Here is a 72,089-nt window from a genome sequence, read left to right on the forward strand (position 1 = left end):
GGCAGTCAGGCAGTGAGAACTCACCGGGGAGTTGAGCTCTGTGGTAAAGGGTTGGACTTGATCTGTGAGGTCTCTTCCAACCCTGATGATACTGTGATACTGTGACCAACAGGTCTGCTCAGTGCCTGCATTTCTTATACAGAAATGAAGAGAGCAAACAGAGAGCAGGCACAGTACAAAGTAATAACAGATCCTAGAGAGTGGCTAAAGAGGTTCACCTCCCTTTCCTTCCACAGCTCTTCCTTCCAAATCAGCATTACCAATACAGAAAGTGACGTATCTTGATGATACAGCCTGTGACTGGAGTCCAGGCACTACAGCGGCAAGATGCACATGGCACCATGCACATGGCATTTTGGGGGTTGAAAATAAGTAATACACCTGATGCTGGTGATACAATGACAGGATGATAATTTTGTGTTATGCCTATTTTAGCTACAGTCTCTCTGTTTGCTATTGTGGAGGAAAATACCTGTTACACCCTGTGAGGAGAATGGATTACATGATACTGCATTAGTCACTCTGTCACCAGTAGCAGGACAACACAAACTCATTTCCCAGAGGTCTCCAAACAGCTGTCAGAGAATAATGACTTTCAGTTGTTACTAGCCCACACCAACTCTGAAGTGGTGGTGACCTAGAGGCAAAAAGACTCAGTCACATTACAAATCCTTTCAGCTTTCAGATGTGCCTTCATTTGTTCTCTAACATCAAAAGATTTAATTAATAGGGAATACAATTTTTCATGGCACCTCTCATTTGTGCAAAAATGGATCTGGAGGCCAATTTCCAAGAACTACTTCTCTTTAGGAAACTTCCTGTGATATATATTAGCACTCTCCCTATCAACAATTTCGTCTGTTTTAAAGCTTCAGGGATAAAATCTAAGCACTCCCTACAAAAGTAAGCTTCCTTAATTGAAACATGGCATACAGAGAAAAGTACTCAGTACAAGACTTCAAAGCTAAAAGTAGCAGTTGTAATACCATGTCAGGATTTCTAGATTCCCTTCAGGTTCTCACAGCCCATTTTTGTTTTGGAGTTTGTTTCTTTTTTCTTGTGTTGCAGTTGAGCTGAAACATCCATTAGTTAGAAACATTCCTTAGTTTTATTTTCATTTCTGTTCATCCTCAGCGTTTGAGGTGAGACTTTCCTCTCATTTGTGCTGTTACACCAAAGCTGGGATAACATCAAAAAGAAAACAAAATCAAGTGCCCCATCTGTATAAAATTATTTCAGATGTGATTTTTCTAGCACACAGACTCTGGTCACAGTCATGCTATGCCTGCACCACTAAGATCAGAATTTGTCTTTGAAATGCTTAGCATACCTGGTACATAGCCACAGCAATAGCTCCTGGAGACAGTGGCACCTAAAGTTTTGCAGGAACAAAAGTGAGGCACTGAAAGGTGAAAAAGGAGAACATTTGTATCAAAATAATGAAGTTGCTTACAAATAAGCCAGTTTGAGTAAAAAGTGACTATAGAACAATGTGTTTCCAATATGCAAAATCAGATGAAGAAAGGATTGGATTTTTCTGCAGTTGCTGCTTAGGTGGGTACAGTTGGCAGGAGGCTCTGGTATGGACAAGAGCCATGTGTTGACATCAAAGGAGTAGCAAAAGTTCATTTGGGAATCTCTTTGGATTTTGCAGAGGCATTGTGATTTTGCAATCTTATCCTCAGGGATTTTAATAATCAACAAATATTAAGTGAAAAGCTTAATCTTTCCAACAGCACAAATCCACAAGAGAGAAACCAATATAGAGGAATGTCTACATGGGCAAATGAGCCACTGTCTTGCTGCATGGCTTGTGTAGCCATATCTTTATGCTTCAGGGAGGACAAGAAAAAATGCCAGAGCAGGCAGACACCAGCCAGCAATCATAGTTCCTGCAGAAGAAATACTGACAACATCCAAGGGGCAATCAAATCACTCCCATTTACAGACAGAGGAGGCAGCAGAAGAGGACCTGACCTTCTCCAAGACATTAGCTAGGATTCAGTTCTCTTACTTGGCATGTCTGCAGCACAGTAGTTTGTGGGACAGCTACCATGGTTTCCCTCTATAGTTTGGCCATCCATGCTGGTAGACCACACCAGCTGCTAAAACAATCCCCAGTACTGTTTTGACTTGGGCCATACAATGCTCTCTCCCAAAGGCTTAGTGGAAGGGCTGAGCTCACTGTGGCGGCAGTCACTGTGGTATGATCAGTACTTTGGAGGTCAAGAGTATTTAGTGTTACTCCTTGCTCCTCCTCTTCAGTGCCAGAGAACAATCCCTGAAATTTTGGTTTTGTAGGTCAGACAAACCCTAGTCACCTGTATCATGCTAGTCACTTCAGGTTCCCTTTACAAGTGAAAGGAAACAGGCACCTTCAGGGTCTAATATCAGAGCTGTTGTAGACATTAGGACAAGGAAAAAGGCATCCTGAAGTGCCTGTATTTCTCTGTTGGCTATAAAAACAGTCTAGACAGTTAGCTCATAGGCAGAAATTTATAGTGGAACATCTGAAGTTGGTCAGACAAATCCCACCTCTCCTGTCAAACATTTACAAACCTCTTCTATAAAAATGCCATTAGTGAGGACTGCATCTATAGCACACTTGCAGATAAAGAGATTTCCCCTTGTTTGTTTAGCAAATATTTCGAGTAGATGTTTGCTTCTCTAATCTAACAAATAATTAAATAAAGGGGACTTGGTATGAAAGTGCATCGTTAAACGCAACACTTAATGTAGAGAGGATGCAAAACTTAGTCAAATGAATGGAAATGTTTGTTGTGTTTAGCACAGTCTGCTGTAGAAACTGGTTACAAGCATTGTTCACTAAGAAGTAGATCAAATTCTCCAAAACTATGTTGGTTTGATAGCCTCCCCCTGGCAGAGTAGGCGACCTACTAGGTGTTTTCCACCTGACATGAACCTGGAGTAACACAAACAAAACCAATCTGAGCCAATCTGGAACCTGCCTGTAAAACATTATCAAAACTGATGTGAATGTGGCTGAGCCAGTGCACTGAATTTTTAGTGGATCAGCTTTTTGCACGTCTGACTGCAGTGCTTCTGGTAAGATGCTCACTCACTGCTTTTCTCTGCTCTCTGGGATACTTCTACTGAAATGCTCAGTGGTTCAGTAAGGGCAAATTAGGCCTCTCAACATTTAAAAATTGTGTTGTTAATCCATTTTAAATGCATGAAGTTCAGCCTTCAAAATTACGTGAAGCTTACCTTCAATCACAACTCCTCACTGCTGGGAACATGACAGGTCAGGCTTAATGGGGCTCTGAGCAACCCGATCTAGTTGGGGATGTCCCTGCTTACTGTAGGATGGTTGGACTAGATGACCTCTAGAGGTCCCTTCCAACCCAGTGCGTTCTATGAATCATAGAATCAACCAGGTTGGAAGAGACCTCCAAGATCATCCAGTCCAACCTAGCACCCAGCCCTAGCCAGTCAACTAGACCATGGCACCAAGTGCATCATCCAGTCTTTTCTTGAAGACCTTCAGGGGCAGTGCCTCCACCACCTCCCTGGGCAGCCCATTCCAATGCCAATCACTCTCTCTGGCAAGAACTTCCTCCTAACATCCAGCCTATACTTTCCCTGGAAAGACTTGAGTGTTGTTGATGACTGGGTTTCAATAGATGCAGCTAAACTAAAGATGCCCTATACTTTATAATCTGTCCACCTTTATTCATTGCAGACAGAACTGTAAACATTTCTGACTCCAGAATCAAACAATCACAGAATGTTTTGGGTTGGAAAGTCTTTTAAAGGTCATCTAGTCTGATCCCCTTTCAATGAGTAGGGACATTTTCAACTGGATCAGACTGCTTGGAGCCATGTCTGATCAGATCTTGAAGGTTTCTAGGGATGGGACTTCTACTGCCTCTCTGGGAAACTTGTGCCAGTGATCCATCACTCTCACCTTAAAAAACATTCTTCCTTGTATCTAATCTAAATATACCTTCTCTTACTTTAAAACCATCACTCCTTGTGCTGTCACAATAAACCCTCCTAAAACAACTTTCTTAGAGGCCCTCTTTTAAGTACTGAAAGGGCACAAAAATGTCTCCCTGGAGCCTTCTGTTCTTGAGGCTGAACAACTCCAAGTCTGAGCCTTTTTTCACAGGTGAGCTGTTCCAGCCCTGTGACCATATTTCTGGCCTACTCTGAATCTGCTTCAACAAGTCCATGTCCTTCTTGTGAACCACTGCAAACCTCCTCCACTGGCACAACCTGGCTGCACCTGGTTTTTGTGGTGGAGCAACCTGCACCTATTTTGTGGACTTAGTCCAGCATAAAATAGCCACCAACAAGAGAGCCTGTGACCTGTTTTTCTGAGTGTGGTGAACTATAGGAGGGTGAGCATTACAGCTGGGTTCCCGGATAACCTCCTCAGGGTTCCCGTTGGACAGTGCTGGGTTCCCCTCTGGCACCAGCAGTCTCTGTGTGTCTTGTTTTCTTTCTGAAAGCAGGAAAGGGTTTTTTTCTGAATGCAGGAAATCCCACCTCGAGATTCTCTTGGACAGGATGGATGATTCACTCAGTGCTCCACTGCCCCTTCCTCAGACTACAGCTGGGGACTTTAAATAGCAAATTGTCTCAGACAGGCTGAGCACCATGGAAACCCTTTTATGATCCAGAACGTACTCTCTGCGTGGTATCTGTTTCATTGTTGGGGTAAAGACTTCCCGAGCTGCATTCCCCTTTCCCTGGCCTCCAGCTGCCTGACGTCAGCACTATATCCTTGCGTGCCTGGGATGCTTGCAATTGTTGAGGCTTAGCTGGGAGACAGAGGGGATTCGGGGAAACGAGGGTAAGATTCAATTTGCTTTCTGATAGGAGGAATTTACTACCGGACGCCACTTTGTTATGCACCCACCCTGTTTGCTCACCATTTTGCCACAGCTCACTTAACCACTCAGGATGCTGCAATCTCTGAAGCAGATGTTTCCTGCCCAAATCCTACTCTGCAAGAGCTGGTGAGGTAGAAGATGTCTCAGTAAGAACATCACTGCTTAGTTTTGATCTGATGTGCCTGTGAAATATCTGGGAGCGAAAGATCACAGATGTGGTAGCACAAGCACTGCCTGACCAGTGTGAGCATCCAGGGTGTGGGCGCAGAGCTGGACAATGAATGTAGCCCATTGTCTTCCATCCACCCCAGGTTTTCTATGAGCCTAAGGCAGGATCTGCCATACTTCCTGGGTGAGAGTCTTTCTTCTAGAGAGAAGTAGACTGATATTTTCCCTACATAGCTTACTGAATTTAGAAAATTAAATAGGACTGAGGCACAGGCTTGGAGCCTTTCATATTGATAGGGTATTAACTCCATTGATGGTATGGGTTTTGTCCTCAGACCATCTAACACGCTCACAAAGACCTGCTGTACACAGCATGAGCTATGGACTATTCTCATCAGGCAGTTTCTTTGTGTCTACCCTGGATTTACAATGAGAGCATAGCTGTGACCATTCCAGACTAGGTGGGCTTGTAATGTCCCACTCTGCATGACGGAGTTGAATGCACACCTGATTGGAGCAGGGCTTATGTAGAGCAGTAGTGGTGGCATGCACCCAAGACCTGGGGAGGTACTAGAGACAATAGTTATGTCAGAAATGGAAAACACTTAATTCAGACCACAGGACTGGGGTAAAAATCAGTCCTTTAGAAAGGAGAGAAGCAGATCTGAATTGCCACCCAGCTGGCTATCATGTCCTGGGAGATATGCATCTGGCCAGGAGCAAGTAGGAAGGGTGTAGCCAACAAAGAAGTTTCAGTTGCTCTTATGTTAAGAATATTTTCCATGAATGTGGATTTCTAACACAATAGCATGCAGATAAAAACCAGCCTCAGGATGAAAGTCTGGGAAACAGCCTGTCCTGGCTCTCACTCTGTGTCCTCTGCAGCTTTAATTGCTCTTATAACTGCAATAATGAGTTACAGGTTTGGCAGCAATGATGCTGGGGAAAGACCAAAGGACATTTGCAAGAAGCAGGCACTGGGCCACACCAGCAAGTGGTCTGCAATAGTAATTCTATGAGGACTTTTTCCAGTGGTAGCTAGGCAGTGACTGCTAGGGGGACACAGGTAAAGGATCTGTAAATGTGGAGGGGTCTTTCGAAATCTGCTGGACCTCAGCTACAGAGAAATGGACTTCAAGATGAGTCTGTAAAAGTAGCTTCCATTCTTATTTTCCAGCCAGGATTGTAAAGAGAGGTCTAAGATTAACTGAGCAAAATTCTCAGCCCATCACAAGCACAGCGATGCTATTGCTGTCACACAGCCCCCATTGACCACTGCCTACATATCTTAGGGGAAAGGAAACCAACCTAAACAGCAGCATCTACTTCTAGCAGTTTGAAAGTCTTCTTCTCCCTAGAGTTTCTGTCTTGATAGTAGCATCTGATCTGGGAAGTAACACAGCTTCAACTGTTTGGTCGACTCTTGCTATCTCCTAGATGCTTACTGGCTTCTTGCTGGCCTTACCTCACCTCTCAGGAAGGATGCCCCAGAGCCCACGCCCCATGCCTCCACCTTGCCACTCTGCCAGCAAGAGAAGAGCAAGCAGGTCAAGCCCAATAGCGAGGAGGAACAATTTGCTGAAACAGCCTTGTTCTCTCACACTGTCATCAGTAACTAAAAGAGAGGTGTGGGAAGCCTGCAGCACTTGTGTTAAGTGAGGACAAAGCAGTGCAGATTTCTGTGTGGGAGACACTTTTCTCTGATTTGGGTTTTTCCCCCCTGTGTTCTGGCTGTTTGCTCAAATCCATGCCTTGCTTTTCCTCCTATTACTGCTTTCTGTCCTCTTTCTCCCTTTTCCACTTTCCTCCTCCACCACTGGAATAAGCTGACACATGTGTGTGGCTCTCTTCTGATTTATGTTGCCTAGAGTGTCATCCTTTTTTTATCAGTCCATCACAGACATTTCAGCTCTGACTCATCAGGACAGACCCATCCAAGCAGTCAGTCAGCACAGAGCCATGGGGACTCACACTTAAGCAGAGCCAAGGAAGTATGAGCATTAGCTTAGTTAATCAGAATTAGGAAATAAATAATTGGGCAAGAGAGGAACAAGACAATATTTTCCATGCAAGTAAAGTTTTCCAACACTGGTTTCTCAGCTAAAAGGCAGGAATTGCTTTCAAGATGATTGTAGGGCACAGGTCAATGAAAATGATCTGTTTACAATTTCTGCTGTCAAAACAGTATATGGACATAGATCTCAAGCAGCTTTGTAATGCCTGGTTATCTTTTCTGTGTTTGTTTTCCAGCTGAGACCTTAAATGGCTTCTCAGATTGTGTCACCGTGCAGTGGACGCGTTCCAGCTCCCGAGCAGCTTGATGATTAAATGCAAGTGCCTACACACCACCACTCCCAGCCAGCTCCAGAGCCCCAGGCAGAGGGAGGAGCTTCTCTTTCTCCTGAAGCCAGGGGAAACACACAGCTTGGAATCCCTGCCTTTCACTGATATAACAGAATAGTTTTGAGAACTCAAGAGCACTCTGGGGAGTAAAAGAAAAGAGCCTCTCTCTGACTAGTTAAGCTGTTGATGCCATGGTGTTAAAATGCCTACTAGTGATGTGCAGGATGGTTCTTCATGGACACTAGCAAAATGAATTTCAAAGGTGATATGCTGCAAGAACCTTGACCTCTTGGCTGGCACCAGACATGTAGATAACATCACACTCCTATTCCTAGGAGCATCTGTGGCCAACCTCCTATCTGTCCAAGTTATGTTACTGCACAGCCATTGACGTCATCTTGTACGGCAGCACAACACAAGGTGAGGTTAATGCACCGAGTTACCTCAAGGAAGCAAGAAGATGGGATAACAGGGTGTTTGTATGTTGTAGATAACATCTGAGGATGTAAGGGCATCACTTTGGCCATTACATTACACAGTGATGTGTTGAAAGGCCCAGGAAAGATGACCCATCACCTCGTCCTGATTGTGCTAGTACTCACTAGTGGCTGCCTTCAAAGCATCATCAGTGATACCGTTGCAAATATCATTAGAGGCACACATTAGCAGCTATTACTTGAGTTCAGGATTGTACAAAATAGAGGGAAAGTCCCTGGAACATGCTTGATCAGCCTGGTAACCCTGTAACGGGTGAGTGCCAAGAGAAGGGAGCCAGGCTTTTCTTGGTGATGCCCAATGGCAGGACAAGGGGCAATGGGTGGAAGTTGAGGCATAGGAAGTTTCTTGTTAACATAAGGAAAAAATTTTTCACTGTGAGTATGATAGAACACTGGAACAGGCTGCCAAGAGGGGTTGTGGAGTCTCCCTCTCTGGAGATATTCAAAACCCTTCTGGACACATTCCTGTGTGATCTGGTATAGGTGATCCTGCTCTGGCAGGGGGGTTGGACTGGATGATCTGCTGAGGTCCCTTCCAGTCCCTGGCATTCTGTGATTCTGTGAACATCAGATGTGTTCTTCCATCTACAAACTTCTGTGCACACAGCAAACAGGGCTGTGGGACAGAGGCAGGTTGTGGCAATGCTAAGAAATGGCCAGAAGCTCTGCTCCATTACAAATAACCAAATATATGCTCTTAGTTAATAAGTATAATGAAGTTTATCCCTCTTTCACCACCCTGTTCTTGAGGCAGGACAAGTCCTAGCTGAGGAAACAATTTATGTTCAGGAGAGTGAATGCAAACCAGTGATGTGGAGATGATTTGTGTTCACTCTCCTGGCTTGATGGTACAGGAAAGGTGCTTCACCCTATTTCACTTCCTCAGGCACCACTATGGATGGAGCTTGGTCCAGTTCTGCTGGCTCACACATGCCCAGCAAGTCAAAGCCAGCACTGATACCTATGGTAAACCTATTGGGTGCCTATTACTAACTTGCAAAGAAAAAATCTATCTATTTTCAAAATACATCCCTCTTTTGGGAAGGTCCTCTTACTGGGCTAGTTGGCACACCTTGAATTTTGTATCCTCCAATGAGATAAAGGTGGTCTCAAGTGAGAAATGGTCACAGAAGGAGGACATTAACAGGAGCTTTAGGAAATCAGACTTCAGCTGCCTCATCTGCCACAGACATGGATGTGCCTTAAACTCCTTCCCCTAATCTTCCCAGCCCATAAATAGATATAACAATAATGTTATCTCCCACTTTCTTATCTTGTCTGTGTAGATTATAGGTTGTCTAATGCTATGTAATTCTTCATGGCAAACACAAAAGGAGTAATGCATTAGTGCTCCTAGCAGAGACTATAATGTAAGCAAATATGAATAATCCTGGGACCTGAGAAACTCGAGATAATATAGGTTCATGCAGTCAGGTAAGAGGATAGCAGTAATCCAACCTGCACCATCATTTCCCTCCCTGAAAAGAATTTAGCCTCCACCCTTACAGATACCCATGCTGTGTCCTAGTTAACCTCATGAGGTTAATTTTCCATTCATCATTTATTTTCTACCTCAATCTCAGATTCATTGTGGACACAACATTTGATATGACTATGAAAAAACATGAGGACACCTTTTCTGCTGGAATAAACTGACTCTGGAAACAAAGCCTGCACATCCCAGCCAAATTGCTGGCTCTTAACATCAACATTTACTAATTTCTGTACCAGGAATGCTAACAGCAAATTTCAACGTGCTGAAATGCAAATATTGATCTGTTTGATTAAAAGTCAGATTAGGCTGTGCCCATAGGTAAATATTCCTGCTAGCAAGTAGAGGAGAGGTTGTTTCCTCTTCTCCCTTCCTGAAGGCAGACAAAGCAAATCTAAAAAGAAAAAGAAAAATCTATTCTATCTGAGTTTTTAATTAGGAAGGCAACAAACCAGAGAGGAACAGAAGCTAAGGGGAGCTGTCAGGTCACTCTTTTGGCAGTTTTGTGGCAGGGAGCATGGCTTACAAGGACAAACACCCCATAGTGCTTCTGAGGGAAACAAGATCCAACTTCTTCATGAGCATGTGGAAAGGTACTCAAAAAAGTATCTGCCTGAGCACAGGCATTTTACAGACCTCACTTGCAGTGCTGTACACAGCTCTGGAGCCCTGAGCTCAGGAAAGACGTGAACCCGTTGAAGCCAGAAAAATGGTCAAAGGTCTGGAACAGCTCTCCTGTGAAAAAAGGCAGAGTTGGAGTTGTTCAGCCTCAGGAACAAAAGGTCCCAGGGAGATGTTTTTGTGGCCTTTCAGTACTTAGCCTAGAGAAGCAGAGGCTCAGGGGTCACCTCATTGCTGTCTACAACTACTTGAAGGGAGGTTGTAGCCAGGTGGGGGTTGGCCTCTTCTCCCAGGCAACCAGCAACAGAACAAGGGGACACAGTCTCAAGTTGTGCTGGGGGTAGTATAGGCTGGATATTAGGAGAAAGTTCTTCCCAGAGAGTGTGATTGGCATTGGAATGGGCTGCCCAGGGAGGTGGTGGAGACACCGTCCCTGGAGGTCTTCAAGAAAAGCCTGGATGAGGCACTTAGTGCCATGGTCTAGTTGACTGGCTAGGGCTGGGTGCTAGGTTGGACTGGATGATCTTGGAGGTCTCTTCCAACCTGGTTCATTCTATGATTCTATAAAGGGGATCTGTAAGAAAGATGGGGACAATCATTTTAGTAGGGCTTGTTGTGACAGCACAAGGGGTGATGATTTTAAAGTAAGAGAAGATAAGATTATTTTTCCCCTTTGCAGTAGGGGTGATGAATCACTAGCATAAGTTCCACAGAGAAGTGGTAGAAGACTGAACCCTGGAAATCTTCAAGATCTGATTGGACAGGCCTCTGAGTAACATAATCTAGTAAAAAGATGTCTTTGTTCACTGCAAGGGGATTGGACTAGATGACCTTTAACAGTCACTTCCAAACCAAACCGTTCTAGTGTTCCAGGGTGCCAGGACTCTAGGATTCTATGACTTTTCAGGTTTCCTCTCAACTTTGCTACTTCAAGGTGATCACTCCCAGTACTGATACCTCCTCCCCTTCTTCCTGGGATTTCTTGCATGGAGATGAAGACACAAAACCAGATTCAGCATATAAGGTACCCTTTACTCACCATCCCCAGCACTTCTGGCTCTGTGGCAGTCTCTTCCCAGTATCCAGAAACCCCAGCCAAAGCCTCTCTGAATCCATCACAAGATGAGTTGCAGGACTGCTACAGGGTGTTGAGAGAGCTGTTGGCTGAAGACGCAGGCAGGACTCTCAGACTACACATCTTTGTGATTAATCCCTTGTCTTAGCACAGGGCAAGCTCAGATCACAATCTTCCTGACAAGCTCTTGGAGTTCTCCAGGGGTTACTGAAGGGCAAGTCTGCTCAGGAATTTTCCAAACATTAAGAAGAGCCACTGACCTTTTTAGCTTTGTATTGATTCTGCATTGCTGCCTATTTCCAGCACAGCATAAGGTGTCTTCAGACCCAGTGCCTCATGCCTCTATTTCCACCTCCACAGGACACAGGAGATACCAGTCACTTGCCCTCCTGAGGAGGTGGTTCCCAGGTCCAAATAGTATCAGCAAACATCTCCATCAATGTCCATCAGTCACAGAAAAGACTCTCTCTCAACATCTGTCCTTCATCATGGCAGGCCAGTGGTGGATGGGTGGGCAGAATGTACCCACACTTTGGAACCTCCATGTGGTTATCTATCAGGAGTGGTTTCATCCCTGGTGGAAGAAAGCATGGAAACACCTCTCCCAAAAGACAGGGGCACTTACAGTGGAGAGTAGCCCAAATTGTGAGCTCTTTAACCTCACCACAGCTAGAAACTGTTTTTTACTGATGCATCTTGCATGTGTTGCCAATTGGAGCCAAGCTACTCATTGTTCAGATGTTTCAAACCTTTGCACAGCAAACACAAGAGCAGTGATATCCTACTTACTGGGTGATACAGCCACATTGGTTCTCTGCTTCTCTCCCTGTGCCTCCCACACACACCACGGAGGCAAGCTGCACAGCACCAACAGCCTGCCTGGCTTCTGCCTGTTCCCAAGATTGAAAGCTAGTTAAAATGCAAGTGGTGCATTTGTAATTCTTGAGAAAGCAACTGAAGAAGGTTTCTTCTTCTCAACTCTCAGCAAAGCCTGTGATGTCTTGGTTCAGCCTATAAGTGCCCTGGTGCAATTGAATTGTGCTTTGTACAGCACCTAACACATCTGAGACGCAAACAATTGGGGCACAAACAAAATAAGCAGCATCTTTTTATCATATATACCCCTTGGTTGCTCTATCTCTGCCTATAGAGAGTGGCTTTTGACCTGGGGATAGCCTGGATAAGTAAAGGTTTTTTTCATTTGCCATGACATGAGGAAAGATTCTAGTTTCTCCTGTGGAGGCTATCTCAATGAGTAGTCACTTCTTTCCTCATCTCCCAGATCACATATTATTTTACAAGTTCACATTAAAAAAGGTTAATGCAGGAAGCAAGCACTGAGAGTAATTTTCACACTCCCAGAATGATTTACTGCACTGCCATCACTCAGCTGAGAGCAAAGCTCCACATAACAGCAAAACCTACACAAAGTATTCTCGATTTTTAATTATTATTTTTTTCTTGACCCTTTTTTTGGATGAACTTTGTCCTGAATAAACAGCAACATCTGGAATGCAGCAAAACACATCATAAAGGGAATAATAATGTCCACAGCAGTTTTGCTGAAAAGGACAAAGCCATTTATTACTCAAATGAAAAGTTACGATTGCTGAATGTCAGGTGAAATTAGAGAAGAAGAAAAATCGACTCCTCTGTGTGTGTCCTTTGTGTCCTTGCCAGCTCCGTGTGTGTGTGGAAAGCTGTCCCTCCCTTATCGCTGCTCTGTCTTTCTTCTTTCCTCTGCTGAAAGCCTGTCAGGTCTCACTAATTGCAGGCACACCAGACCAGTTTGGTTACCTTTACACCGAGGCAGAGCTTCAGGCAGTGCTTTTTTAACTCAGATAAGGAAAGTACATCAGGCAGAGTGTCAGTGATCAGCCCATGCCATGACTCCAGCCAAGCTGTGTTCTCACAGCCGTTTGTCTTGTTGGGGCTGAACTCTTAGGCACAGCACCTTCTAGGTTGTGCTGGCCAGCGAGCCGGTGCTCAGCGGTGCTTACCCCCCCAGGAATGCCCTGGGGCTGCTAGGGACAGTTGCAGACCTGCAGCTAGTGGGGTTATGGGGTGGTGAAAGCACCGAGCACCTCAGCAAGAGAATGGCAAATGTCGTCTCTCCTCCCAGCTGGGCAGCACGCAGATGCTCTGTGTTTGTGATGGCACAGGGCACCTGAGCCTCGGGCACGGTGCACTGAGACAGACTGACTCTAGCAACAGAACAAGGGGACACAGTCTCAAGTTGTGCCGGGGTAGGTCTAGGCTGGATGTTAGGAGGAAGTTCTTGCCAGAGAGAGTGATTGGCATTGGAATGGGCTGCCCAGGGAGGTGGTGGAGGCACCGTCCCTGGAGGTGTTCAAGAAAAGCCTGGATGAGGCACTTAGTGCCATGGTCTAGTTGACTGGCTAGGGCTGGGTGCTAGGTTGGCCTGGATGATCTTGAAGGTCTCTTCCAACCTGATTCTATGATTCTATCTCTCTTTGCTTTGTTGTTCAGCGGGTAACTCCTGGTGTCTAGCCCAAAATCTGTCTCTACAGAGTACGTGTTGAGGTTATGGAAGTCACAGATCCCATAAATCAACAGAAGGTGAACACATTAATCCAGAGACAGAAGGAGCTGGGCAAGGGTTTTTTCCTTAGAAGATTGGTGCATGGATTGAGATGTTGCCAGCCTGAATAATAAACATCACTTCGAGGAGTGCCTCTATGCATTTTCATTTGATACAAATGAGTGGTTTAGGGTCTTGCAGCATAAAAACAAAATTAGGAAGGTGAGAGAGAGATTTGTTTTATCTGTAATCATAGAATCATAGAATCAGCCAGGTTGGAAGAGACCTCCAAGATCATCCAGTCCAACCTATCACCCAGCCCTAACCAATCAACTAGACATAGGCATATTTCTGACAACCAGACCCACCAAGAGGCGAAGTCTTCTCAGTCCTACTGATGGTGCTGTACTTAGTATCAGACAGGTAATCTTTAAGCATGTGTGGCTTTTAATTATGCCAGTACACTCAAAATTGGTTCTTGCTGACTCCATCTTAGACAGAAAGCTAAGCAAACCATGCCATTAAGCTGATGGGATAGTGTTTTTGGCCCAGACCAAACTGCAGATGGCTCTGATCACTTTGAAAGCACTAAGTCTGCACCTACAGCCTAGGTCTGGGCCACTGGGATGATGCCTGTGACCTTCTGCTGCCTTTTGCATGTCCTTTCACAGCAGTGATGATGTACATAGTCTCTTATTCTTTGTGAAATCAAAACCTGAACCGGTTGTACCCAAGTTAATGTATTAGTAGGCAGTATTTTGGGTAAGCAACATAACAGTTTATGTAAATAAGTGAAAAGCTTTTCCTGTTTCCTCTCCTTCCCCGTGGAGAAGACAGAGGTTACATCCAATCTAATAAGTTCATCCCAAAAGTCCAAATTTGCAGGTTTATACCCCAGAACTTGATCACATGAACTGTTAAATTGACAGTGCTTGATATAGCCTGCTTTAGGTCTGGGCCACCAGTATTGCCTTCCTAATCCCTAGAGAGAGTTTAGCTTCTAAAAGGGGCCAGAGATAATTTGCAGCTGGCCATTTGGATGTGACCAGTCTGACCAGAGATGTGAAGAGGACAGTCATGGTCAGACCACCTGCCTGAGGCTGGGTAACAGCTCCTGGCTGTTTAAATTCACTAGTAAGAATATCCTCTAAAAGCCTGTGCTTCTGTTCTTGGGGTAACTGCAGTCTGAAAGCAGCCCTGCAGGGCAGAGGAACCTAAAAACTCACATAGTCCTGGGTTATACTGGAAGAAAGTAAAACTTTAGACCATAGGTAAGAAAACTACCGTTAAATATAATGTAGCCTTCAGTGTGAGCAGGAAGTGCTTAATAGCATGGGTTGTGTTGGTTAGCCACAACAATCCCATCTCCATGGAATATGTAATGTTATTCTAGTTACCACAACTACCCAAGGGTATACTCAAATAAGATATCATTTCCTGCTACTGGCAGATCTGAAGTCTCAGCAGTAGGCAAAAGGGACACTCCCTTCCCTGGCTGGAGCGGGGGCACTATCCCCGGGGCATCCCCAGCTGCCACTGGCTCCAGGGAACGAGTGCCTGGGAAAGCAGTCAGCCTGTCCTCCTCTAGCAAATTATGGCTCGCATCCCTGCGGCTGCCAAGGATAGGTAGCCAAAAGTGTGGCACGTGGTTTTTGCTGCCTGTGTGCTCAGGATATGTTGCTGAGTTGAGCAGTGCCTCCATCCTGGCCACCTCTCACTGAGCTGCCCTTGCCCATCAGGTCCCACGGCACACTCAGACCTTCTCTTTCCCATTATGTTTTCCATGTCTGTCCTTCTCAGAAGCCTGTTGCAGTAATACTGGGCTCTGCCAGGCAGCAGTTCTGCCCAACCACTGCATCTCTGCCGCCCACGGGGCAAACCAGGGCACTGGGACACTGAGCTTCACCATGTCCTAGGCTCCTGGATTGCTTAGGAAGCACAACTGCCCCAGTTTCCCTCTCTTGCTTCCTCTGTTTTGACAGCTTTTCAGGGCTGTTTCTGCTGCAGACTAGGGATGCTTCTGGATCTTTGGCAGCTTTTCAGGCAGAGGAGTTGTTTTACACCCAGCTCAAATGATAGGATGTGTGTACAGTACCAGAAAAGCACAGACAGGGTTTTACAGCAATAGATATGGAAATGAGGTGGCTGGCTGCTGCCTGGGTCCCTTCTCTAGTTTCAGGAACCCTGTTCCTCATTAACAAAAAAGAATGCATATTTTGATATTACTTTAAAACAAAATATAAACCCAGGATATAAGTGGGAGTATGGATTATTTCTGGTGTCCTTCAGGAGAAAAAAATACATGGGATTCCAGTAAGAAGCAATGAGATAGACTTTCAATTTCCAATAATAAACACACAGTGATATAAACATATGGTGCCACTGGGACAGAGATGCTGGGAGATAGAAATCTTCAGTGGCTAAATGACTTCACGTTTGGTACATGCCTTGTTTCCACCAACACATCACATCCACCCGAGGACAACCATACATTTTAGGAGTTCCACATTCTCTGGATCCTTTTCCTTACAAGTACCAAGAGGAAGGCAGCATTTACCCCAGCACATACAACATTGCTATTTATAATTCTAGACCTATCAGGATGATTATTTCCCCCACCCCACCCCTCCCCCTTGAAATCTTGAATAGTTCAACCTAATGCAAAACAAATTATCTTTCTTTTTTATTTAATCCATTTAACTACTAGGGCTGAGAATGTGGCAACAATCCCAATAATGTCATCTCAGATGATCCTGAACTCTCACAGACAATTTATCTATGACCAGAAGGAACTGAATTCTCACTGTCAATTTATCTGTGACCAGAAGGAACTGAATTCTCACTGACAATTTATCTGTGACCAGAAGGACAGCCATTCAGTACCCACTGCCCTATCTGCAGGGAGCCATTCAGTACCCACTGCCCTGTCTGCAGAGAGCCATTCAGTACCCACTGCCCTATCTGCAGGGAGCCATTCAGTACCCACTGCCCTATCTGCAGAGAGCCATTCAGTACCCACTGCCCTATCTGCAGGGAGCCATTCAGTACCCACTGCCCTATCTGCAGAGAGCCATTCAGTACCCACTGCCCTATCTGCAGAGAGCCATTCAGTACCCACTGCCCTATCTGCAGGGAGCCACAAAGAGCCTTGCTTCACAGAAATTAATGCCTACATTTGGTCACTCTGCACTGACCAGTCCTGGCAATGCTCTAAACTCTGCAGAAGATCGCACATGATCTGTGCCACAGCACTATCACTGTGCCCACAGTGAACCTGGGCAAAGACAAAAGTGTCTGTCCCACTTTCCACAAGCCACATTTTCATTTCGCTCATCTGTTAATCTGCCACTTAACAAAAGAGCAAGCCCCTTGCAGAAGGAACTTTGGCTTTATTCCTGGTACAGTGCTTAAGGCTACAGGGGCCCACCTCATCCCAGGCAGGGCTTGTTATGGTAGCATAGCAAGGTGAATAATAGCTATATTCTGAGTTCTTATCCTCCTTTCTCTTGCTCAAATGTGGGATCTTCAGGGCCCACTAACAATCTCTCAGAAGCCTTGATTCTTACCTAACCTATGCCAGTTTTAGGAGTAACAAAATTTACCTTGGTAGGAATTTGTGCTGATTTATTTGTGTACCAGTAATAGGCACTGGACAGCCACTGCTGGAACTGGGTGTGTGTGGTTATCCTTTCCAGGTGATGGAGAACAGAAATGGAAAACTCAGGCACAGGCATGAGAGGCAGTGGAGGCAGGCACTTACAAAAGCAGATTCAGAGTAAGACCTGTGCCAGCCTGACCTGCCCTCTCTGTACACCCCAGGCATGGTTGGGCATGCACAAGTGATGCCCATTGCTCATTCTGCTGCTTCTGCACCTGCAAGGATGCCAGGGAGTGCAAAGAGCTGCATCCTCAATTGCTATTTATTTCACTTCCTAGTGGGAAGGTATTTTCACATCAGGAGGAGGTTCTGTTTTTCCCCAGAGACACCCTGTGATTCGCTTGTGCCCAGAAGCAAGGAAGGACCAGATTTGCTACAGGCTTCCCCAGAGGCAGAGGGAAGTAAAACTTATGGGAATTGCTAATGACTTGAGGAAAATAAGTCAAAAGACTACTTCTCCATGAGATGAAGACACTGGAAATTCAAAATGGGATTGCTGAATGGAGGTAGGAGGTAGAGCCCTTGAGCTATATCCATGAGGTGTCTTGTGAGACAGCAAAGACAACCTGATCCTTTACCTCAGGCACTTTCCACCAGGTAGATCAAACTCTTTCCTTCCCTCAGGAAGAGTGAATAAGCTCCTGTCACCCAAGGACACTTTATCAAGGTGCAAAATGTGATTTCACATTCTGTGAATGTGCCACCAAGTCGAATGGAAGGTTTTGCCCCCTTAACAGGTCCCATTTTCCCAGCTGCCAGAAATGAATCCCACTGCAGTGAGGTGCAGAACACCAGCTAGCCCAGGCTCTCCTGGCACAGCTCCAGCTCCAAACCTCAGAGGAAAGATCAAGTAGAAAGATCCCAGCTCCACACATGAAAATCAGACAGCCACAGCATGAGGGTCTCCTCTTGCTGGCCTGATATCTGTCACTGAGGAGCAGCTCCTCATTCACATCAATGCAAGAGGGTTTCTTTGCTGTTACTGATAAGTTAGGACTAGATGGGATTCACTCTAGTCAAAACTGAGGGATCCCATCAGCCAGGTTCCTAGTGTTGTAAGAGTAGATCGGCTATATGTGAGACTATGTAAAAGTTCTGGTTGGCAAAAGACTCTTTGAAAGATCAAATCAATTAATTACTGCTGTATTAGAGCATAAACTGAGATCTTTCTTCTCTTGTGTGTGAATAATTTTCGATGGTACATTTAGATTGCACATACAGCAACGGAACAAGGGGACACAGTCTCAAGCTGTGCTGGAGGAGGTACAGGCTGGATGTTAGGAGGAAGTTCTTGCCAGAGAGAGTGATTGGCATTGGAATGGGCTGCCCAGGGAGGTGGTGGAGTCGCCATCTCTGGAGGGGTTCAAGAAAAGCCTGGTTGAGGCACTTAGTGCCATGTTCTAGTTGATTGGACAGGGCTGGGTGCTGGGTTGGACTGGATGATCTTGGAGGTCTCTTCCAACCTGGTTGATTCTATGATTCTGTGATTTATCTGTAAGAATTAAATTCTGCTTGAGCTCCTTCTGCTTTGCCTGTTTTCTTGTCCAGGGAGAACAAACTAATTTCAAAAGTCCAAGAAGAACCTCCTTTATCAGGTAAAATATCCCCAGGTGTTCTGAGCTCAGGATTTATTTCAGCAGTTTCAAAGACCTCTTGCTATCACTCCCCAGAGTGGGGGTGCCTGGACTCAAAGATTTGGTCATAAATTGTGCAGATGCTCGCAGCATTTGTAATTAATGTAACATTTGCATTTTAATGAAGGAAATAATGGAGCCCTCCAGCAACAGAAGCAATTACATATTGACCTGATGAAACAGCAGCAAGATTGATGCAGTGAGCACACTTACCTTGGGTCGTGGTGGATTCAGAATGTTCTCCTGGGCACAAGCTGTGGTGGCCTAGCACTGCTCACGGTTAATGGGCAGAGGTGCAACGCCCTGAAGCAAATGCCAGAAGGAAGTGAAGCTCATGGAAGTCCTGCAAAGCAGGTTGTATCAGGTGTTGGCAGCTTGACCCACGTCTTGATTGAGTTTGCTCAAGAAGCAGAGAGTCAAACGAGGTCCTGGATGCACTCTGAAAGGATGAAATGGTGACCTTTTGGTAGCACTGGGAGTATGAGAGAAAATATTCTGTGCTGTTCCTTGCTTTGCTCTGGCTTTGCTGCCCTAAACTGAAGCAAATGGTAGTTTAGCTCAGTTTCTTGCCTCAAATCTGCATGAAACACAAGAACATTTATTCACTGCTTTTGTGATCTCTCCTTCCAATAAGGCATTTTTCACTTTTTCCAGGTGACAATAATCTGCACAGATGCATTGGGCAACAAAGCTGGTGAGGGGCCTGGAGCACAAATCCTATGAGGAGAGGTTGAGGGAGCTGGGCCTGTTTAGCCTGGAGAAGAGGAGGCTCAGGGGTGATCTTATTACTGTCTACAACTACCTGAAGGGGCATTGTAGCCAGGTGGGGGGTGGCCTCTTCTCCCAGGCAACCAGCAATAGAACAAGGGGACACAGTCTCAAGTTGTGCCAGGGTAGGTATAGGCTGGATATTAGGAAGAAGTTCTTCACAGAGAGAGTGATTTCCCATTGGAATGGGCTGCCCAGGGAGGTGGTGGAGGCACCGTCCCTGGGGGTCTTCAGGAAAAGCCTGGATAAGGCACTTAGTGCCATGGTCTACTTGATTGGTTAGGGCTGGGTGCTAGGTTGGACTGGATGATCTTGGAGGTCTCTTCCAACCTGGTTGATTCTATGATTCTATGATTCTATGATTTCAATATGAAGGTGCTGCATGTGAAGATCCACAGTACTTGGCAATGAACCAAGGGGATAGTCATCTGAGTGTTTTATGTACAGGGGAGCTTGCTTCAGCATGCATTCCTGAGAACAGGGCCAAGGCCCTAGAAAATGCTTTGCATCCAGAAATTATTTATAAAGCACAGGGGAAGTTTAACATGACAGGAAACATTAAGTCCTTCCAGCCTGTTGAGCAGAGAGGAACACAACACAGTTTCCTAGCAGGTCTTGCTGGTTCACAAGTTACTTTACACATTTGCTCTCTCTGGGTGCTTTACAGTAACTGACATCTGAATTGCCTGTTGGTTTTTGTTGGTTTGGTTGGTTTCTTTGTTTTATCTTTCAGTTTAGACATGGAAAAGTAAAACCTCATTTAAGTTGAGAACGGATTTCAGGTAAGTTCAATCCAAATTCAGCCTTACCTGTGTGACCATTCTTGTCTCCAACACATCAGTCTCAATGAAAGCATGAGGTTTATGCCCAGGCCCTTTGAAACAACAGAGTAGATATGTTGGTACAAGTTGGCTCAGTTTACCTCACTGTCTCAATCTCATGGAGTTGAGAGCCAGGAACCAGATCTCTCTAAACACTCATTCATCTTAGAATAAAAGTGGACAGAACTGGGCAGGGCAATGGAAACAGGGCGATGGAAGCAGGACATTTTGCCTGCACATCAGAACAGAGAAGCTATTGAGTAATCTTCTAATATGGTAATAATGAGCAATTCAGGTAGATTTAGCCAATCACACACTAATGAGGTTTTCCTGGATCAGTCTTTGAGAAGACCTTTAAGTCCTGACTGTTCTGCATTTGCTAGAAACTCAGCTCCCCCTAATCTGAATAGCAACTTTCTCTCCCCATCCTCACTTGTGTGGCCATGACCTCATGTGCAGTCTTGTCATGGTTTGGGTGTCACCTGCCCTCCCCCCCCCCCTTTATGAAATCACCCAGACTAGACTCAGCCAAGCTGGAAATTAAGAATGAAGCTATATTTACATCTTGGCACAATATACAACCAGACATTTACAATATATACAGATATAGACAGAAAAATACAAGTTAAAAAATAATACAGAAACACAACAGCCCTCCCAGAAACCAGAATCCCCAGGAAGGGCTCCCAACCACCCTTCTACCTCCTATCCACCCTTCTACCTTATCCCAGACTTTGCCTTACACTCAAGGTGAGTTTGGAGACTTGGCCAGAGGGGTTAAAAAGCAGACAGCAGGTTGGGGACAAAAGTACAGCCAGACAGAGACACACAGCAACTGTGTTATCTGTGTTTGTGTTCTTGTTTTCATACATCTCAGCAAGCCTATGAGTGAAGTAGACATCATCACTGTTTCCTTTTCACAGCCTATAATCTAATTTCTTGCACTAAAATATCCTAGTTAGCCTCAAATTAGAACAAGTCTGTATGGTTACACTGTACTATCTGATCAATTCTTCTTTACTCTCACTGCCTCCTCTGCTCACACATCCTCTGTTTCTCCACTGGGCCACTCAATTCAAGAAGGATGTTGAGGTGCTGGAACATGTCCAGAGAAGGGCAACAAAGCTGGTGAGGGGCCTGGAGCACAGATCCTATGAGGAGAGGTTGAGGGAACTGGGCCTGTTTAGCCTGGAGAAGAGAAGGCTCAGGGGTGATCTTATTACTGCCTACAACTACCTGAAGGGGCATTGTAGCCAGGTGGGGGGTGGCCTCTTCTCCCAGGCAACCAGCAATAGAACAAGGGGACACAGTCTCAAGTTGTGCCAGGGTAGGTCTAGGCTGGATATTAGGAAGAAGTTCTTCACAGAGAGAGTGATTTCCCATTGGAATGGGCTGCCCAGGGAGGTGGTGGAGTCATCGTCCCTGGGGGTCTTCAAGAAAAGCCTGGATGAGGCACTTAGTGCCATGGTCTAGTTGATTGGTTAGGGCTGGGTGCTAGGTTGGCCTGGATGATCTTGGAGGTCTCCTCCAACCTGGTTGATTCTATGATTCTATGATTAGTTTTTTGTTGTTATTATGCCAACAAGTGCCATCTTGAACAAACATATAATCTGTACCTCAGCAATCCTTCCTAAACAGCGGTTAGCACAGCCACTTACAAGTAAAAGCAAACAACAGAGCACTCTTGAACACTAACTAGATCATCACAGAAAAGGAGATAACTTATTTTGAGGTTCAAATTCTGCCAAAGTCCTCCATCAGGTGCTCAAGTGAGAATTTTTATTCTGGGACCTGTATCCAGAGTGTCCTCACGCTGTACTTGCTTCTCGCTTCTTTCATTTTTCTTCTTCTGTTCAAACAGGTAAAGAACATTTTGCTACTTTGTAACTGTCAGCTCTAGCTCATCTCCCCACCCAGCAGTTCTCAATTTACATCTCTCTTTCTCTAGCTATGACACAGCTGTCTCCATTTGTCAGTCTTTTTTTCCTCCCCTAAACTTCACTAATTGTGTACTTACTCAAACATTGCATTTTCCTGCCTATTTTACAATCATGGAATCAAACAGATTGGAAGAGACCTCCAAGATCATCCAGACCAGCCTATCATCCAGTCCTGTCCAACCAACAGACCATGGCACTAAATGCCTCAGCCAGGCTTTTCTTGAACACCTCCGGGGATGGCGACACCCTGGGCAGCCCATTCCAATGCCAAATCACTCTCTCTGGGAAGAACTTCCTCCTAACATCCAGCCTATACTTCCCCTGGCACAACTTGAGACTGTGTCCCCTTGTTCTATTGCTGGTTGTCTGGGAGAAGAGACCAACCCCCATTTTCTTCTCTGGAATATAATTTCAGCTTAGTTTTGCTAACTGTGCCTTAAATCCATCTTTTACAGTATCACAGTATTATCAGGGTTAGAAGAAACCTCACAGATCATCAAGTCCAACCCTTTACCACAGAGCTCAAGGCCAGACCATGGCACCAAGTGCCACGTCCAACCTTGCCTTGAACTGCCCCAGGGACGGCGACTCCACCACCTCCCCGGGCAGCCCATTCCAGTGTCCAGTGACTCTCTCAGTGGAGAACTTTCTCCTCACCTCAAGCCTAAATCTCCCCTGGCACAGCCTGAGGCTGTGTCCTTTCCACTCTTCAGGCTCTGATCTCATCAGTCCAGGTGACTTTGGTCTTTTCCTTAATTTATTAAAATGCAGCCTTTTTAATACTTACAAACAACTCTGGCAAATTATACATTTCTGCTTAGGCATGCAAGCTGAGGCCATTTCCCACAGCCAGTTTTCTCTCAGTCACAGCATGACCAACATGGAAATCAGAAGAGTCAGTATCTTCAGTCTGGTTCTTAGTCAATTCAATCTAAAGCTGACATCAAGAAAAAGTGCAGCTCCTGAATCTCTTGTTACTGCAATGAAAAAGAAAGGAGGACAATTTCCTGGCTGCGCCCCTGAGGAGCAGCAAATGCTCTGAATCATAATAGCCCATTCTGCATAGTCTACATTTAGAATCCTAATTTAGGCTGTGAGGTAGTGACAGGACTAGGGGTAATGGGGCAAAGCTGAACGTGGGAAGATTCAGACTGGACATGAGGAGTTCTTCAGCATGAGAGTGGTGAGAGCCTGGAAGGGGTTGCTCAGGGAGGTGGTTGAGGCCCCATCCCTGAAGGTGTTTAAGGCCAGGCTGGATGAGGCTGTGGCCAGGCTGATTTAGGGTAGGGTGTCCCTTCCCATGGCAGGGGGGTTGGAACTGGCTGATCCTTGTGGTCCCTTCCAGCCCTGACTGATTCTATGATTCTAACCTGTAGATTTGTAACTTTCAGTGAGTCTACTATCATACTACTCACTAGTTGATTCTGTTACCCACCATCAGCCTTAAATGCCAGGTACTTCTAAAATAGAGGAATACTTCTAAACTCAGAGAAAATTATGCAAAGGTATCCTTATCATAGAATTACAGAACCTGTTCTGTCCTCAAAGACTGTAAAAGAAAGGAAGATAATTTATTACTGCTCATTTCTTGGTATCAGAAGATCCTTTGAAATCTTTGCATCTCAAGATAAAGGGGAAGTTATTCCTTATGGCAGAGAATAAATTGATATGAAAATCAATCTTGCCAATGGTTTTGGCAAGAGTCTAGTTATGGGTTCCCAGTGTTGTACTTGAAGATTTGAATCATAGAATCAACCGTGTTGGAAGAGACCTCCAAGATCATCCAGTCCAACCTAGCACTCAGGCCCATGCAATCAACTAGATCATGGCACTAAGTGCCTCATCTAGGCTTTTCTTGAACACCTCCAGGGATGGTGCCTCCACCACCTCCCTGGGCAGCCCATTCCAATGGCAAATCACTCTCTCATGAAGAACTTTCTCATAACATCCAGCCTAGACCTCCCCGGGCACAACTGGACACTCACAAAATGATAATCAAAGTCACACTAAGGAAAACATCTACAAATTAAAATTTAAGAATGCCTGCTTCCCTGGTTGGAAGAGGGAAAAGAGATTTTGTAAGGTGTTATCAATATGTCTGTCTCCTCTGTGTAAAATTAAAGCTCAAAGAAGACAGCCTATAATTGCCACTACCTTTAGAAGGGCTGTTGTGTGACAGATGATATGATACAATTATCCTATATATAACACACTGCTTTGGCTTGCAAAAAATATACTACATTTAGAGGAGCAACCCCACTTAAGAGCAAAAAGTTAGCATCTGCTTCATGAACCTGTACCATTGGTAAAGCTCCCTAAGGACAAACTCTCCCTTCTTATGAGAAGAATAGTTATTTTTAACCAAAGTAAAAAATAGGCACCATCTGATCTTGCCACCTAATGAAAGGGGAAGACAGAGATGTGAGACATTTTGGGAAGCAATAGATTTGTCCCCTAAAAAAAAAAAAAATCAGCCATTTCAGCACATCCATCATAACATACATGAGCTAATGGTGAGCTGATTGAATGTTACCATTTTGTTTGGTTTAGAGATATTTTTCTTCCTGGCATCCACTCCTTTCCCCGGTGCAACACAATGCCCATCCGAAAACCCACTGGCATTTGCACAGGGCTCTCACTACTTACTGCCTTTTGATCTTTACTCCTAAAAACTGTGGCATGCAACCTTCCTTCTCAGTAAGTAAGCCTTTAGTGGGAGATTACTGTCTCTCATTTGCATGCAGGCCAGCCCAGCAGACTGCACAATCTCTCTGGGCAACCTGCTCCAGTGTTTAACTGTCTTTATGGACATAACCTTTTCTCAACATTATATTTGAACCTCCCAGAAATACTTCATGACTGCTGTTTCTCCTTTTGCTGCCACACACCTCCAGGAAAGCCTAGCTTTGTCTCCTGCAGCAGAAACTGCAAGGCTGCCATTAAATATCCCAAAAGCATCTCTTTTCTAGACTAAAAGAACCCATAGTTATCCTCACAGGGAAAGCATTTTGGCCACAGTTCCCCACTGATGGCACTGAGGACAGTTACCCACAAAAGACTCTGCAGCTGTACTCTCAGAACACCTGCCAGAAAGATTCAAATTCACATTATGCCTAAAATAAAGAATTGTTTACATGCAGTACCATGAAATATTTGTTTCTTACAACTAAACCCTATATTACTGAGTTTATTTGGTAGCATATGGAAACTACTTTTGGGGGTAAGTGGCAATGATATTTAAGAAGAGAAGCTGACACATCTCACTGCAAAATATTTTCAAGCAGAAAAAAAAAGTGTTCAATTCCCTATTTCTTGGGGGTGGGGTGGGGTGAATCTGCTTGGTCTATAATTAAAATCTGTAAGAAAAAAAAATAGTCTTAATTAAAAACTTCATTCCAATTTTCAAGCACAAAAAGTCAGCTCCCTGATAACCTTATTGCAGGATGTTTTCTTCCTCCAATGGGCAACCAAATTTCTTGAGGGGAAAAAAAATCCTCCTGTTGCACTTCTGTGAACATTATTCATAGGAAAAAACCTGATTTTTTTCCCTAAGCAGCTCGCACAGAAGACATGATCACTCCCACTGCATGTCATAAATTTGCACAGTAGAGCAATCATGACAGTCTTCTAAGGGGACCATTTTTTAAACCTATAATAGGTTGATCTCCTCAGCTTCACCTCAGTCTTGTCATGAATCTATCAAACCAGCCCCTGTCTTTGCATTTCAGCCTACACACAGCTGCCTTATCCTCTTATATTTTCTCTAGCACAGTTTGTTTTTCATACCAGCTTTTGTCAAGAGGATCTCACAATTCCAGTGCATGGAATCATCCCTGCCCACTTATGAGTATTGACCTTTGCCTCAACTTCTTCTGGAGCAGGATGAGAAGTACCATCGAGGTTACACTGGCCAGGAGCTGGGACAAATAACACAGCAGTCTTCACAAAAGGCCCAACCGTGCATTGTGCTTCGAGCTCTTCTTCCAGAATCTCCAGGGCAAAGACCTTCTCCTCAACCAAGAAGGCAAGACCAAGGTTGTTGGGAATAGTAATATTAAATGTAGTGATTCTATAGAATTGTCTGAATATTATACGCTGGAACATAAGCCATGGACAGGTGAGAGTGCAGGAGCTCAGAAGTGCTGAGTTAAGAGAAATAGAAGGTTGGAATGACCTTAGAGAATGGTGTAACAAATATAAACAAAGTAAGGCTGGAGCCCGTGGCACAAGGTCATCACCTTGTATAAATCTTACAAGAACATCAGTAGTCTCTTCCCACATTTGAGTGGGACAGAGGACCAGCCAGAGCCCTTCAAGTGCCCTTCAAGTGGCATGCTCCCTCAGGAACATAGAATTCATTTCCATATGCTCCCTCAAATCCACCTTCCAAGCCTTTTAATAACACTGCATGATCTTTTCACCAGAAAGGGGACATCCAGGATCAGACTTCAGCTCTGTCCTAAGTCCTTCACAGACACTTTTCCATCATATCTTCTGCTTCATGCACCATAGTGGTACAATAAGAGGTCACAATACTCTGGCTCATTCCTGACTGGGAAACAGCCTTCAGAGAGCCAGTTTAGAGAAGTCAAAATGCCTTCTAAATTGTGTCAAAGGATTTTTTAGCATTCAGTAGCCTTGGGATTGGGAGAGGGGATGACAGCTTTGAACCACTCACCACATTTCTGAGCTCTGCAGGTTGTTTATGAGATCCATCTGAATACTAAGACTCAGATGTTCACTCAGGAGCCTACCATATTTTTAATACTATATTTTCCATTTTAATATGATTAACACTTCACTTGTAAAATCAGCTTTGGCTCATCTGTTGTGTTCTGCTTTATAGGTACATCTCAGCACTTAAATTGCCATGGGGTACAATGTTGACAGCCCTGGGGCTGGTCTGTCCTAATCCCTTTAAACGTCATCCCACTTGAATCCATGCTCTCTAAGAATGTGTTTCTCATGTTGCATTGCCTTGGCCTCTGAACACGTATTTGAACAGACAGCTACAGCTGAGGATTTTTGTCTCTGCACAAACTTTAAACAGCTGCTGGGTGGTTGCAGCTCCTGGGAGCGCTGTGCTCAGCCCCTGGTGGGAAGCACGTTAGGCAGAGAACAAAATAGCAGCAATGCTCTGGGTGTCGTCAAACAGCAGCAGGACTGGGACACAGCCTCAGCCACCCAGGGCAAGGTCAGCAGAGAACTGGCTGCTACAGGCCAAAGGCAGAGCTCACTGAAAGTCATTGGTCAAAAACAAGGGGTTTTTGATGGCACGAATGGAAGGTGACCCTGCCTGTGGAATGGCTGTGTGGGAAGCAGTTGTGCACGCTCAGGCTACACCTTTTCTCTGTGTGTGTCAGGCCCAGGGAAGCATAGCTAGGATGTGCTCAGGATACTTAGATATGTGTACAGCATTTATAGACGTGCATTAAGCAGAGATGATGGAATCACAGTATCACAGTATCAACAAGGTTGGAAGAGACCTCATAGATCATCAAGTCCAACCCTTTACCACAATTCTCAAGGCTAGACCATGGCACCAAGTGCCACGTCTGGAAGGTCCCAGAAGACTTTGCAGATGCATGCTGTGCCCTTCTGAGACACAGTTTGTGACTGGCTTAGCCCCAGGGGTTGAGCTGCCCATAAAAAAAGCAGTCCTGTTCTTCCACCATTCCATCTCTGCATTCTTCTTCTCAATCCTTACCAATTTTTGCAACATTGAAAGGTTTGTGGAATACCTTTGCTGATCTCTCTGTAAATTCAATTCAGTGCAGGTTTTTGTGATTTTTTTTAAATTATTATAAAGCCTGATCACTAAGAGAGCTGGGGTTGTTTAGCCTGGAGAAGAGGAGGCTCAGGGGTGACCTCATTGCTGTCTACAACTACCTGAAGGGAGGCTGTAGCCAGGTGGGGGTTGGTCTCTTCTCCCAGACAATCAGCAACAGAACAAGGGGACACAGACTCAAGTTGTGCCAGGGGAAGTATAGGCTGGATGTTAGGAGGAAGTTGTTGCCAGAGAGAGTGATTGGCATTGGAATGGGCTGCCCAGGGAGGTGGTGGAGTCACAGTCCCTGGAGGTATTCAAGAAAAGCCTGGCTGAGGCACTTAGTGCCATGGTCTAGTTGATTGGCTAGGGCTAGGTGCTGGGTTGGACTGGATGATCTTGGAGGTCTCTTCCGATCTGGTTGATTCTATGATTCTATGAAGCTGGGCACTGGAAAATCAGGCTCACTTTTAAAGTACTGAGCACTCAACAGTTCTCATTAGTGGCCAACACATTTGAAGAACAAGCCATTTTCTGCAGTGCTTACATTCTAACTTAGAAGACTAATACTAAGCACTCATTTATTTACAAAAACCTCACCATAAATGTTTTGTCAGGAGCACAAAACATCACAGAGATGTAAACCAGGAGAAAGCTAAGGGATGTGATGTCTGTTTTTGTTGCAAATCATAGCAAGCATGTCTCAGCTCATACAGTATTTATTGTGAGCCTTTGAAGTTCCACCATTCTATCATGCCACCAAGCAGAAATTCCAGGTTTCTTGGAAACCCTGAGAATGCTGGAGTCGCTGTCCCTGGAGGTGTTCAAGCAAAGACTGGATGAGGCACTTAGTGCCATGGTCTAGTTGATTGTCTAGGGCTGTGTGATAGGTTGGACTGGATGATCTTGGAGGTCTCTTCCAACCTGGTTGATTCTATTCTATGACTCTTCAATATACTGAGTAGGCACAAGGGCATTGAGCTGGCCCAAAGGATGGAGTTTAAAACACAAGAAAAGACAACTGCCTTGACTGCACAAATGAGGCCAAGGAGCAAACTAGATATGGAAGCTACCAGCTGGCACAATTACATTTTCCTTCAAGTGCCTTGCTCTCTGTCAGTATGCTGATGGTGTTGCTGTAGTAGATTTTCACAAATAGGCAGAAGATGACTCTCCCACAGGGAATCAACTTCCAGCAACTCTTAGCCTAACATTTGCTTCTCTTTCTAGAGAAATGTAAAATCTGAGCTGTTCTGAGGAGGATAAGAAAAAACACTAGATTTTTTTTGCAAAAAAATATTGCAAAAGTGATTTCCCTTCCCTTCCTACTTGCCCAACAGGAACAAAATTCTATGTTGCAAGGGATGTGGTGAATTTGTTTTCTCACCACTGGCAGATCGCCCTGAAACTTCATGTGTCTTCACCAAAGCAATGTTCTCTCAAAAGTACTCTTTTGCTAAGATCTAGTTTGGTTTTGTTTTTAATTATTCAAAACTGTGACACTGAAGAATGCTGTGAAAAAAAAAAACCAAACAAATAAATAAATAACTAAATAAGAAAACTCCACTTCAAAATAATTAATTAATGATTAAGAAAATCCCACTTCAAAATACTAACAAAGATGTTTTGCTCTGAATTTATGCTGAAACCAGAAACATCTACACGATGAAAACATTCTCTTTTGAAGTAAAATTTCAGTCTAGCTCAATGTGGCTTTGCAGACAATTTTCATTGCATAAGACTCACTTTTATTTGTGTGTAATGCAAAAATAATTTCTCAGTGAGTTACACTCCAAAACTCAGGAATGTGGGAAATCCAGATCAGGAGTAATCTGTGAGTGTGTCTGCTTCAGTTCTTTGATAATTGGGAAGGGTGAAGCTTTTGCTATGTACTGGAGCTTTCTCAAAAGTGGGGCAGCAAGGTGCTGTCTCTGGTGAGATTAGGAATTTTTTTCCCCCATGCTTGATTCCCCAAACAATATAATGTGCAGCGTGTGAGCTTGTGCTAACTTTCAATCTCAGACGAGGCTTTACATTCCAGCTGTCAGATTTTCATTTGCTTACCTTGGAGCCTGGCTTCCAGCAATACAATGCTAAGAGATAATTGGAGCAGGAGTAGTTGCCAGCAATCAAAAAAAAGTCAATAAAAAGCATTTTATTCAGCTAAGAATACTTACATAAGTAAATGGGAGCCTTGGATACAAAAGAGAAATAATCCTAAGCATTCCTCTTCATCTCTCCCTCCACATACCTCCCCCACAACAGGCTTTATACCACACACAGCTGCAATGCTTCTACACCTCTACACGATGGGTCCCAGGAGTTTCTGAGGCCAGGCTTGCCATGCTGTGAAAGAGGAGCTCTGGGCTGGGGGAGTTTGACAGCTAGAAAGGAGCAAATGTGCCCCTCCCAGGCATCTGCCTCCCTTCTTTACCCTCCCTGAACATCCCTATGATTGCAGACCTGTGCTGGGGAAAGGTTGAGCCTGAGGGTTTGCCCCAGCTTACTGTCATGCCTGAGATCTGAAGGGTTTAGTGCTGTGATTTGTCCAATGCAGAGATAAGAAGAAACCTCGAAACTCAAATAGCACCTCACACTTTGAACCCCATCCCCTCCCCGCAGCAACTCAACAGGCAAAAGGTTTTCAGGTTCTCTAGGCCCAACACATTCATGACCAAGTAACCTCCTTATATATTATTAGCATCTCTCTAAATCAAACTTTCTGGATAAAATGCTATGTTTATGTGCCCACCATGCCTTATGCTTTAGCAGGTCAGGAATGCCAAGTCTGACTATAACAGCAGCCACAAAGTAAAAAAAATAACAATAAAAAAAGGAAAATACTACAAATGGCTCATATTCATTTTTTGGCTACTGAGCCCTGCCTCCCTTTACCCTTCAGCAGCTCAATCTATGAGCTGGATAAGCTGTTTCAGCTGCCTTGTTGAAATCCCCATACCAGTTCACTAGCAAGTTACTTAAGTAGAACAGTGCATGAGAAACCCCTGGCACTGCACATCTTGGTTATTACCACCAAAGGGAGCTTGAACTCCAAAAAGAGTGAAGCCAGTTAAACCAGCTCCTCAGTCTAGCAGCTGAAATCCCTTGTGAGCATCTCATGTCTCGCAGATGTGATGGGAATCGGGACACTGAAAGCAGTGAGCGGCAGCCCCAGCCAAGCTGGCGGTGTGTGTCAGCCCTAGCTGGGAGCTGCTGTCTCTCTGCGTATGGATTATCAAAGAATGGCTCCATGCCCAGCCCTGGACTGCAGGACAAAGGGCGTCCCTGGGGCTAAAGCTGTGCACAGGAGTAGGACCAGCCATTGTCTTGAGGAGTGACACTTGTGGGACCAGTCCTTCCCACATCTCAATGGCATCTTGGAGTTGATAATGGCTTTTCCACGACTGCAGGGTCAACCAGCTACTGTGGCCACAAATGCAGTCAGGACAAAGACATGATTAATCTTCAGGCTGCTCATCTCCCTGACCTGGCTCACTGCAGGAGTGCCAGGGCTAGCAGGGTCAGTCCTGATTCAGAGAGATTTAAGATGCTGTGGCCTTTGCTGTCACAACTGCTGTGATGTAAATCTGAAAACCTGCTCCTTCCTGCCTGGCCCAGGTCTGCACACTTGATGGACTTAAGCACTGTTAGGTTGGTAATCTGCCTTCAGTGGCTGTACGAGAAGCCGAAACCACTGCTGACTGATTCATCATCTTGTAACGTCTTTAATTCCTTGCTCTGAGGCACACATTGGCTTGCAAAGGTAAAGTTGAAACCTTCAGGTTTGCCATTTGAATATAACTACCTGCAGCTTAGTGTCTTCACCAGTAAATGCATGCATGAATTTTCATTTATTTTAAACCTACCTTTCTTACCTTGTGTGGTGGAGGGCCCATAGGCCTGAAAATAGGCTTATTCATGCCTGCCCTGCCTGGACATGTTTTTCTGCCCATAACCAGAGGTAAACACATAACGAGCACAAAGGGACACAAGAGGCCTGGTGCCATGAAGTCTGGCCTGCCCAGGGCCCCTGATTGTGTAAGGTGGTTGTGTAAGCCCCCACAGGTCCAGCTCGTGCCTGCCTAGTGTAAGGCCCATGTGATTCCCATATTTGGAAGGTCCAGGACTGTGGCTTTTGCCTATTATGGTAAGGTTGGCTAACTGCCAAGCTGATTGTCATTTTGGTGGCCAATGGGTCATTAATCTCGGCCCACATTTAATAAATAGGGGTGCATAGGTAAACAAAGTGCTCAGGCTCCCCCACATTGCTCACTCACTCTCATTATCATGCTTAAGTCTGCTTGTATCTACAGAGCTCAGTCTCCCATGCAGCCATGCACCCTATTGCACATCTGCTGCCTTATCATTGCCTGATAAGCTCTACTGCCACCGAGTTAGCAGGAAGCAGACCCTGGATTGCCTGCACGCGATCGGCCAGTGTGGCCAGCGTTACATTGTACTCCTCCTGCACCTGAGGTCCTGCCCAAGAATCCCTGAACAGTGTCCAGAAGAAGCCAGGAGACAAGGTCTCAAATTGTGCCGGGGGAAGTATAGGCTGGATGCTAGGAGGAAGTTCTTCCCAGAGAGAGTGATTGGCATTGGAATGGGCTGCACAGGGAGGTGGTGGAGTTGCCGTCCCTGGAGGTGTTCAAGACAAGACTGGATGAGGCACTTGGTGCCATGGTGTAATTGACTGGATAGGGCTGGGTGCTAGGTTGGACTGGATGATCTTGAAGGTCTCTTCCAACCTGGTTGATTCAATGATTCTAAGGGCAGAGATTGCATCATTCGCCAGGAGAACAAGGTCAGAGACTGTCCTTTCCCCAGAAGCCAGGAAGATTCTCCTTTCCCCTAAAGCCAGGAGGATTCCAGCCTCAAAGTCCATGGGCAAAGACTCCCCTGAAGTTTGGACACCTGTATAGGCTGTGACGTAGCCCTGGAGGGTAATTGATAATTAATAAGAATTTGTGAGTAAATGCTTTAATGACTCTGTAATTTCTATTGCCTCCTGCCATAGAGCAGAAAGAGCTTCAGCCCACCTGCTGAGCAAGCAGCATATTGACCCCAAGTAGTATTTGCTGTGGGGAAACTCCTCTCTCTGTTTATAGTTTGAATGTTTGCTAGTTATTAACAAGTTACTGTTTGATATATTCTTATAATGTCTTCCATAACCATGTAGATCCATATTAATATAAAGTGGTTGGGGGTGGTGAGAGTTCAGAATATTGAGGTTAATACACTATAATTTTTTATAGAATATTATCTGGCACCAATTAATTTCTCCCTTCCGCCACAATCGGCGTAGGTGACAGAATACCCCTCCGTGACACCTTGTCCTAATGATAAAAACTATTAATGGCAACCGTAGAATTGTAGAATCGTAGAACCAGGTCGGAAGAGACCTCCAAGATCATCCAGTCCAACCTAGCACCCAGCCCTGTCCAGTCAACTAGACCATGGCACTAAGTGCCTCAGCCAGGCTTTTCTTGAACACCTCCAGGGACGGTGCCTCCACCACCTCCCTGGGCAGCCCATTCCAATGCCAATCACTCTCTCTGCCAACAACTTCCTCCTAACATCCAGCCTATACTTCCCCCGGTACAACTTGAGACTGTGTCCCCTTGTTCTATTGCTGGTTGCCTGAGGGAAGAGGCCACCCCCCACCTGGCTACTGTGTCACTTCAGGTAGTTCTCAAGTGATCAGTGTGTTTTACACCAGCCACGCAAAGACCAGGGAAGCCTGCAGGCTGCTGTGTTGTACCTCATGCAGCAAACTACAATAAAATTAACCGAATTTCTTCTTTTCCACTGAGCATCCAAGAAAACAAGGTTTCCTTCATTACAGTGGTTGTTTTGATATTTGTTTCTCAGCAGGAGGAAATGAACAAACAAACAAACAAAAAAATGGAGCTACTGAACACCACTGTTGAGTATAAATTTGCTTTTGCTTAGGGCTATTGTTATTTTCCGGTCACATTTTTAACTGCTGAACATTTCCTGTACAGGATTTCCACCAGACTTCTTACGTGTGTTTTCCCCAACCTGCAGTTATGTCTATCTTTCACTCAGTACAGAAGCTAACACCCAAACATAATCTGATTTTTTTTTAATGCATATGGTACTACTAAGAGAAGCACATCTGACTGGTCTTGAGGCAGCTATTTATCCAAGGCTTAAATGTTTCAGAAAGCTGTGAGTTCCTTTTAGTTTTAGGTTTTTTATATTCAACAGGCAGGGTCTGCTGCCAGTGACACACATATGAATATTGAACCAACCTCTCTCATCATGCTGCTTTGATTACACTGATTCACTCAAATGTGGCGTCTGTGTCCACAATGGGAAGGGGTCTCAAGGCACAGATTTATGCCATTTTTGCTAATCTCATTCTGTGGCTTGCCATCTGTGATGTGTGGGAGCTGGTAGTGCTGTGAGCTCCCTCAGAAGGGCTGAATCTCCCACCATGGATTCTCTCAGGGCTGGGAAGGGGCAATGAACATTCTTAGATCCCAGCCCAAACTGTAAGGACTTACCCCAAAGTGTTTTCTTTGCTGATTTTGGGCAGTCGCTTGGCATATGAAGCATAACAGAGTGAAAGCTTGGAATAATGCAAAGTTTCTCAAACAAAAATTCCTTCCAAGTCAGACCCAGTATGAGGCACTCACAGAAAGCACTTAGTATAAGCCCATCTCCAGGTAACCACCACAATAAAATAACTACCATACTTGGCTTGTCTCAAGCAGATCCAGTAGCAAATCTGTGGCAGTGCAGAGGCCCTGATGACAGGGTGCTGGAGAAGGTGCAGGGGAATGAAAGGACTTGACAGGGTGCTGTGTGCATCGAAGTGGTCACTAAGATAAAGAAAGCCTGCCAGCTCACTGCTGTTCAAAGACCAGAGAAGGAAATGGACACAGACAGCAAAGTAATAAGGAGTAAAACTCGTCCCTGCTTTATCCAAACACAGCATTGTTGCTTGCATGCAATGGGATGGCAGAAATGTCCCAAAAAATGGGATCTCAAATTGTCAGCTTGGGTTATCCTTGTACAAATCCGACAAAGCAGGGGACATTACTGCATGGTGTTTGGGTGATGCTTTGCTTGCACAGCCACCAAAGTGCCTGCCAAGATTTCTAAGCATACTTTGCTCTAGTGACATGACTTTCCATATCCCAAGGCTCAGCACCCAGCATGGAATGTCGTGCTGTGCTGTGTCAGGGTCCCTGACCCAGCATGGGGACAATAAGAAAAGCTACCTAGTCTTAAGGGAGGAAGATGAAACAAGTCCAGAAAGATACAAAGGCTTGAGCATGGAGGGATGCTGTATTATCAGATTAGAAGCAGTGCTCATAAATGGCTAAGTGCTGGTAGCCTGGAAAAAGTCACTGGGAAAAGACTTGTCAATCTGAATACTGGGGCAAGGGTGGAAGGCTGGACGATGAGCTCTTCAGAGGTCCCTTCCAATGTCAGTTATCCCCTGACTCCATGAACATGTTCTAAATGGCTGAAGACTTCCTGAAGTTTGTAATGGTTTTGAGAAACTGTTGGGATAAGAAGCACACCATCATCTTAATACACACTCACCATGTCTTCTGGTGAGCACCCTGAACTGAAACGGAAAATATCTCAGTTCAGTCACTGGCACTGCATCAGACTTTCTGGGCCATACTGAAAACAGACCCAAAATGTCAGAGCAGTCAGACTAAATATCCCATTGACACAACACCCTTTCTTTGGCAGGAGCTAAACCAGATGCCGGGTAAATTGTTTAACCAATCATCCTTGTGCTGTGCTCTTAGTGCCCACGTGGTCGCGAATGAGACTAATCCTTTCATCCTTCTAACATTTGCCAGTCTCTAGAGCAGAGCCCTGTGTTGTTCAGTTTGCACAGCATCCAGCACAAGAAATACCAAGCCTCCCCTTGTCATTGCCACATGCACCTGCAAACTCCTTTCTTCTCTGAGTGACCATGGGCATGGCACCATGAAAATGTTTTCTGTAGCTTACTTGACTTGTCTTGTCTTGACTTTGCCACTGAAGAGCAAACTCTGGAGGATAAATTCAAATAAAAGTTCCCCTTTTTTTTAAATTATATTCTAAAATTTATTTCCACTCCTCTTCAATTTTCAAGCAGGTTCATGATGTGAATCACACCCTCCTGTTCGAGCTTCATACCTCTGGCATATTCCTGCCTGGCCTAGCAATGGTGTACAACACAGTGAGGGTGAGCAAAGGATGACCACGGCTGCTCTCTGGGGCAGGAGAGAGTAAATTTTCCAGCACAGCTCAACTCTCCTCCTTCAGCATGCAGGCAAAGTGCCTGCATCAGGCAAAGGTGCACAGCTTTTCTTCCACCAGATCCAGCGCAGAGCCAGGGGTTACTTTGTTATGATTTAGAGAATTCAAAGGTTTTGCCCATTTTTTTGTGCCAAACCCTAAATCCAGCACTTGTGTTGTTATAGATACTATTGCAGGAGTGAGCCAGAGGCCTCATGCAGTAAATTCAAGAGAATTAAGACCATCTGCTACTCAGGACTGCCAGCCCACAGACTGAGTTGAGACATGCAGTTAGCAATATCCAAATTAAATTCCCTTGAAAGTCATCTAAACCCAGTCAGTCACGCTGCCCCTCTTGCATCCAGCAGCAGGTAAAAGCCAATCAAAGCAATTCCAGTAGCAGTTCTGGTTCTTTACAGTGAGTATTCAGATATATGTGCATAAAAAAGGAGTGCATATATAGGTATATGTGCACATCTTCTGACTGGATCTCTCATCAGCTGAGTACCTGTCCTAAGGAGTCTCAGACATAAATGGACATCCATGTGAGTCTAGTTTTCATAACTTTGTAAATGATGCCCCAATTCAGTCTCCAGGATTCCTAATACAGACAAAATGCAATCAGAGACAGTGACAACACAGTTTCTTACAACAGCATGGGAAAGAGACCTGATTTGGGCCACTCCAGATCGTTATTTGTAATGTTGAGGCAAACACCGTCAAGGGGACACTAAGATCTTTTATCCCCCTACTGCAGAAGGCTGACAGATGAGTGTCATTTCCTTCCCTTTCTATATCTCTGAGCTGAAAGCACTCCTGTCTGAGCAGCAGTTTTCTTCAGAAGCTAGCTAGTGCTATCAGTGCCTTTTGCCAATAGAAGTTATAATTACATTAAATTGGTGATTTGCAGAAGCAGAAGGAGGAGAACAACATGTGCAGAGCAATGTTACACAACATCGCAAAGAGTTTACACACTTCTGCCACTCCAGCAAACACTTAAAATGACACTCAAATACTCCTGGTTTCTCTCTGTATTTTGGAGATAAGCCTGTTTTGAATTCTTTCCTGGGATTATCTGATGACTGCACACAATTTGATTCATTGCAACCATCAGAGGGGAGCTGGATGACCCCCGGAACAATTCCCTGCTATGAATAGCCATTGTGATCCCACACAAACAATGGCACAAGATGTCACAGGTCCTTTCCTGAGCTTTGGAGAAGGATGCTCAGACACAGGGAATTAAAAACAAAACAGCACCATTTCCATGAAATGGAGATGATTGCCACATGCACTGCCTCTTCTCTTGGAAGCATACTGGTGTTCAGGTAAGTGCTTTCTACCTCCAAATGCTGTCCTTTCTCCCTAGGTCTCTGCAGTAATCAGGATTCTGCCTTTAAATCTGAGTGCACTTTGTAGGCTTAATAAGGCAAATGGCAGCAATAATGGCAGCAAGTACAAATATGTTCAGTGTTCAGACCTAAAGGAAAATACACTAAAGATGAAAAATGCCATCACTCGAGAATATTTTTGAAGCCACACAGACACTAATGGGTAAGTTTGCACAGCTATAAATATCACAGGCACAGAGCTCACATTATTGAGGGCACGTGTTTGATGATCGTTCCTTCAGAAGTCTTTGGGCAGAGTTAAAGCATGAGAGCAAAAGTGATCTGGGAAATATCAAACTATTATCATCCTCTACAGACATACACAGATTTTTCTTGAAGGCCTGGAAAAAATACACGAGACTCCAGCTGTATTCCGCCTGTTTGTGGCAAAGGGAGAGTGTACAGTGTTGCTAAACAAGTTGGCAGTGCATCAGCATAAGCGACTTGGTAAGGAGTTATCTTAATGGCATTGTGTATCCTGTCCTGAGTGCCATGGTGAAATGCCTCAGGGAATGGTTTGTAATAACCACCTTACAGTCATCCCACGTGTATCAGCGGGATCCAAAACACATGCAGAGTGGACACAAGACAAATTGATAGGGATCTTGGTTGTCATGAGGAGTTCCTTAGCTCCTCAGGAGAAATTCTGCTGGAATTTGGCAATATCCTGAACACAAACTGTTCCAAATAAGCTGTCAGGAGACCTGAAGTACTCTGTTTCCCATCTGCTCTCCAAAGGGCAAAAGGACAAACTGAGTACGTTTCATTAACAAGTCATTAACTCATCTTTTTTCTTATTTTATTAGCTTTTGTTTGCCAGTATCTATGAAGCATTTCTCCCAGTAGCTCCTCTCAGACACTATTAAACCTAGCCCATAACAAAACTGGGAGGTTTCCCATTTTTGCTGCCTGGGAAATGAAGAATAGTAAGGTAGAATTTCTCTGAAGTTCTTTTCCAATCCCAGTTTTCTCCTTCCTCCACCCATCACGCAACATGGATCCAAGCTGTGCATTGGAGAGGCATCTGACTCCTGGCACTTGGTCTCAGCATACGTAATGCCATGAGGTACAAGTTACAGGTTGAGCCCTCCACAGTTCATTGCTCCATGGTCTCCTTCTGGACTTTCCTACCTGTTCTTTAGCCTCTCTGGAGAAAGAGGTGGTGTACTGTGTCCTGTGCCAGCTGTGCCACTATCATAGAATCATGGAATCATAGAATCAACCAGGCTGGAAGAGACCTCCAAGATCATCCAGTCCAACCTAGCACCCAGCCCTGTCCAATCAACCAGACCATGGCACTAAGTGCCTCAGACAGGCTTCTCTTGAAGACCCCCAGGGATGGTGCCTCCACCACCTCCCTGGGCAGCCCATTCCAATGCCAATCACTCTCTCTGTGAAGAACTTCTTCCTAACATCCAGCCTATACCTACCCTGGCACAACTTGAGACTGTGTCCCCTTGTTCTATTGCTGGTTGCCTGGGAGAAGAGGCCACCCCCCCACCTGGCTACAATGCCCCTTCAGGTAGTTGTAGACAGTAATAAGATCACCCCTGAGCCTCCTCTTCTCCAGGCTAAACAGGCCCAGCTCCCTCAACCTCTCCTCATAGGATTTGTGCTCCAGGCCCCTCACCAGCTTTGTTGCCCTTCTCTGGACACATTCCAGCACCTCAACATCTCTCTTGAATTGAGGGGCCCAGAACTGGACACAGTACTCAAGGTGTGGCCTGACCAGTGCTGAGTACAGGGGAAGAATAACCTCCCTTGTCCTACTGGCCACACTTCTTGATGCAGGCCAGGATGCCATTGGCTCTCTTGGCCACTTGGGCACACAGCTCTCACACTTTTGCCAACTGGGGAAACAAGGTTCCAAGCTGAAAACATGACAGATCTTGTTTGGTTTGCTAGTAAGACAAGAATTTGTCCTGCAGAACCAGACAGAAGTCTACTTGGGGCTGTCAAAATGAAACATTTCCAACCTCAAAATGTATGCTGTTGTACTTCTCTGGTGCTATTATCAATTAGACATTGATGTGGGTGGTAAAAGGAGTCAGCCTCACGACATGCAACAATTTTGATGCTTTTGTGGCACTGCTCTGAAGACTGTTGCTGAGCACTGTTCAAGCTAGCAAGGCAGTTGCTGCAGAGTTGAGGCTCCAGGTATGCATTCCATTCACCTTTTATTGCTGTCTTTGGAAAGACACACAACCCACATAGATTGCCCACTGCAGTCTTTTTAAGGCTGCTGTAGGCTTGGACCTGCTTTCTCCACAGGCAGCAAACCTAGAAGAAAACCCTCTTTTTGAGCAGAGCAGATGGGTTAGCTGTTCCCAATCCATCAGAGGGTTTCAGTCCATCACTGGAGATGCCTTGGAAGCTCAAATGCCAGTGGTCTGTGAAGCCCCTGTGTACAGAAGCAGGTAGCCCTACAGCCTGCTGCTGGTCTCCCAGCTGCTCCCTTTGAAAATGGCATTGGGCTCAATTTAGTTGCCTAACCAGAGGAGTACTTACAGTCACTCTCTGCCCTTCAGTCCCCTACTGCTGCAGATTCTGTGCCCACCTCCTAACCACAGCAGACTTAATTTCCTTAGGGCACGTCTCGTGGCACAACCTGCCTACATTTCAGCTTGGAAACCAGGTCCACAGCCCTCAAATTCCCATCTTTTAAAATTATCAACATCAACAACACAAGGCGAGACTTACAAAACACAGTGCCCCTCAGTTCGTGTTTATGTGTGTAGGATCCACTGCATGTGGACGAGGATATAAATGTGCTCTCAAGCTTATGCAAAGTTTCCACCAGGACAGCAAAGCTCAGATGTACTCACCCACTCACTGGTGGTTTCTGAACCTCATTTTCTAAGTATACTTTGCCGGATCCACCAGGGGAACACAGCACTTGGCACTTCCCAAGGGGAAATGCAGATGTCTGGCTCTTGGCCTCTGGAATTTCTTAAATGCCTCTGGACAGAAGGGGAAAGGCCATAGGTCGAGCAGCACTGTTTATTCTGCCTGGTTTCCTACCAATTGTTCAAAAGCACCCAGCAAATAAAGCATGGTCATTTCTTCTCGGCAGGACCTGTGGGGGCTGCCAGCAAGGCATGACGAATGCCAGTCATTCCCTCAGGACCCTGGGGGCTGCCCAAACACAACTGAGCAAAATTGGTTCCAACAGCCCCCTGTTTGCTGAGGAAGGACCTGCTTGCTACCAGACAGAATACTATGTCCCCACAGCACTGGCTCTGTTTGTTTGCTGTCACTCAGCAGGGAAGAAGGCCTAAGCATCAAGAGGTGTCCTGCCTGCTGGAAAGCCTGGTAGCACATAGAGGCAGTCTGGTGAGGATGTCTGAAGGTTTTCTTGCTTTTCAAGCAGGAATGCAAAGGAGAGAGAAGAGATGCTTGCTTGGACTTCATAGAATCATAGAATCAACTAGGTTGGAAGAGACCTCCAAGATCATCCAGTCCAACCTATCACCCAGCCCTGTTCAATCAACTAGACCATGGCACTAAGTGCCTTAGCCAGGCTTTTCTTGAACACCTTCAGGGACGTCAATTCCACCACCTCCCTGGGCAGCCCATTCCAATGGCAAATAACTCTCTCTGGGAAGAACTTCCTCCTAACATCCAGCCTAGACCTTCAATTTTACATTTTATCATGCCATTGATCTTTAACTTAATTAAAGAGTGCACTGAGACAGTGCAACAGGTGGCCCAGAGAAGCTGTGGATGCCCCATCACTGGAACTGTTCAAGGCCAAGTCAAATGGGACCTTGAGCAACGTGACACAGTGAAAGATGTCCCTGTTTATGACAATGGAGGTTGTACTAGATGATCTTTAGGGGCCCCTTCCTACCCAAACTGTTCTATGATTCTTCAAATTTCAGAGAAGAGTGTCAAGAGAGCCCTCACAAAGTAAAAAGTTGGGTGGTAGTAAGTCCTCAGGATCCAGACAGAAAAAAACCCTGCAGCCCTGAGAAAAGATCTAGGGTAGGCACAGTCCCTTCCCACCTCAAACCAGGTGGCTTCTTCCTCAAGGACACAGGTTGTCCCATAGTTTTTTTTCCCAGCCTGAGTAGTCACACACATGGTTACCAAACAGCAGTTCAGACCTGGGCACTCAATGGGATGGATATCCAAAAGCTGCTGAGCTCTGAACTGTCTCAAACCACACAGAGCACCAGACTCTAGCTGTACCCGTGCTTTCTGTGGCACCAGCATGTCTGCACTCACTGCAGGCAGTGAGCACTGGGTGTTTTCATCTAAAAAACGAACCTAGTATGTGCTCCAGATGCTTTTTCTGTGCTAAAACCGAAACAATGTAGTAAGAACTGCAATGGTTCCATGAACAGCAGCTCAGGGTGGCATGAAGCTTCCTGGATGGTGTCCCTGGCATCATTGCTACTCAAATAATAGAAAAACTGTAAGCAGTGACCTGACTCTCCATCCTGCCCTCACATCACCTACAAGGGCTGTAACTGATCAGTACTTGTCATGTAAAAGTGCTCCCACTTTGCAGGATATTGGTAATCAGAGGTGACATTCATTCTGCACATCCATCATCTATTTCTATGATGAGAAGAGAATCATAGAATCATAGAATCAACCAGGTTGCAAGAGACCTCCAAGATCATCCAGTCCAACCTAGCACCCAGCCCTATCCAATCAACTAGACCATGGCACTAAGTGCCTCATCCAGTCTTTTCTTGAAGACCCTCAGGGATGGTGCCTCCACCACCTCCCTGGGCAGCCCATTCCAATGGGTCTGACACATCTGCATCATCCAGCCATTTCTGATCAGCCAAAGGGCCTTTTGGGCCAAAGGACTTTGCATATCAGCTGCAGCCTCCCCTATGCACTGGCACCAAATTATCATCTTGCTCTGGGTGGTTTCCCTTCTCCTCCTCCAATAGGTAGAAAACTGTTTAGAAATAAGGGCAAGAGTATGACCAACTCCAGTCATTGCTGCTATGCCTGCTACATGCCAGCACCACTAGGGCAAGCTAATCTACCTAACTTGAGTTCCTACAGTGAGTATTGAAGTAATTTCAGGGCAGGCAACAAATCAAACAAGTGTCCATGCAAGAGTTAAAACAATCAGTGTGATGACTTCAACACTGAGTTGAACCAGCCTAACATTTTGCAAGTTAGATGTACCCAGGTCTCTGTTTTGTTCTGTATTTCCACAGGACCTAACACAGCAGTGTTCTGATTCATACACGATGTTCCCAGGCATGGTCCCAAAACAAACAAGAAGTTACAGCTCAGCAATCCCAGGCTTAACTGATGGGGCTTAAATCATCCACTGAAAACCCACTAAAATGAAGAGGAGCGTGTCTTGGTTTCCAGCCGAGCAGAAGCACTTTCTGTATCATTTCCACATCAAGAAACAAAGGCCAGGAGATGCAAATTCTTTGACTCAGCCATCAGACCTTAATCGCTTGATTGTACGGGCACAATATGGCTGGGTTAATAGTTCACCACTCTTGTAAGGAACTTTGGTCATGCAGTGCTATGAGTGATCACCCTCCAATCTAGTGGCAGCTTGTCTTCAGCTAACTGTGTATCCCTGCCTACCGCTGTAAAAATAACTTGTCTCTGTGGTCTTCTTAAGGGAACCTGGGATCCCTCAAACCACCACAGACCCTGGCCCAGTGAAGCATTCAAACATGTTCTATTTTAACCACACTTCTTGGTGGAGCAGAGTGAAGGGGTGCCTGTATGTGTGGAGTTTGTCTTTTTCACAGGCAGGAACAGATGCTGAGGTCATCCCTGTGTGTCTGCAGACGAATGTAGTAACCATACTCAAAGAGGGTTGATGTCCCCTGCTTGGCTCATCCTCAGGAAAAGAGCTTCTGCTCACTTTTGTCCTGAGTGTACTACTTATCCCTGCTAGTTGTGCTGCTGACCCTGGCAGACTTATGAACCAGATTTGCCCCAGAGTTCTGGTGGAGCTTTGCTGTGGTTTAATCCCAGCCAGTAACTAATCCCTGTGCAGTCACTCACCCACTTTCTCCTGGTGTGAAGGGGGAGAGAATCAAAAGGGTAAAAGAGAGAAAGCTCATTGGTTGAGATAGACAATCTAACAGCTAAAGCAAAAACCATGCACACAAAGAAAGCAAAACAAGGAACTCATTCACTACGTCCCATCATCAGGTAAGTGTTCATCTATCTCCAGGAAAGCAGGGTTCCATCACATGCAGGAGTTACCCGAGGAAAAAAAAGAGCTATTAACCTGACCTTCTCCCACATACACTTCTTTCCCCATCTTTATATGCTGAGCATGACATCATATGCTATGGAATACCCCTCTGGTCAGCTGAGGTCAGCTGTCCTAGTCCTATGCTCTCCCAGTTTCTTGTACACCCTCAGCCTACATACTGGTGGGGTGCTGTGAGGAGAAAACTCTGTGTAAGTGCTGCTCAGCAATAACAAAAACATTCCTGAATTATCAACACTCTTTTCAGCACAAATCCAAAACACAGCCCCATACCAGATACTACAAAGAAAACAAACTGTATTCCAGCCAAAACCAGCACATGCCTCTGCCCAGGGCTGCTTTCTGTAGCTCTGTCATACTCACAGGGCTGTGCTAAGGGAATGGTTAGGGTAGGCTGCAACCCAAATCTGGACAGGGCACAAGGCTCCACGGGAAGGCTGTCTCCTGTGTGACTCTGGAGAGATGGAGTGTCTCAGCTCCATCAGACTCCTCAATGCCACCAACAAAAGAGCCAAGAACAGAGTTCTCTGGCTCACTTCCAAGCGAAAAGGGAAGAAAGAGACATGAAGAAAACATCAGAAAGGACTCAGTAGAAATTGAATGTGCTCCATGCCTTGGAACAGCTTACACCTTCTTTTTAGATGAAGTCTAAGTGCAAATATGGTCCTGCTCGGAGACAGATGATAAGAACTGAACCCATGAGCAAAGTAAAGAGCCCCTAAACCACTTGCTGCAAGTGTGGGAAGCTGCTGAGAGGAGCTAGAAGTCATGCAAAATTATGGGGGGTACGAACTCAGGAGCTTAACTCTGGCCTGCTGGGATTGCTCTCATAACTCCAATCTTAACACATGATCTGTTTAAGGGAGACAGGAAGGAAAGAAGGAGAGCAGGGGTGCTGCTACGCATCGAGTGTACATACCACTGCCAGCAACCTGTCACTTGACAATGAAGAGTGAGGCAATGGAGCCCACTGAGTAAATACGTACAGCATGTGAAATGAAGGGGAGAGCCATGAGGTGTCTGCTCTGGACCACCAGGACTGGTGAGGAGGAGAGAAGAATGTACCAATTTTCAAACTGCCAGTAAAGATGCAAGGGAGAAGCTGTTATCCCTGAGAGGGGCTGAGGGTAGCTGGTGGCAGTCAGACATCCCTGTGTTTATATTCCAGCTGCCTCTTATGGAAAGTGCATAGAGTTCAGCTCTCTGCAGAAAATGTAAATCAGCAAGGACTTTGATTCACAGCTGAGATTTATCTTGATACTGCCCGTGGGTTCTGTGGTAAGGCTCAGATTTTACAGTTCACTGCCCCAGGTTGTAATTCATGATGAGAGAGGCTATTAAAAGGAGATTTACACAAGATACAGAACTTCCCAAATTATCCACTAAGGCTAAGCAGCGAAGCAAAGACTTGACTTTCACTCTGCAGAGAGAAAATGACTTCCCTTCAGCCAGAATTCTATACCTAACCCTGGCCAGTCCTTTCTTTCTTTCAAAACAAAGATGCACAGAGTGCAAAACACAGCCAGATTGTACCTGTATCAGTAAGGTGAACACAGAAAATGCTGAGCCATAGTCCTGGTAATTCACACACCCCTGATCCATCCTGCAGGACTCTTAACATAGTCTGCAGCACAGCTTTGGCCCAGCATAGAGATCAGTCTTCTTATTTGGAAGGGATAGAGAACAGTTTCCTTATTTGGAAGGGAAGAGACATTATCCTGATGGAAGTAAACTGGGCCATAATGTTGGCATCAGAACAAAAAAAGAGTATTTCAGCTGGTTTACACTCATTAGCAGAGGTGCAACACCGAGCACTGGAGATCTAGTTTAGACTTCCCAGGATTCAAGCCTTCCATTATCATGGAAAGTGTAAACTATATGATGTGGAGTGATAGGGCTTGCTTTGTGTCTGTTGCTGAAGGAGTTTCAGTATTGTAAAATGAGTACATGTTTGCTGATGCAGACACTGGATATCTCATCTGCCAACCCTGAGACTCATAACTCCTAGTACATTATAGCTGTTACTTGCCCAAAGATTAATTGTTTTATGTAAAGTGGAAAATCCTCAAAAAAAAAACAGGATTTAGAAAGCCCTGCACCAAACCAGACAATCTGGTACATCAGATGTTCTCCAGGGCTACCTGAGAGGCCTGCATCCATTTCCTTACTCCCTCAGATATGCCTAAGCCAGTATGCACTCGTTGTCATTGTGCACTTTCTTACCCTAGCAGTGTTGGACTCAGACTTCACCCATGCCCAGGAGAGCTTTTTTCCTTAGACCAGACTATGTCACCCAGGGGGAGGCAGACAGCTTTCCTCATGCCATGTGCATTGCAAAAGGACCCCAAAAAGCTGTAGCTCCATTAGTGTCCTATTACAGCAACAAACAGGGACTCAGGATCGTTTTCATGTGATACAGTACCAGCTACATTAGTAACATGAACTCCTTGCTTCATGTACTGAGGAATGTACTCCAGACAGGATGAAGCCAGCCTCATACTGAACTGTATGTAGTCTTTACTGGACCATGACAGAATGCCTCAAGTATGCATCCCAGAGGCAGATACATGACTGTCATTGGTTGGTGGCTTTTTTTTCTTTCTTTTGTTTTCCTTCTTATTTTTTTCAGTAACATCTCTTTCAACCCAGCTAAAGATGGACAGATGTGTGTGGATCATATGATGATGAGGAGGCTGGAGGAGTCACAAATTGCACCCAATACTCAGACACTCCTAACTGCTGTAAATGTGTCAGGAAAATGAGAGGGGTGGACAAGCTGCGTTTGTGTGAGAGGGGCATGGCTGAAAATACACCCAGGGCCCATGGCTTGATCCTTAGATGATTTGAGTGTTTGATCTCAGAGAACTCATAAGCTTTGCAAGCACAATCAAGCATCAGCCCACAGATGTGCAAAGTTACAATTCCTCCCTCTTTCATTCCTGCAGAGGAAGAGCTCTGCAAGGTATATCCTCACAGCTTCTCACTTCAGGGTCAATTCTTAGCATTTAGTTTTTGACTTGAGTGCTTTCTAATGTGGCACACACAGAAGATTTATTACTGGTAGTTATTTCCATTAATAACACAATAAATCTTCATACTTATATGGTCATATCTAGAGGCTATAAACATGGTTCAGCATGAGAGAGAGGTCTGAAGGTAACTCTGACCTCTCAACAGCCAGGGAGTGATGCCAGCCTCCTAACACTGGCTATGTAACAGGGATATGACATTGCCTTCCTCTCTTATTTCAGGCAAAGATTGCTCTGCCCTCCCAGCTGTGTTATTAAACTGGACATGAACTTTAGGATTTCACATCCTGTGGTTGTCTGAAATAGGATTTTGACTCATAGAAACATAGAATCAGTCAGGGTTGGAAGGGACCACAAGGATCATCTAGTTCCAACTCCCCTGCCATGGGCAGGGACACCCTACCCTAGAGCAGGCTGGCCACAGCCTCATCCAGCCTGGCCTTAAACACCTCCAGGGATGGGGCCTCAACCACCTCCCTGGGCAACCCATTCCAGCCTCTCACCAATCTCATGCTTAACAACATCCTCCTCATGTCCAGTCTGAACCTACCCATCTCCAGCTTTGCTCCATTCCCCCTAGTCCTGTCACTCCCTGATAGCCTGAAAAGTCCCTCCTCAGCTTTTTTGTAGCTCCCCTTCAGATACTGGAAGGCCACAAGAAGATTACCTTGGAGCCTCCTGTTGTCCAGACTGAACAATCCCAACTCTTTCAATCTGTCCTCATAGCAGAGCTGCTCCAGCCCTCTGATTGTCCCAGTGGCCCTTCTCTGGACATGCTCCAGCATCTCCACATCCCTCTTGTAATGGGGGCTCCAGAACTGGATGCAGTACTCCAGGTGAGGTCTCACCAGAGTGGAGTAGAGGGGGAGAACCACCTTCCTCGGCGTGCTGGCCACACTTCTCCTGATGCAGTCATAAGCTTAGAATACCTCCTCCTGATTGCCCTGAGGATCTTAAATTCAACTCCATCATGGTCACTGCAACCAAGGCTGTCCCTGAGCCTCACGTCTGCCACCAGCCCTTCGCTGTTGGCCAGAACAAGGTCCAGCATAGCACCTTTTCTTGTGGGTTCCTCTACCACTTGGAAGGGGAAGTTGTCATCCTGGATGGCTGATGCCTTGCTGTGTTGTCCTTCCAGCAGATGTCAGGGCAGTTGAAATCCCCCATGAGGACCAGGGCTTGTGACCTGGAAGCCACTTCTATTTGCCTGTGAAGGGCCTCATCTGTTTGGTTCTGCTGGTCAGGTGGCTGTAGCAGATCCCTACAGTAACCTCTAATTCGATTTCTAAACAAAGTTCTGTTCCTCAGAGGAGAGGACTGAAACATCTAGATTATTTCTAGATTAAACAGATGGTATCAGTTTGCAGAGTCTAAATATTTCACCTTTCTCCCTAGGCAATTGAGGCAATTTTTCTTCTGAACTTGTTTTTAAAACTCTTTTTATTTGTTCCCTCAATAATTAAAGTTCACTGAGGATTAATAGGTTTTGGCAATGTACTAATACAAGTCCTAACCTGAAAACTTCCTCTTGCAACATCCTTAACGGTAACCCATTTATTTCCCTCCTGTCTATCCTACCAAACATTCATATACTAAAATGAATAACTGAAACGTCTTGAACATAATCCAGGGAAGGGTCAGGCATTGCACAGGTGTGATGGTTTGGGAGTTACCCCCTCTCCACCTCCAAAAAAGTACCCAGACTAGACTCAGCCAGATGAAAGTTAAAGAATGAAGCTACATTTACAGCTTATCACAATATACAAGCAGATATACACAGATATATACAAGTTCAAAGTAATACAGAAACACAATACTCTTCCCAGAAACAATCAGAATCCCCAGAGGGCTTACAGAATCAACCAGGCTGGAAGAGACCTCCAAGATCATCCACTCCAGCCTAGCACCCAGCCCTAGCCAGTCAACTAGACCATGGCATCAAGTGTCTCAGCCAGTCTCTTCTTGAACACCTCCAGGGACGGTGACTCCACCATCTCCCTGGGCAGCCCATTCCAATGCCAATCACTCTCTCTGGCAACAACTTCCTCCTAACATCCAGCCTATACTTTCCCCTGGCACAACTTGAGACTGTGTCCCCTTGTTCTATTGCTGCTTGCCTGGGAGAAGAGACCACCCCCCACCTGGCTACAGTGTCCCTTCAGGTAGTTGTAGACAGCAGTGAGGTCTGCCCTGAGCCTCCTCTTCTCCAGGCTAAACAACCCCAGCTCCCTCAACCTCTCCTCATAGGGTTTGTGTTCCAGGCCCCTCACCAGCTTTGTTGCCCTTCTCTGGACATGTTCCAGCACCTCAACATCTCTCTTGAATTGAGGGGCCCAGAACTGGACACAGTACTCAAGGTGTGGCCTGACCAGTGCTGAGTACAGGGGCAGAATAACCTCCCTTGCCCTGCTGGCCACACTGTTCCTGATGCAGGCCAGGATGCCACTTGGCTCTCTTGGCCACCTGGGCACACTGCTGGCTCATCTTCAGCCTACTATCTATCAGTACCCCCAGGTCCCTTTTCTCCTGGCTGCTTTCCAGCCACTCAGTCCCCAGCCTGTAGTGCTGCTTGGGGTTGTTGTGGCCAAAGTGCAGAACTCTGCACTTGGCATTGTTAAATCTCATCCCGCCAGAAAGAAGGCACAGCTGGAAGAGAGCTGAGCAGTGTGTGAGAAGTGAGTGTCTTACATATATTTGACTAGTTGTGTTTCTCAGCAGAAGAATGAGGGATATAAGGTACATGGTTTTCTTTTTCTTTCTTCTTGCAGCTCAGGATTTAATTTCTCTCAGTAAAATATTCCAGTTAGTCTCAAACTAGCACAACAGGGAAACCACAAATGTCAATCTGCGAGCGCTGCGTCCTGGCTTTGAGAAACATGAGCCCAAGCTGAGTAGGCTTCCTCATGAGTGAGTAATGGATAATCCATCTGACTTGCCAGGAAGCGGGACCCAAGGCTGTGCAGTACAGGGCTTCCAAGAAAAAAGGGCCATTTGTGTAAACAGAAAACAAAAGCACTCAACATTATGAGAAATGATTCCCTGCTTGACAAGTGCTAAAACAAAGCCACTGAGCTGTCTTTATAAGGAACGAGCCTACCAAACAGGAAGGTCAAAGGGGTGACAATGTCTGGGTAAAAGAATAAAAAGTACAGATATATTCTCCTGCCATTATGCTGGATACAAGACCAGTAAACACTTCATGACTGTGGAAGGTCTGATGTTGTGCAAGTGCTTTTGCTCTGCAGGATGATGGAGCCAAGCCAACACTCTCAGACAGGGTTTGCACCTGCCCTGTGCTCACTGGCACAGCAAAGAGAGTGTCCACACAGCATGAAGGGCCTCATGCCAAACCCAAAAACCACTGCATCTCATGGGTATCAGCACTCACTGGTCATCTTGTATAGCAAAAAGGGAGCACAGGCTCTTCTTCATACACTTCAGAAGTTCAGGAGGAAGCAAGAGAGAGAGAGACAGATATCAAGAGGTAAAATGTTTGCTCCTGTCAAATCCAGAGAAGAGCTTACATTGGCTTCAATGGACCCAGTTATATATGCTTAGATTTCAGAACTAAGGAAAACTACTGAATGTCTTGTCTAAACCTCCCACAAGGAACAGCAATCTAACATGCCATGCCTGAAACCCTCTAGTGAACAGTGGCAGCAGCCCCCTGCCTTCCCTGTCACTGGGCTACACAACAGCAAGTCGCATTCTGGGAGGAACAATACATTTTGCTCTCCTCACAGCCCCAGGAATTTGATGTTGTAGAGCATAAGCAATGTCATGTTTCGTGCAGCAAATATGAATGGAAGGCTGCTGATTTCAGAGATATCTGCTTTTGATTATCTTAGGTAGCAAAGAGCCCATATGTGTCCTTGGAAGTTCTTTCAGTGGTTAACTGCGCTTCTCCGCACACACTTAATGGATCTGTAAAGCCTTCCTCCCAGCTGCTTTTGAGGGCACATGATTTGAGTATTAACACTACATGCTGGCACTAGGCTGCGCTTCACAGGGGAAAAAATGTGCAGCCCTCCTCCATAAGCAAACTAGGGAGCAGAAACATCAAGAAATGGAGAACAGATCATGAAAAGAACTCATCTCCAAACAACACCCATGGCAAGAATCGAGGCTTCCTGTCAGCAAGGAAACTGGGATTTAAAACTGTGACTGATGGGACTGACTGTTACCTTGCAGCATTAAAGAGATGACAATAGTGCTCCCTGTCTCCTGACAGGCTCATCATGGCCCCTTTCATAGGCAAGCTCAGTCTGTCAGAACATCCCTTGTTCAAGTTAGCTGCACAGTGCGCACAGTGTCATTGAAAGCGTCCAGACTGTTCAATGTTTTCATGGTCTTGCAGGTCTTGTTTTACATGAGCAAGGTACCTGTACCCCACTAATCATAGAATCATAGAACAAGGTTGGAAGAGACCTCCAAGATCATCCACTCCAGCCTAGCACCCAGCCCTAGCCAGTCAACTAGACCATGGCACTAAGTGCCTCATCCAGGCTTTTCTTGAACACCCCCAGGGACAGTGACTCCACCACCTCCCTGGGCAGCCCATTCCAATGGCAAACACTCTCTCTGGCAAGAACTTCTTCCTAACATCCAGCTTATACTTCCCCCAGCACAACTTGAGGCTGTGTCCCCTTGTTCTATTGCTGGTTGTCTGGGAGAAGAGACCAACCCTCACCTGGCTAGAACCTCCCTTAAGGTAGCTGTAGACAGCAAAGAGGTTACCCCTGAGCCTCCTCTTCTCCAGGCTAAACAACCCCAGCTCCCTCCGCCTCTCCCAATAGGGTTTGTGTTCCAGGCACCACAACTAAACAAAACTGTAGCAGCTTGAGGTACAATGGGCAGATGCAGAAGAACTCATCTCCAGTGGACATTAGTCCACACAGCTGCCACACTCTCCAGTATTTGCCCATATCTGCAGATGCTACAACCATTGTTAAGTGGGATTCTACAGTGAGACTGCTGACTGATCAGAACCCCCTAGGTGGACTCTGTCCAAATGATCCTCTTGATTCACACTATATCCAGAATTATACACCTACTGCTCTTACCTTCTTCAAATCTACATCTCTCTCTCTGCTTTTCTCTCCACCTTGCCCGTAGACTTCATCGCCATTACTTAACACTGTATAAACATCACTAGCGAAAAGTAGGCATTACAGAAAATTAACTCAAAGACAAAAATAAGGCAGAAATGCTTAATATATAAACAAGCTGTTCATCAGAATCCTCATGTCATATTCTAGAGAATAAAGGACTATAAACTCCAATGCAAGCCTCCCACTCAGCTGTAAATCATGCCATTGTATTTACACTAAAGCAATAATCAGACATACAGTTATGTGTTTTTCCCAGAAAACTGTATCCTGAGTTTGTTCTTAGAAAGGAAGTTGCTCATAGCCTCTCACTCCCCTCTTTGATGCCTGCTATTTTAGGATCATGCTATTCCTCTTTTTGCCTCTCCCCTTGTAAAGCTGGAATGACTTTAGCCCACAGTTATTTTGTAACACCTCCTTCTCAGAAAATTAATTCAGTTTTAAATTCTTTGGCTTAAAAAATAAGTATTTAAAAAAATATTTACAGAAAAGAATGCTCCAGCATCTATTCTTTCAGCCTTAGCAATCTGCAATACACTCAGCAGAGTCTCATTCATTTTACCGTAAGGGATGTGTAATCTTGGGATGGATCTGCTTAGCAAAGATTTAGTATTGAAGGGGTGATGCCAGAAAGAATTGCAGTGTGGTTGTAATGTGATGCCCAGGTATGGCTGCTCCCTAAGTTGCCCAGAATAAACAAACATGCATACATGCAAATTGAAGAAACTCTTGGGGAGAAAACCCACTTGCATAGTAAAGGTCCATCTCTCAGAAAAGATGCTCTGTAATGTATTTTATTTCTGGAAGACTGCACTTTACTTCCATACTTTCTATAAAGTACTTAAAAACACATTGCTGACCTTTTGCAAATCATGGCCAAGAATCATTTGTAATAGATGAGGTCACTTGGTAGTTGTATTAAGATGTACAGACATCACTTTAACACAAGTTTGAGACTGTAGGCTGTTAGTTGGGACAAGAGGCCAAAAGTAATCTGAAATACATTTGAGACTGTCTTCTACATGGGAAATTGTTTCAGCCAGTCCATAATCGTCACATTCCTTCTCCAAACCATGACTCTTTGAAGAGATGGGGATTTGTATCTGAGGTAGGTCTTCAAACCTCAAAAAGCCATGAAGATGTTTCTCGAATACAGAGCAAATGTCTTCTCCAAAGCTTTCGTTCCTGTACACAGTCACTCTGATACCACGTGGGACTTGGGGCTTTTGTCTGTTCTTTCCTTGCTATTGGGTTGTCAGCTCAGCCCTTCACATCTCAGCTCCTTATGATATCCCAAATCTTCATTTAGGCAGTTGCATTTCTCACAATTATTACTGGAAATGTGCCCAAAAAGTTGCCAAAAATAGAATCATAGAATGGTCAGGGCTGGAAGGGATCTCAAGGATCACCTAATTCCACCCCCCCACACCCCACCACCCCACCCCACCATGGACAGGGACACCTTACTACTAGATCAGGTTGCTCAAAGCCCCATCCAGTCTGGCCTTAAAAACCTCCAGGGATGGGGCTTCCATCACCTCTCTGGGCAACCTGTTCCAGTGCCTCACCATGCTCATTATGAAGAACTTCTTCCTAACATCCAATCTGAATCTACTCAGACACTTGCAATGTTTTGAGTTGATCTAAAGAAAGAGATGTTCATTCTTGACATTGCAGAATGAAAACTTTGGAAGACTTAACATTCCAACAGAAACTGGTCCCACCTGCACTGAACTCAATCAGTCCCATTCAGATTACAACTGGGCAGTTCTCACAGCCCCCAATAGAGAGCTGCAATGCATACACACTAACTAGAGTTAATTCCTTATCAGACTTGATAGTTGATAAAATAATCACACACATTTATCCGACTGTATTTTACAACTACTTGACTACTTTTTAATCAATGAGAATTCTTCTGCCAATAAAGCACTTGAAAAGTACACTTCCATTCTGAAAAGAAAACCTGTGACATCCACAGTTTTCCTCTTTTGCATGGGGTTAGCAGTTTTACTTTAGTTTAATTCCTACTCAGCCATTTTTAAACACAAACAACAGCAGACAAATTGGACATTTCATAACAGGTCTAAGCTGGTTGGTTTGGCTGAAATCAAACACTATTTTGCTAAAGGATTTTCAACCCAGAGAAAGCCTACAAAGCTGCAGAACACATTGGGCTTGATTGACAACTTTTTTTTTTCCTCTCTGCTTTTCTGTCTGGCTGCACAATCAAGAAATCCACTGTTCCACACAATTTCTCAATATAGAACCTCTTTATCATCCTTCTGGATGTGGTGTCACCAAGTTGCATCCTCAGGGTTTCCAAGAAACCTGGAATTTCTGCTTGGTGGAACTTTAAAGGCTCACAATAAATACTGTCAGAGCTGAGACATGCTTGCTATGATTTGCAATGAAAACAGAAATCACATCCCTAAGCTTTCTCCTGGTTTACATCTCTGTGATGTTTTGTGCTCCTGACAAAACATTTATGGTGAGGTTTTTGTAAATAAATGAGTGCTTAGCATTAGTCTTCTAAGTTAGAATGTAAGCACTGCAGAAAATGGCTTGTTCTTCAAATGTGTTGGCCACTAATGAGAACTGTTGAGTGCTCAGTACTTTAAAAGTGAGCCTGATTTTCCAGTGCCCAGCTTCATAGAATCATAGAATCAACCAGGTTGGAAGAGACCTCCAAGATCATCCAGTCCAACCCAGCACCCAGCCCTGTCCAATCAACTAGACCATGGCACTAAGTGCCTCATCCAGGCTTTTCTTGAACACCTCCAGGGACGGTGACTCCACCACCTCCCTGGGCAGCCCATTCCAATGCCAATCACTCTCTCTGGGAAGAACTTCCTCCTAACATCCAGCCTATACTTCCCCCAGCACAACTTGAGTCTGTGTCCCCTTGTTCTGTTGCTGATTGTCTGGGAGAAGAGACCAACCCCCACCTGGCTACAGCCTCCCTTCAGGTAGCTGTAGACAGCAATGAGGTCACCCCTGAGCCTCCTCTTCTCAGATAACAGACTCATTTTAACGTTCAGAAATGCAGGAGTAAGGGTTCTATAACCTAAATGTGAAATGCTGCTGCTAATTCACTTATTCTGGTGTGGTTTTGGAGGTGCTCAGTGGAATTAAGTTGGAAATGTAACTTGAAACACTTTTTAAATGTTTTGAGTTAAGATCCAGATGACATTTGGTGTCACAAACTCATCACCTGGAGCAGAAAGCCACTACTGAGAGCAAAACCTTAAGCCTTCTCTCCATGCCTACATCATTCTATGTAATTTGTGTTACAACCAAAAAGTCTCTGCAGTCATATATTTGTCTTGCTTGGTGCTCTGTGTGCTACTCCAACACATTGGACTTTAAAGCTTGCTGTGACAATTTTGTTATCGTTCATATTTTGCAACCCTTACAGGCATTGATTTTGCAGCCTGTTCCTGGGAACTAGTGGCAGAGCTCTCTTTGTTTCTCCTCAGGGAAGACCTCTAAGGCCACTAAAGTTACTCGGGAATGTTTCCTTCCCTTTTAAGGGCGAGCTGAGAGAGGCAGCCCACTTTCATCCTTAAATCTTACCACATGAGAGGGAAGCTAGTGCCGATGGCCAGGCAGTGACAAATAGTGCTGGATCTCAGCAGCTAGTGGAGGTGCAGAACTCAGCAGCTAGTGGAGGTGCAGAACTCAGTAGCTAGTGGAGGTGCAGAACTCAGCAGCTAGTGGAGGTGCAGAACTCAGCAGCTAGTGGAGGTGCAGAACTCAGCAGCTAGTGGAGGTGCAGAACTCAGTAGCTAGTGGAGGTGCAGAACTCAGCAGCTAGTGGAGGTGCAGAACTCAGTAGCTAGTGGAGGTGCAGAACTCAGCAGCTAGTGGAGGTGCAGAACTCAGTAGCTAGTGGAGGTGCAGAACTCAGTAGCTAGTGGAGGTGCAGAACTCAGTAGCTAGTGGAGGTGCAGCGTCAGCCTGCAGACAGGCACTCCCAGGTCATTGAAAGACAGGGTCTATGTCCTGCCTTGCTACTGTCTACAGCTCTTCCTCAGCATCCCTTTGTAGAGCTCAGTTGACCATCTCACTGCATCTGCTGGCAGTGCCTAGCAAGCCCAGGCCCTGCTGAAGGACAAATACCAGTGACAGTGTAAGAGATCCATGTGCATGAGAAAGCAAAGCTTTTCCCAGTGGCGCTTGCTGTAGCCCTTTCCCTAGTGGGATCACTGCCATGCCTTGCATATTTACAGAGATCTCCCCTATCCAAGCAGAGAAGATCTGAAACCCTATTTCAAAGAGACTGCATTTAGACACTTATCTCCTCCTTTCTGGAAAATGTTTAGTGACTTTATATTGTTGGAAAGCTCTTTTCACAGGCATAAATGCTGAGCAAGGAAGTACTAGCTAATACTAAGTGATGGACAGAGTATCTGAAAAATATGAGCACCTGTCTTGAATGCAGGACAATTCAATGCCAAAAATTAATCATGCTAACATAAGCCTCCACTGTACAAGTAAACTGTCATGCTATCATTTTCAGCCCAAAAAAGTGAATAGGTATACTCCAACTCTAAAAATATATCAGTGTCTAGCAATAAATAGCCATCACATTTCCTGCTGGGGAAAGAAAAACAAAACAAAGCAAAACAAAACATAGGAACCTGCATGGGAGAGAGGGGGATGTAAAGACTTTTTATCATACTGACAACAGACAAAGGACTTAAACTGAAACAAGTTAAATTTAGGTTGGACATAGGGAAGAAATTTTTTTTCCAGTGAGAGTGGTGAGGCACTGGAGCAGAGCACCCTGAGAGGCTGTGGGTGCCCTGTCAATGGAAGCATTCAAGGTCAGGTTGGATGGGACTCTGAGCAACCTGATTCAGTGAAAGATGTCCCTGCCTGAGGCAGGGGGGGTGTACAAGATAATCTGTAAAGGTCCCTTTAATCCAAAACATTCTGTGATTCTATCAAGTTATTCTGACAAGTATTCTGCCTGCCTGGACATCAGCACTTCCACTCCTACCAGCATAAAAACAAGCTCCAGCAAGAAGAGTGAAGTTCTAGAAGCATCAGGACAATGGTAAAGATGCAGGACTTTGAGAGGCTCTTCCTACCCAATGCAATCTGTGAATATTTCATTTCTGCTTCCACTATGAGGTATCTCATCTCCAACTACATCCCACACCTATGTCTGCTTCTTTACCTTTCTCCATGTAGAGCTGCCTGCTCTCCTGCTGCCTTTTCTTTTCCTTTTTGTTTTAATTGCTTGGAAGAGACCTCCAAGATCATCCACTCCAACCTAGCACCCAGCCCTGTCCAATCAACCAGACCATGGCACTAAGTGCCTCAGACAGGCTCTTCTTCAACACCTCCAGGGATAGTGACTCCACCACCTCCCTGGGCAGCCCATTCCAATGGCAAATCACTCTCTCTGGCAACAACTTCCTCCTAACATCCAGCCTATACCTCCCTCCTCCCTTTCTGTTTCTCCTCCCCCTTCTCTAGCTCAGTCAGTGTATGCTGCAAGTCTGATTCAGTTGCTTCACCTGTCCCTATGGTCACAGGCTTCTCCAGGTCATTTTTCTTCCTGTGAATTAATCATCTAATTCAACATACACCTCAAAACTGCCTGATATCCCCTTCACAGACTCCTCAAAGCCCTGTCTGAACTTTAGGTTCTTCTTTAGCTTTCTCTCCCAGCTACGTTTTGCCTCGCACTGGTTCCTCAGATGCCATTTCCCACCTAAGGAGTTTCCAATTAAAATATTATCCAAAATTACCCATCTCCCACAGCCTTTGCTTTCTCTGCCTTTAAATGACATTCACATCAAAAATTGTCTTCATCTCCCTCCTCAGCTCTGCAAAAAACACCATATCAGGCTGTCCCTACAAACTCCAGGCAAACTCACAACCCTCTTCCCCAGTCTAGGCCTCCAGCAATCATCCTCTGCTTGTATTTTCAAGCTTTTTGCCTGAATCAATCTTGTTTTGAAATGGTGAAGATAACAGCTTGCAAAGTACATACATTTACATACCTCACTTCATTCAAATTAACCGGGAGAGAAGAATCTCCAACAAATTAATTCTGCTAATGTTCTAAACTGTGAATTTCAATCAAAGCTGAAAATGAAGCCAATTCAGCTAAATTGCTGACTCTTGTTACACTTCAAGTGATCTAAAAGCATGCATCAATAAGCAAAGCAACTTCTCTTTTCGCAGCTGAGCTCCAGACTGATTTGCTGCTTTCCAGGATTGTCTGATAAAAAAAGCCACAGTCAGCTACAGCTAATAAGAGGAAAAATCAATCCAGAGCCAAGGAGCAATAAAAATGTGGTAGCAAGTTCAGAACATTTTGTCACAGCTAAAATTGGTTTCCTATGAACCATCTGAAATAAAATGCATTGCAAAGCTCTGCGGATTGAAGACGTTGAAATAGCAAATGTCTGATTGAATAAGAGCTCCAGAAGCAAATAGGAAATCCACTTTTTGTCCCAGAATGACAAAAGTTAGAGGTGAAAAGTTAGAGATGTTACATGAAGCGTTTGAACAGTAATTAACTGCTCAGTGCTTTGGGACACATGAAACCATGAGGTTTAGCTGGAGAAACTTTGTTTGAAATGTTCAGACCATCTGCATATTTCTTTGGATAACTCGAAACTGGGCTGCAGCTTCTGAGACAAACAGAGCCTTACAGATCAGAGATCAAAGTGAAAAACATAAGAGCAAATCCAAGTGAAATGTATGGAAACAACTGGGGTGTTTTAGCTCTACCATTCCCACACTGCCACACAGGGCAGTGGGGCTGAGTGACCCACAGGCTTATTTATTCAGATTTCCAAATATCATTGGTGCAGCTAAATCCCAGAAGTGCATGGGGAGAGAGCAGCCAGATAGAGAGGGATCTAGGGGTGCTGATTGATACCCACCTGAACATGAGCCAGCAGTGTGTCCAGGTGCCCAAGAGAGCCAGTGGCATCCTGGCCTACATCAGGAATGGTGTGGTCAGCAGGAGCAGGGAGGTCATTCTGCCCCTGTACTCTGCACTGGTTAGACCACACCTTGAGTACTGTGTTCAGTTCTGGGCCCCCCAGTTTAGGAAGGACATTGAGATGCTTGAGCGTGTCCAGAGAAGGGCGACGAGGCTGGGGAGAGGCCTTGAGCACAGCCCTACGAGGAGAGGCTGAGGGAGCTGGGGTTGTTTAGCCTGGAGAAGAGGAGGCTCAGGGGTGACCTTATTGCTGTCTACAACTACCTGAGGGGTGGTTGTGGCCAGGAGGAGGTTGCTCTCTTCTCTCAGGTGGCCAGCACCAGAATGAGAGGACACAGCCTCAGGCTGCACCAGGGGAGATTTAGGCTCGAGGTGAGGAGAAAGTTCTTCACTGAGAGAGTCATTGGACACTGGAATGGGCTGCCCGGGGAGGTGGTGGAGTCGCCGTCCCTGGAGCTGTTCAAGGCAGGATTGGACGTGGCACTTGGTGCCATGGTCTAGCCTTGAGCTCTGTGGTAAAGGGTTGGACTTGATGATCTGTGAGGTCTCTTCCAACCTTGTTGATACTGTGATACTGTGATACTGTGAGAGAGAAGAGCAGACTCAAAGATGCAAGACTTCTATGAGAATAATGAGTCCAATGTGGACATCCCTACTTTACCAGCAGCCACATCTTGAAGGCCAAAGCAGAGGGCAGGAACACAAAAGGATAGAAACAAATAAAGCAACTACATGAGTAGCAGAGCTACCTGTGACACCATTTGGTATGTTTTGTGTCTTGGGAGGCAAGAGCTTATGATGGCAAGTGTAGGTACCACCACACCTCTGACGGTGTCCATCCAGTGGTGCCAGCTGGCATAGCCACAGCCTGACAATTGCCTTTCAGAGATCACAGCCACTTCTTCAAGCTCTCGTCCATCTACCTCCCACCTCTGAATCCCAAGGACTTGATCCCTGCAAGCCAAAGCAGCCCCTGACCTCTTTCTTCTTTTTTTTTCCCTTTAATAAAAACTTGTGTTTGTGCTGCTGGAGGAAGCTAGAGACCTTTGGCCAAAGACCAGGCTTCCCACAAGCAGATGTGCTCAGAGTGGCCGCCCACACAGACCCAAAAGGACAAGCCCTGGGAGGGAGCAGGCAGCTCGGTCTCCACCAACTCTTTTCACATGGATCAATGAACGTTTGCTGAACAGAAACTCCTTTTCATCCACAGCAGCTGAGGCCATGCTCCTGCCCATGACCCATCCCATCCTTACAGGGCTGGAAGAGAAACCATGGCTCACGATGAGAGGCTGCTTTCCCTTCTGTGTTTCTCCGTGTGGCACCACACAGCTTGAGCAATGTAACAGTTTCAAATCGTTTTCAAGCAGAGCCCTGCTTCTATTTTTGCAGCGGTGTCGCCGCCCTGCGAAGTTCGGTGCCTGGTGCTTATGGCGTGAATCCTCCTCCGCAGGCAGCGTGGGCAGCTAAGCAAACCAGCCCCTGCTCCGGCGGGAATGCAGTGCGCGATTCACATGGAACTGGTTTTCAGGGAACAAAGCAACTCTGACTGTCACCATCCCAGCGATCAGCACATCTTCCACACAGGGTGTGGAGGGACCTCCTGCGTGCTCTCTGTCATCTTGACAGGGTGTTAATCTGCTGTGGTGCACCTCATTCCCAGGGGCAGGTTGTACGAATAACTGATTGTACAGTGCATTGTGTAGGTCCGTTCCTTACTGATGGTACAGGCTGATAACTGCCTTGAAGGGGCTGCTAATGCGAAGCATTTGAACGCTTCCCTTGGCATTTGCTATGAAGAAAACTTGTGCCATCCTCCCCAAGTGCTGGGGCTAAGCATTTCCTTACTCTGAGCCTCAGAAAGAACTCAGCAGCAGCAGCAGCAGATCCCTATGTCATTTCCTTCCTCTGCAAGATATTTTTTCCTCGGTGTGAAATGATCACACTTCCATCACCCCCTTGCTCATTTAAACCTCCAACACGTGGTGGAAGAGCTCGAATTTTGCAATGGTTTTGCGAAATGGTTGCTCCGTTCTGCTCTTTGCTCTATAGCCCTCTGCTACTGTGATACAGTTGTAAAAGATAAGTGGCTGAGGAAGCCGCAGGAGTCAGTCTGATGACTTTCACACGCACTCATCACTTTTGGATGAATTATAGTGCAATTAAGAGAGATCACACAGAACGTTTTAAGTGCTACTAGAGAAGCAGTGGTTTTATACCAAGGCACAGGCAAGAAACAGAGCTACATCTAGAGTCAAAACAAATGGCATATCACAAGAGGCTGAGCTTGTGCCTGTGCTATTCCATAGCTACATAACTGTCCAGACGATCTATTCAGGCAGACAATTTTATCTTTGTGGAAAGCTTTTGAGTAGACATTCGAGCAGAGACAGAAAGGACCAAAGATACCATCAGCAAGTTAATTTGTTCTAAGAATAGAACAGGCATGTGTGTGGGGAAAGCAGGCTGCTAGCCAGCACACACAGAATCAGGACTACACAGGGGCTTTTGCAGGAGCCTGGATTTGGGGGGGTGGGGAAGGAAGAAAAAAGTCTCACTGCAGGAAAGAACGTAAGCAGAGAATGTAATGCAGCCTGTGCGCATCCTGGTATGTTCAAAGGAACTCCTGCCGTTAAACGATTGGAGTCACAGCACTGACAGAGCAAACAACAAAAAGGCAAAGGGGGAAGAGGCAGACCAGCTTCCCAAACCCTAACTGTCTCACTGGCTCTGTGCATGACTCAGTCCTTTGTGAAGACCTTAATCCATCATTTCCGGGAGGAAATGAAGTTGTCATAGAATGGTGCTACCTGGCAATTACTCTTCGTGCACTGCCTGCTGTCCTGCTTGGCATCGCCATCAGGAGAGTCTCAGCTGTGCAGCTCGCCCCTGCCCATCAATGCAGGCTGCTGCCGTGCCCTTTACGTCTACACCTGCTATTACCACAGCCAGCTATTCTGCCAGCCAAGAGCCCACAGCACATGCACAACACAATTACACTTACTGGTGGTGTTGTTTCCTCCCTAAAATTAGGTTCTTACTGATTATGACAGCTGAAACAGCCTTGCAAGGAAACTATTTTGGTGTTTGAGCTGTTCTAGCACTATTTTTTGTCAGAAAATTAATGGCATCCTTTGATTTGCTTTCCAGATGGACAATATAAGCACCTTCAGGCCCCTCTGAAGCTGCCTTCTGCTGCTAGCTCTTTGCAGCTGTGTTCAGCAGAGCCCTAGCAGGCTGGAGCCCAGCAGCCAGCTGGAAGAGGGAGAGAGAAGTTTGAATTTGAACTTGCATTAAATGTTTATCTGCTTTACACAGAGCTGACACTGTTTCATAATATATAAACTTGCTGTTGCTAAAACTTTAATGGGCATCACTACTGCTCTTTGAAAATTCTAATTATATGGATTATTGGGAAATAGCTTAAGAACCTGGATAAGATCAGGGGATTTGGATGGGCTGCCAGTGATGCAACCTCTGTGCCTACAGCTCTCTCTAAATTAGTAGTTTTCTCTAGTTTATGTATGCTTTCCTGTGCTAGTTAGGAGCTAGCTAGAATATTTTGGTGAGAAGGATTAGGTCACATGCTGTGAAAGAGAAACAATAGTGATGTCTACATAGGCTTGCTGAGATGTATAAAAACAAGAGTATAAACATAGGCATTGAGGGCACAGCCTGGGCTTTGAGCTGCATTTCTCTCTAACCTCACCTTCCATCTCTCTGATTAATCCATTTTGCTTCCTAACCCCTCTGGCTGACCCTCCAATCTTCCTTGGGACACAAGGCAACATCTGAGGTAAGGTAGAGGGGTGGGAGAAGGTGGAAGGGTGGTTGGGAGGGTTGGGAGCCCCTCCTGGGGACTCAGGTTTCTGGGAGGGCTGTTGTGTTTCTGTGTTACCTTTTACCTTGTATATTTCTGTATATAAATATATAGATACTGTAAATATCTGCTTGTATATTGTGCTAAGCTGTAAATATAAGCTTCATTCAATTTCCAGAGCTGTGTGAGTCTAGTCTGGGTGATTTCCAAAGTAGAGGGGGCAGGTAACACCCAAACCACCACAGTTCCACTTCTCAATGTAATACAACACTGCAGGCAATGTGTTTCACAGGGCATATCTCACATCCTGCCTTCCTCAGTCACTCCAGTTTTGGTCTTGTGCCTCTCCAGGAAGGTTATTGCTGCTCTGCAAAGAACCACATCCTCACAGAGTGGATCATACCAGCAGAGCCCCCCAGTTCTCAAATACTTGTTTGTTCTGCTCTTTGGGGTGTTTTCTGCTTATTCCTGTCTCACACGAGTAAGATGTAATTCCACTTTTAAGCTACCCACGTTGAAGACTTTTTTGATTGGTGATTTATAAGTTTATGTTCTCATATTTTTAGATTTTCATCATTTTGTAACCCACTCTGTGTGACAACAAGAGCCAAAGTTGAAGCAAAGCTTCAAATGCCACAGAAATCCAGTTTTGTTCCTTCACATTCACTTCAAATGCTTTCTTACTCTTCCTGTTGGATGGTATGGGATGAAACCAGCAATGAAATTGAACTGACCATTGTGAGAAACCAGCTGGCCAAATTATAGGCTTATGATACTCGGTCTAAACTATTAATCTGCTACCAATCAACTTGCTGACTCCCTGTAAGCTGTTGTTCTCAGTGTAGGGCAGCACAGACCACATTTCACCTACTTGGTGTCCTTTTTACAAAGATGAATTTATCCTGTGAATAGGCCAGCTGTACAGGTAGGATAGTTTTTGTTTTCAAAATAGCCAAAATATGTTATAAATGAGACAGTGCTGCTTGCAAACACAGTTTTCTGGCTCATACTTGGAAATCATAGGCTGCCATTTTCTTTCCTGATAGTGAAAATGTATTTCATATTCAGGTATTTTGTACAAACTCTGTAGAGCTGACCAAGAAAGCAAAACTCTGGGTGCTGTGCAGCATTGCTGCTGCTTCCAAGCCCCACCACAGACCTGGGGACCACTTATATCAAGCTGTCCCTACAAATTCACTGCCCCTCTCGCCTTGCAGATGAGGTTTTGGGGAGGTGAGAAAGATGCTGAATTACTTTGTGCTGTGGATGGGTCCCATTACATGCCATGATTCAGCAGCCAGCTGTGTGCACTTCTCACAGACATCAAGTTCTGCCTGAGTGAAACTTCTCTCCAGCTCCTGGAGAGGCTCAGGACATGTGTCAGGGAGGAGACCTGTGCCAGAGCACCTTCCATGACTCTACCACTGCTTGGACAGCAACTCAAACAGGAACCCATATTTGGAAACTGCTCCTGACTTTTTCATCCTGCCAAAGCCACCAAGTCTGTCACCTCTACCTACAAGTTAGCACAGTCCCAGCCAAATGTGCTCCTTATGCATATACAATTTATTTATATATATATATATATATATATATATATATATATATATATATATATATTTGAAGTTATAGATTCTTTCTCAAAATTGAAATAAATTGGACCACATTTCTGTGAAGACACAGGAAATTTCAGTTCATGAAATGTTCTCAATATAAAATGCCACCAGCTTCAGTTGTACATGGAAGATTACTTACACAGGGACTTTTCTAAGATGTAAGAAACCATACTGTGATTAAGAAACCTGTTCAGGACAGTCCTGGAAAGGAAGCAACAAGGAAAGCTGTCAGCAGGACACAAGTAATTTCCCAAGCACCATACAAGAGATTTGAGATGGCCACAAGGTGAAAATTGATGTCTGGACCACTCACCAGCACTGTCATTACTTACACATTCTTTGCAAAGGAGAAAGCTCAGGAAGAATCACCAATGCAAAATAGAGATTGAGTGAAGCTGGGAGAAAGCTGTGCCCACCTGGAGCACCCACCACAAAAATGCAGGATCAATAAGCCTGTCTGTTGCAATATAAATATCAGATTGACAGGGCTGGCTTTCATCCCACATCAACAGCAGCTCCTGTCATTGCTGTCCCTTCGTGGAATGCTTTTATGTAATTGCAAGCATTTCAAAGACTTTCACTTTCAGAAATGTTACGTAAATAATTCTGGGATTTGAAGTGCTCTTTGAAACATTAAGACGAAAAACTGAGTAATCCTCCCCTTGAAGGGATTATCCATTCTTTGTCCTTACATGAAAGACAGGAGTGCATTAACTAAAGAATATTCAGGATGGAGCTGTTTGAGTTATTAAACAGTGGCTATTCTTGGTTTAAAAATTTTGTCATGGGCTATCAGTGATCAAGTAGAGTTACATCAGTGTGGATAATTTCAGGTAAATGTCCAAGTTCAGCCCTTGAATAACCTGAGCTCAAAGTTTCTTCCTACTCAAGAGGATAAAATTGATTCTACAGCTTTTAATTAGTTGGTCACCACTATGTTTAAGTGCTAGTGACAGAACTGGACAAGTAATCCATAGGGAATAATTAACTCAATTAATTCAGCCATTTCTCTGCTTGTTTATTGTTCATGAGGAGATTGCAATATTCTCACATTTGTGACTTCTTTGGATGTATTAATCAAATAAGCTCATCACATTACTGTCTGCTTATAGCCCCTGCCTAGGTCCCAGGGGAGCAAGGCACAGGAATCCTCACCTTTATGTTTAGGTGATTAGACGATGTTAGGCAATTAGGATAATTAGAAGAGAAGTGGTTTAGGTAAACAAAATAAGGGTAAAGTGATGAAAAGGAAAGGCAGTGATTTTTCCTCTCATCATACAAGAAAGAGAGGAGACAGACTACAAATACCTTGGGAGTCGTGTTGGCAGCTGGATGTGCAGCTCTGCAAACATATTTCCTGTATATTTTTAATCTGTGGGCCATCATGTGTGCTTATCACTTCCTTTTTGTTACTGGTTTTTTCCATCTGCCAAGAGAGAAAGTACATGGAAGCAATAAAGTCTCCTCAGATTGACTAAAACTTTGTTTCTCCCTTGCAACACCTTCCAAAATATAAGTCAGAGAGCCACAAAATCATTTAGCTTGAACAAGACCTTTAAGATCATAGAATCATAGAATCAACCAGGTTGGAAGAGACCTCCAAGATCATCCAGGCCAACCTAGCACCCAGCCCTATCTGGTCAACTAGACCATGGCACTAAGTGCCTCATCCAGGCTTTTCTTGAACACCTCCAGGGACGGTGCCTCCACCACTTCCCTGGGCAGCTCATTCCAATGCCAATCACTCTCTCTGGCAACAACTTCCTCCTAACATCCAGCCTATACTTCCCCCAGTACAACTTGAGACTGTGTCCCCTTGTTCTGTTGCTGGTTGTCCGGGAGAAGAGGGGGCTAGACAGGAAATGGGAGTGAGCTGACCACTACACCTGGGGTCAGGTTCAAGATCCAGCCCCCAGGATGGTTAAACCTTTACACAGATATAGAATAGTCCTGAGGAGAAGGCCTTGGGAGTGCTGGTTGGTTAAAAGCTCATCATGAGCCAACAGTGTGTGCTTGCAACTCAGATGGCAAGCTGTATGCCAGGCTGCATCACAACCAGTGTGGCCAGAGGGTTCTGGGAGGAGACCTACCTGTGACTCCTGTGCTAGGTTGAGACTAATTGGAATACTTTACTGAGAGAAATTAAATCCTTATCTGTGAGAAGAAAGAAAAATAAACCAACATGTGCCCTATATCACTCATTCTTCTGCTGAGAAAGGCAACTAGTCAAAATAGAGATAAGACACTCACTCCTCACACACTGCTCAGGTCTCACTTCTGGCTGTACCTTCTTTCTGGCGGTCTGGTCTCTGTGGCTGCCTCTGCCTTAACTCTAATCCAGTCTAACCCTTTTCCCTCTCACATGAGCTGTAAGGTCCCTTCCAATACAAACCATTCTGTTATAATAAGTAATTACTGGGGGTGAGGTGCTTCCAGAAGGAAACATACTCTCCATGCTTTCTGATCTAAAACTCAACATGCACAGTGAATTTCTAATGGCATTTATTAATTTCTGGAGATTGAAGGCTCGAGTGCATTGGAAGCAAACATTGTCTCTTAGAACAAAGAAATGAGTAATGAAGTCTTCTGGATTAGAAAGGTAAACTGAAATGTAGGAAATGCCTGACCACATATGACATTGTTGTTTCTCAACTCAGCATCAGTGGAAGTCAGCGCTCTCAGCTTTTGACCCACACAAACTTCACTAAAAATGAGTAACTTGTTAACTTTTTCTGTATTACACCATATCAGGTAAATAAAGGGGTGGGAAAATGAGAAATTAATTCTACTAAACCTCAATAGAAACTGCATTTCGCTTTGTTCTGAGACATAATCTCACTCAAGAATCTTTATTTTAGACCTACAATATAGTGATGCTTAATTAATGTCTGAAGGCTCCCCAGGGAGGTTGTGGAGTCTCCTTCTCTGGAGACTTTCAAGGCCTGTCTGGATGCATTCCTCTGTGATCTGTGTTAGATAGTATTGTCCTGCTCTGGCAGGAGGGCTGGAGTCGATGATCTCCTTGGGTCCCTTCCAACCCCTAACATCCTGTGATCTGTGAAGAAATGTGGTGTATTTGCCCAAGATCAGCTAGGTTTGGGGGTTTATTTCCCACTATTAAAGGAAAAAAATGTCACCTTTTTTCATTTTATTACTTATTTTCTAGGAAAAAAAAAAAAAACAACTTATAAAATGTAAAGCTCACGTTTGAGCTTGCAATGCTATTGCAAAATCTTGTGCCTTGCACAATTCAGCAAACTGCCAGAATCTCAGGGAAAATCTGCTTAGCACTTCTCAGCCTAACACCACATACATATTTAAGCATGGAATAAGCATAAGGGATCAGTTTTTTTTCTCTAAATCAGTGCAGTACAAAAAGGCTACAAAACCATGGGGGACTCCATGATGGACTAATCCACATGTGTCGAGGGATTTGGCAGCCCCATTTAGCTGTTCTCCCTTTTGCCATTCACCCTTGTTAAGCAAATAAAACCTTTATCTTAGAATCTTAGAATCTTAGAATCAACCAGGTTGGAAGAGACCTCCAAGATCATCGAGTCCAACCTATCACCCAGCCCTAGCCAGTCAACTAGACCATGGCACTGAGTGCCTCATCCAGTCTTTTCTTGAAGACCCCCAGGGACGGTGCCTCCACTACCTCCCTGGGCAGCCCATTCCAATGGGAAATCACTCTCTCTGTGAAGAACTTCTTCCTAACATCCAGCCTAGACCTACCCTGGCACAACTTGAGACTGTGTCCCCTTGTTCTATTGCTGGTTACCTGGGAGAAGAGGCCAACCCCCACCTGGCTACAATGCCCCTTCAGGTAGTTGTAGACAGTAATAAGATCACCCCTGAGCCTCCTCTTCTCCAGGCTAAACAGGCCCAGTTCCCTCAACCTCTCCTCATAGGATTTGTGTTCCAGGCCCCTCACCAGCTTCGTTGCCCTTCTCTGGACATGTTCCAGTACCTCAACATCTTTCTTGAATTGAGGGGCCCAGAACTGGACACAGTACTCAAGGTGTGGCCTGACCAGTGCTGAGTACAGGGGAAGAATAACCTCCCTTGTCCTACTGGCCACACTGTTCCTGATGCAGGCCAGGATGCCATTGGCTCTCTTGGCCATCTGGGCACACTGCTGGCTCATCTTCAGCTTACTATCTATCAGTACCCCCAGGTCCCTTTCCTCCTGGCTGCTCTCCAGCCACTCAGTCCCCAGCCTATAGCGCTGCTTGGGGTTATTGTGGCCGAAGTGCAGAACCCTGCACTTGGCCTTGTTAAATCTCATCCCATTGGCCTCTGCCCACCCATCCAGCCTGTCCAGGTCCCTCTGCAGGGCTCTCCTACCTTCCAACTGATCAACACCTGCTCCTAGCTTGGTGTCATCTGCAAACTTACTGATGCTGGACTCAATGCCCTCGTCCAGATCATCAATAAAGATATTGAACAGGACTGGGCCCAGCACTGATCCTTGGGGAACACCACTTGTGACTGGCTGCCAACTGGATGTGGCACCATTCACCACCACTCTCTGAGCTCTGCCATCCAGCCAGTTCTTGATCCAGCACAGAGTGAATCTGTCCAAACCATGAGCTGCCAGCTTGGCTAGGAGCTTCTTGTGGCAGACAGTGTCAAAGGCTTTGCTGAAGTCCAAGTAGACTACATCCACAGCCTTCCCCACATTCACCAGGCGGGTAACCTGATCATAAAAGGAGATCAGGTTGGTGAGGCAGGACCTGCCCTTCCTAAACCCATGCTGGCTGGGCCTGATCCCTTGGCTATCCTGTAGGTGCTTTGTGATGGCACCCAAGATGACCTGTTCCATGACCTTGCCTGGCACTGAGGTCAGGCTGACAGGTCTATAGTTTTCTGGCTCCTCCTTATGACCCTTCTTGTGTATGGGAATCACATTGGCCAGCTTCCAGTCTTCAGGGACCTCTCCAGTGAGCCAGGACTGCTGATAAATGATGGAGAGTGGCTTGGCCAGCTCAGCTGCCAGCTCTCTCAGCACCCTAGGGTGGATCTCATCAGGTCCAATGGACTTGTGAGGATCCAAGTGACTTAGCAGATCCCTTACTGCTTCCTCATGGATTAGAGGGGGACTGTACTGGTCCCTGACTCCATCCACCACTTCAGGAGTCCAGCTGTCCTGGAGACAACCTGTCCCACTAGTGAAGATTGAGGCAAAGAAGGTGTTAAGCACCTCTGCCTTTTCCTCATCCTTTGTCACTATGTTCCCCTCTCTATCTAACAAGGACTGAAGGTTGTCCTTGGCCCTTCTATCATCATAAAATGGTTTAGGAATAAGTTATAGCAGTTGATTTGCTGGAAAATAGCTCTGCAAAGACAGACCTGAGAGAGTGGGTGGTTGTTTAGCCTAGAGAAGAGGAGGCTCAGGGGTGACCTCATTGCTGTCTACAACTACCTGAAGGGAGGTTGTAGCCAGGTGAGGGTTGGTCTCTTCTTCCAGGCAACCAGCAACAGAAAAAGGGGACACAGCCACAAGTTGTGCCGGGAGAAGTATAGGCTGGATGTTAGGAGGAAGTTCTTGCCAGAGAGAGTGATTTGCCATTGGAATGGGCTGCCCAGGGAGGTGGTGGAGTCACCATCCCTGGAGGTGTTCAAGAAAAGCCTGGATGAGCTGCTTGGTGCCATGGTCTAGTTGACTGGCTAGGGCTGGGTGCTAGATTGGACTGGATGATCTTGGAGGTCTCTTCCAACCTGGCTGATTCTATGATTCTATGATTCTTTAGCTTAGACAAGAGGAGACTGAGAGGTGACCTCATTGCTTTTTATAAATATAGAAAGGGTGAGTGCCAAGGAGATGGTGCCAGGCTCTTCTCAGTAATGCCTGATGACAGGACAAGGGGCAATGGGTGGAAGTTGAGGCATAGGAAGTTTCATGTAAACATGAGGAGGATTTTTTTTTCTCTGTGAGGGTGACAGATCACTGGAACAGGCTGCCCAGGGAGGCTGTGAAGTCTCCCTCTCTGGAAACATTCAAAACCTGCCTGCACGCATTCCTGTGTGATCTGGTATAGGTGATCCTGCCATAGCAGGGGGGTTGGACTGGATGATCATTGCAGGTCCCTTCCAGCCCTGACATTCTGTGATTCTGTGAAGGGAGCAGTAGTGTTATGAGATCACCTTATATGGACCTTGCTATCTTCCTCTGCTAGCAGAGAATTGATTTCTTCTGCAATGAAAATTCCTCAGAGCAATTCCTTATCGCTTGTAAAAGCAGCACAAAATGGGAGAGTACAAACCAGTGCATTCAGAGCAAGGAATTATTAGCAGTAATGTAACTTAATGGCGTTACAGCAAGGATAAATTTGGAATGTGAACTCTGGAGTTAAGGTTCAGGAAATAGCAATCTTCATTTAAAGATGCAACCCAGAAATTAATCAGGGTGAATAATATGATAACATATGAACAGCAGCATTTAGAAACTCCTGAGGGTTTCAAGGCTCTGTTGAACCAAACACATTCTAATAGACAGCTCTGCCTCAGAGAGCTTACAGTCTTGTGAGTCAAGGCTGATAAACAGTGTGATAAAAGAAGGATTAATATGCTCATTTTGCAAAGAGGGAGCCAAGACATAACAAGATTAGGAGCTAAATTTACTGAAAAGGGTGAAAGCTTTCCAGTGCTTTGCTCTCAGGTGCTTTTCTTGCTGAAGGCCACCGCAGTGCCAGCAAACTCTTGGGTCCTAAATGATTGCGTATAAGAAGAGCCAAATGATGGGATCTGCCAGAAAAAAAAGAGCTTGTGGTGCATGGGATGTGTGAATCATCACTAGGGAAACAGTGAGGGCAGGGAGAGATAGTGGGGAGAAGGGATGGATGGGGACATCTCCCTCTGAGGAGGCCTCAGTGCTTGTGGTTATATTTCAGGGCTCTATTTCAGCCTCTTTGCTGTGATAGGTAATTTCTCTCCACAGTCTAGATGCCTAATACTTAGGAATATTTGCTTTGAGGAGCTGACTATGGCATAGTAGTTTATTTGCTGGTGCTCCTCAACAAATCTCAATAAACAGCAAGAACAGTTTGGGAAGCAAACAATCTGTAGATGTCACTGAGACAGATTGAGAGGTGTGCAAGCTGCAGCTCAGTCCTGTCCCATCCAGCGTGGTTACACCAGCAGATATGGGAGCAGTGGGGTTCAAGTACTGCGACTGTGTGCAGGACAAACTCAGAGGATCTTTCTCAGCTATGTAGCCTGGGGCAGGCCCAAGACTCCTGCAGTTAAACCGACTGAATTCTGTCGACTTAATTTAGCTCATAGTGCTCTGTGTTGCATGCAGTTTGTTAGTGGCAAGTCACAGCACAGGTGACAGCCACTTCAAAAGCAGTCCCTTTGAAAGGGGGATCACAGCAATCAGGTGTACTGATCAGAACAGCCTTTCCCAGAGCTTTGCCTGTGCAATGCAGAAACAGATGCTCCCCAGCTTTTGTGCCAGCATCTTATCTTTTCACACATTCCTTCCCA

Source organism: Pogoniulus pusillus, chromosome 7 (assembly GCF_015220805.1).
Source record: "Pogoniulus pusillus isolate bPogPus1 chromosome 7, bPogPus1.pri, whole genome shotgun sequence".
NCBI lineage: Eukaryota > Metazoa > Chordata > Aves > Piciformes > Lybiidae > Pogoniulus > Pogoniulus pusillus.